We start from the raw sequence: 72,089 nt of genomic DNA on the forward strand, positions 1-72,089 counted from the left end.
TTATTATCACTTGGCCTAATGCTCCTTTCTCCTATTCTTCTCAGACGAGCTAGCTCCTGTAATATGTTAAAAGAGAGGGGTGAGTACAACCACTCAGTAACTAAGGTATATCTAAGTTATACAAATGCATGATAATTAATCATGAATGCAAGTGACCAATAAATTTATCAAGGTGACCATTCAAACAATCACATTAATAACATGTTAATCACATTAACATTTAACTCATGTGAATAATTTCAAGAATAAAGTCAAGTATAAAATTTGCACAAATAGCCACATATACATTATTCGCATAATTACTACATGTTCTCATTTCTACAATTATAATCATATTCTCAACATAGCCATCAATCACTCAAATGGCATGATAATAATAATATGCATGATCAATCTCTTCCTTATATCCCCCCTTATTTCCTCTGACATGAAATCCGTGGGCCAACAACCGGAAGGGATCATCCATGTGGTGAGACTACCCAAAGCCTTAATCATATCATGAGGGGCTACTGGGCCAGGGTTACCTTACTCACTTATGAACACGGTTTCCCCCAAATCACACATTATGGGGTGTCATACCCAAAACTAGCTCTACCCAAAACTCCAGGTAGGCCAGTAGGGTCAAGTCCCTTAATAGGAACAATGCTACAGTACCTTATAAGGTAAGTAGCGGCTATAACCCCTAGGATTATTGGTTAATAGCCAAGTACCATATGGATTTTGCATAACCGCTAACTCCTTCACTAAGGCGAACTCCCGCCATATGATCATGCTCATAAGAAAATGTATTTCAAAAACTCATATATATATATATTTCAAAATTATCCCACATGCTCATCAACTTTCATCACTGTGCATAATCCACAACTTATAACCAAGAGTATACACATAATCATCAACCATCAATCTCATTACTCACAAGTCATAAAGTCTTAACAAAGTCACATGCATTACAAATAACTATTTCAAATTTAGATATATATATATATATATATATATTCTTTTGTTTCACTAACATAATTAATTAATTAACATACAAATGCATAAAATAGATTTCCCTCGGTTACCTCAACCTTTGAGAGGTCAATGGTTACCCCTCAAGTTACAACACTTCCAAAGCTTTCCAAAGCTTGAATGGTGTCAGAAGAAAATTAATCTACAATTGATCATATCCCAATGTGTCAATAATATTATTAACACAATTTTCACTCATACTTTAACACCTAAGTATTTATTTTATTTTATTTTATATTTATTTATTTATTTATTTATTTATTTTTAAGAAATTAGTCTTAGTCTCTTGAATTCTAAAATTTAATTTCATGTATTTGAACCTATCTATTTGGTTCAATAGTCTCCTTCACAATAATTTCATTCAAATATTTTTCTAATATCAAAATTTTTCTTTTTATTCCAAAAATTCACTCATAAAAATACCCAAAAATTACAAACTTGATTTCAAGCCTAGAATCATTATTCTATAGCCATAATAATTTATTTCTCATCTCAAATAATCATCTAAATATCAACAAATCAATTTATATTTTAGATTTAACCAAAAATCTACCCATAGAAATTTAAGGATAAACTCAAATGCCTCAAATTCCAATTTTATCAACAAAATAATACTCTAGAATATTTATTACACTACTAACCTCAAAACCATATTTATTCAACATAAATTCATCCCTCTTCCAAATCTTAAATTTTCTACCATAAGAAAATCAGAAACCAAAGAGAAAATATGACTAAGAAAAATATTTAAAACACTTACCTAGTTTTAGAATACTTAAAATCTCATATGAAGTATCCTATTATGGAGCTTCACCTTCTAAATCAGTCAGCCTCTCCATCAATGTCGCTCGCTCTCTCGCTCGCTCTCTGTCTCAGCTCGCGTACAGGGATGAAATGAAGAAACGAAGGAAGGAGGGTGGTTTTATAAAAAAATACTGCGGGTCTCACATGTTTTTTTCCTCTTTCCTCTCTCTTCTTTTATTATTATTATATATATATATGTGTCATGATTGCCGTGGGAGAGCACCGAAAGCACGATTTCTTCTTCTCCTTCTCCTTCTTTCTTTCTTTATACATTTTCTTTTTTTAATAATAATAATAATAATTTAATATTTTTTAATTAATTAATTAATTATTTTTTTAATTTTAATTTAGAATTATATCCTGATTAGATTTAACAATTATCTCCTTCTAATTTGCTTATCTCTAAATATTTTTTTTAAAATTTCTATTAACCCAAATTAACTATTAAAATTTAAATTAGGATGTTACAATATATATGATAAAAATATTAAATATAATTAAATTTATTTATATAATATATAAGTCCAAGAGTCATTTATATAAACTTATTTACATATTAATATTTTTTAAATTTAAAAAATATAGGTGGACAAAAATAATATTTCAAACATAAAGGAATAAAAATATAATGAATTAGAAAATTTATTTAAAAAATAATAATGAGAGATAAATTAATTAATATAATTTATATTTATTTTATTAATTCTGATATAATTTATATGTATTGATTTTAATATTTTTATAAAATTTTTATGTAAATATAATCATAATATTCTTAAAAATAGGAGAGAGAAGACATTATGAGGATAGATTAATAATTTTAAAATTTTTCAAAAATTTTAATTAACATAATAAAGCATTTTAGAATATTTTACAGAGTATTCCTAATTGTGTTAAAAAATAAACTGAAATGTATATTTTAAAAATAAAGAGAGGTATCTATAAATTTAATAACCTTGAAGAGAGATCATTATATTTTGCCCATGTTAATATGGTGATTATTAGCTATTAGGTTTAGCCTAATTTTTAAAAATATTTTTTTAAAAAAATTTGTTTTATTTTCTTCCCCATCAAATTTGATTAAGCACGGCTGATTTTTTTATTTTGAGAAAAATCTAAATTATATCTTGTTAATTGGTTTAAATTTTTTGTTAAATAATTAATTTTATATATTAATGAAATTATTTTAATTAAAAAGTGTAAACCTTGATGTCAAATATTGCAATTAATCGAATTTAATTGACAATCATTACTACAAAAGTAATAATATAGGATATTTTATATAAGACAGTTGCATGCACGACCTTCCTATATAAGAAGGCGGAGCAATGGATGCGAGGAACGTTGGAGCGTACATAGGATGGTTGTACAAGAGACCGTCCTGTATGTTATTGTTAAGTAATATAAGACGGTTCCCTTTGCAATTGTTGTATACGTATTTTTGAAGTTTTAAAAAATTATTATTTTTATATATATGAACACACAGAGGACAGTTATACAAGATAGCCGTTCTTTATGTGTCTCACAGGAATTGTATTCGACTATTCGGTGCTTCTAGCCTTCAATTTCAGTCTTATTTAATCCCTATCATTCATTTAAATTAATTTTTAAATATTTTTAGTATTATATTTATTAAAATAAAAATATAAATTTTTTTAATATATTTATTTATTATCAATCTGATCAGTATATATTTAATCTAATAGTTTAATTTAATATTAAAAAATTATAATTTTATAATTTAATTATACAGATAAATTTTATACTGTTCAGGTATAATTTAGATGGTTTAATTTATTAAAAAATTATAAATTTTAAAATTAATTATTTAAATGTACTTTAAATAGTTAAGATTTAATATTAAATTTTTTATATTTTATATTTTAATAAATATTATATTAAAAATTTTAAAAATTAATTTAAATGAACAACAGGATTGAATATGATTAAAATAAAGGGTTAAGATTGTTCTTAATCCTGACATGTGGACGCCTTTATAGGATGGTTTTCATTTGAAACGTCTCTTTCAATTCGCGAACAGTACTGCCGAGGTGCTGCTGCTTCTTCTCCTTCTTCATGTTCATATTTAATCTGGATGATTTATATTTAATATTTTATTATTTTTATTTTTATTAAAATTAAAAATAAAGAAATTTTTTTAATAAATATATACTTTGGATGATTATTTGGATTTAATATTAATGATCTAAATTTAATATTTAATTTTTATAAATTAATTATGCAAACATATATACTTTAAACCGTGCATATTTAATGTGAATTTAATATTTAATTTTTATAAATTAATTATCCAAACATATATACGATAAACCGTGGATATTTAATGTGAATGGTATAGATTTAATACTAAAAATTTTACAAATTGATCATCTATTGCTGTTGTGCAGCGAAGCCTTGGAGAAGCAAGGCATTAGAGGAGCAAAGCTGAGTCCTTTTTATGAAGTATTACAAATTAGATGATGTATTTATTTTCACAAATCACAAACCTTGTGGAACAATGGTATATTTCTTTCTTTTGGACCACAATATATAACATCTTTTAAAAATTTGGCTTGATTCAAAATATAGAAAATCAAGTAACTTTTATAATTTTTTTCAAATATATCCTACTTCATTTATTACTTTTTTTTTAAAAAAATAATACATTATAATTTTAATTGTCATTATTAAGGTACTTATATAAAATATTTAATGAAGATACAATTATAAAGATGTAAATTTTTTTTTGGAAATATATAGGCTTTAACTAATATTTTTTAAAAATCTTGAATTAATTAGCAATGTCTGTGATTCAGGAAAGTATAATAGACTTTGAACATCTTCATCTACTAATATTGGAATTTGATTCCTATATATAAAACTGTTGGTGCCGTTTTGAGATCACCTTGCGTCGCGTCGCGTCGCGTCGTGCCTCTTTGGTGATTGTCAGGTGCACCGGAGAATTTATATCGCTGTCATTAATTAATTATTATTTTATTAATATAAATTTTATTATCTGTTTATATTATTTTCTTCATACTCTTGTTTATTTCTAACTGTTATTTTTTTTTATTTGAATGAAGTTTTCAATACTCATTAAAAAAATAATAATATGTTTTTGCTTTAAAATATTGGTGATTAAAAACAATTTATAAAATATCATAGTTTTTTTGTATTGAATGATAAATTTGTATTTATATGATTGTTATTAATGATAATTTTTAGATATTTTTTTCATTTGTTTAATATGAAAAGCTATTTTAATTGATAAAAATTAATAAAATTATATTTTTTTCTTAAATTATATTATCTATAAATAATAAGAACAATATTGCTCAACTAAAAAAATGATAGCATCGTCATGTGTGTTAAAAATTAAAATTACAATGTTACCCCTCCTTAAATTGTGCTAAAAAATAATAAAATTATTTTCTCCCATATTATGTGTCATGTCATGTGTATTGTATTAATATTACATGGCAATAACTATATTTATAAAATAATAGTTAATTAATGGTAGGGTTTTGAAAAACAAAATAAAAAGATTAGGGAGATTAATTTTAAACATTAAATGATGCGGGAGGACATATGTAATTACTTCAAAATTTAGATGAGTTTTATGTATTTTAGCTTAGCTTATTAAAAAATTTTGTTTCTTTAGTTTTAACTCATTATAACTTAATTGCTTAAGTTTAAACTTAGTCTCTATAGTTTTGACTTAATTTATAAATTCTAACTTAATGCAACTCAATCCTTATAATTTTATAAAATTAAAACATTAGTTGCTAAATTTCAAGAAATACTTTTGGTCCTTACAATTTTATTTTAAAAATATAGGGAGATATTTTAAATGATCAAATTTATAAAGACTAGTAAAAATTGCATTGGGTCAAAGTACATGGCGCGATACGGATTAAAAACTGTAATCTCCTATCCTTTTCTAAGTCACATTTTACAAGATTTTTTTAATCCTTTATATAAGTTATTTTCTCATGGTTTTTGTAACCTTTAATATACAATTCAAAAAAATGCCCTCTTAATAAATTCTAAAAAGAAGTACAGTATTTTAATTTTGAGAAAAACTCTTCCTACATATTAAATCACTCTTTTTTAAATGTAAGGACAAAATTAAAAAGTAATTTACTTTTAAGATAATTTTATTATTATTAACTTTTTTTAGTTTTGGTGAATTAGTTAAAAATGACTTATAAAAAGAATTGAGAGAATAAGGATTAAGTTACCCCAAATTAAAATTCAAAGACTAAGGTTGAACTTAATCAAAACTATAAGTAAATTCAAAGACTAAGGTCGAACTTAATCAAAACTATAAGTAAATGATTAATTTTATTTATTTAAATTATTATTTATGTTAAAAATAAAAAATAAAATATCAAATCATCAAAATTTCTCGTTGTGTATTTATTTTATTTTATTGAAAAAATCCCATAAAATCTGTATCGTATGCCTGACAATATCTACTTCTAATCCCAATGACGTATAAGTGAGGAATAAGTGAAAGAGGGGTAGATGGATGCAGCTGTCTTTGATTGAAATGAAAATAACTTCTTCAGCTTTGAGTGGTTGGTAGGCCGCAAACCATAACTCACATGCAGATCACGTGCTTACCTGCTCCTTTATTTTGGAATGCACCTTAGAAGCCATGATTCATCAATCATAGACGTTACCTAATAAGAAATGTATTCTATTTAAGTGCCAAATTGTAACCTCCACTTTCCATCTAGCATTCATATATTACACCTGATCAGAGTCACAGAGAGAGAGAGAGAGAGAGAGAGAGAGAGAGAGAGATTTTGTCTGGTGATCTGTTCATACTATTCTCTCGAGAGACAATGATGAAGAAGGCGTGTGTCATTGGTGGGTCCGGTTTGTAGCCTCCATTCTCATCAAACACTTGCTTCTCAAGGGCTATTCCGTCAATACCACTGTTAGAGATCCAGGTCTCTCTCTCTCTCTCTCTCTATATATATATATATATATATATCATGTAGGCACACACGCACACGCCCTTTATGTCATTTCATGTGTGTAGATGGAATTTGATGTCAATCTAGCTACTGTCAAATTACCATCATGTGGTTTTTATATATCTCCACAGACACAGCTTGATGTGAATATACTGTTTATAGTTTTTAAATAATATGACTGTTTTTTCCTACATATATATAATTTACTAATTTTAGGCCTTCCATATTTTAGTATTATACATTGATATGATTATTCCTCTTTCTTATCTCATCACCACAAAAGTGACCTAAAATATCTGTACAATTTATGGGATTTAATTAATGCTCTTGCTCTCCTCCTCACGTGTTACCATCAGAAATTATTAAGCAGATGAGGGGGAAAAAAAAAAGACACTAGAATAGCCTTCTGTTTTGGGATCACATGAGATATTTCTATAAATGTAACTGTTTTTATTGTAAAAATTTTGGTACAGATCTATTTCTGTGCAGTGAAGAACTCTTGAATGGCCTTTGCTTAAACAAATCCAAGCCTTTCTTCAGAGACAGTAACCAAAGATAGCATAAATTAAGGGTAAAAAAAAAAAACTTGTTTTTGAATCATAGTTCTGAATTGAGTGTTTTGTGCAGGTAATCCTAAAAAGATATCCCACCTAGTGGCACTTAAGAATCTGGGAGAGTTGGAAATATTTGGAGCAGATTTAACAGAAGAGGACAAGTTTGATGCACCTATAGCAGACTGTGATCTGGTCTTCCATGTTGCTACTCCTGTCAACTTTGCTTCTCAAGATCCTGAGGTATAATCATCTACACGCGTGTGCGTGCTCAAACATGTTATTTATGCTCCATCCAATTAAAAATAAAAAAAAACAGAGTTACATTATTTTAATCTTATGTGACTCGGTTTATTTTTACTGGAGAGAGCATAAGTGATGTATTGGACTGGGTGAACCTAAGAATTTCTCCTAGTAGCTAATACATGATTTATGTTTCTGTGAATTCCTATGAAAGAATGACATGATCAAGCCAGCAATCCGAGGAGTTGAGAATGTGTTGAAAGCATGTGCAAGAGCAAAATCAGTAAAAAGAGTGATAATGACTTCTTCAGCAGCTGCTGTAACTATAAACACACTCAATGGGACTGGTTTGGTTATGGATGAAAGCAATTGGACTGATACTGAGTTCTTGACCACAGCAAAGCCACCTACTTGGGTAAGATCAGACCCATTTCACTATTGCCTTCACTGGGAATGAATTATCTGGAGTTGAGAATTTGTGAACTTCATGAAATTTTTTTTTTTTAAAGAAGGGAGAGAAGAATTTATATTTTATAAAAAATTATAAAATATATAAAAATGCTAAAAAGGAAAACATAGAAATTTGTAAATATCAATTTCAGAGAATGTAAGCCTGTCGTCATCAACCTTTTTCTTCAATACCAGTGGATCCTCTGAAGTTGAAGTTGATGAAGTTGAGAATAAGGTACTGGTATTCATATGTACTACTAGTATTTTGCGTTCAACTTTACAAGTTTTCTAGATTCTTCACTTGAGAGGATTTGAATCTTAATATTTTGAGCTTGAAGAAGTTTTTGTTTTCTTGATACTTTATCCAAAGTTTCTTCGATCAAGTAGTTGAAAATTGGATTTATTTTGAAATTAAATGTTCAGGGATATCCTGTGTCCAAAACAGTAGCTGAGAAAGCTGCATGGAAATTTGCTGAAGAAAATAACATTGATCTCATCACTGTGATACCAAGTCTCATGGCTGGTCCTTCTCTCACTCCAGACATCCCAAGCAGTGCCAATCTAGCCATGTCCCTAATTACAGGTCCAAAACTTCATATCATCAACCTGAAAATTAAAGAGCTGTTTACATTAGATGAATTCTAGCTCGGATACACTGGGAAAAAATTATTTTTTAACATGCATATTAAAATAAAACATTGGCAAGACTATTTCAAGCCATACATTTGTTTCAGCTTGAGAGAGATAGACACAGACAGGTGGATTTGACATGCATATTAAAACAGGCCATGTCTTATTGCATATTTTCTTGAAATTTTTTTAGACTTAAAGTTGACTGTTATAAAAGAACAAAATTGCACTGGGTTTGAAAGATTATATGTTTCACGGTTCATAATTTTTTTTTTTAAAATATCCATAGCTTCCTCGTGAATACTTTTGGGACAAAAATGCATTTTTACCCTTTCACATATGTGTTGGTATACTAAGGATAGGTACAAATCAAGTCAACAAGTTAGTCTACGTGCTCCTACTTTTTTTTTTAAAATATGCACAAACATTTTAGGTTCTATTCAAAACTAAATCTGACACAACCCTATGATATGTTGATGACTAAATTGGTCTATTAGTCTCTGATGGATTATGGGCACTGATTGATGTTTAAAACTTGCAGGAAATGAGTTTCTGATAAATGGATTGAAAGGGATGCAAAAGCTGTCAGGTTCAATAAACATCACTCATGTAGAAGATGTTTGCAGAGCACATATATTTTTAGCTGAGAAAGAATCAGCTTCTGGGAGATACAATTGCTGTGTTCATAACACAAGTGTTCCTGAGCTTGCCAACTTCCTTCACAAAAGATACCCTCAGTACAATATTCCAGCTGAGTAAGCTTCTGCTCCCAACATTCAAGTTATTTGTTTCTTTTGTTTTTTTTTTAAATCCTCCTTTTTTTGGAAGTTGTTTATATAGCCATTTGACTAAGTTAGGTTTGAATACTGTGGAGCTCAATTGGAGGTAAATCTCCTCAAACCATTTTCTGCATTTGCATAGATTCGAGCCTAAGACTTTGTATTTAAGCGATTATAGCCCTTTTTAAGACCAACGCATGTAGATTTTTCTCATGAATCTTGGTATAGGATAAAGATTTAAAATGCCCATCATTTATTTAATTTAGAAATAAATGGATGAGCAGCTCAAGTAATGGGATTTTAAAATTTATTTATTTTCATTAATAGTTAAATGTTAATTCTTGTCATTGAAAAGTTGCAATTTTCAAGTGTTTTTGAGATAGAGAAGAAGAAATGATTTTTTTTTTTAATTTTAAATATCAACCATACACTAAAGTTGAAATCATAATTTTACTCAGTTCTTAGGATCTGAGCAGAAGTCAGACCACATCAATAAATTAGTTGTCTACCTGCCAATTCAAATTAAAAATAGGACCATTCATTCATTTACAAGATTGCACATGGTACACACATGTTTTCTTGGACCACTTGTATCATATTCAGATGACTATTTCCTTTTAATTTTTATTTTATTTTAAAGTATAATACAGAATAATTGTTTTTAACTACCGATTTTTTTTTTAAAAAAAATTCGATTTAAATAAAAAAAATTAAATTTTAGGCCCCATATTAAATTTAAATTATTTGAAAGGAATATGCACTACAAGTCTTTTCCCCGAATGTAGAAGATCTATGCTCTCTGAATGAGTCACCCAACTTGATCCTGAGAAATTATTTGGTTTTACTTTTAAATGCGTTCAAAGAAAATCTCATAATATTCTTGTGTTTTAAGTCCATCATGACACCGTTCAACTGCTCTTTCTCTCTGTTTTTTCTTAAAAACATTCTTCAACATTTGTATTTATGAACTTTCTTTTTCTTTTGCACATGTAGATTTGCTGATTGCCCCTCCAAGCCCAAGTTAGTGTTCTCTTCGGAGAAGCTCATCAAAGAAGGGTTTGAATTCACGTTTGGGATTGAAGAAATCTATGACCAGACTGTGGAATATTTCAAGACTAAGGGGGTTCTGAAGAATTGAATGCTGACATATTTGAAGTTAATCTTGCAGAATCTCAGCTTATCATGTAATAACAATCTGGTTTGTGAAGTTCAATATGATATATGCATTGAGCTATTAATTTCAGGTTGAAGTAATTAAGTTCATCTCCTATTGTAACTTTTGATATAATCTAAGTTAAAAAGCAGAGCTCTAGATAGGAATATGCCATTTAAAAAGCATTTTCATTTCTAAGCTTTAATTTCTTATCCAAAATGCAATTGAATCAAAATGATCAAACTTCACAAAAATAAAAAATTCCTACAAAATCACACACACACACACACAAAATAACCCCCTTCACTCCACTCCACTTGATTCGTTCTCCAACAAATGTAAAAAATGAAGCAAAACAGATTTTGGTTCAGGGACAGCTAAACAAAACCAGTATAATTATGTTGTAACTATTCTATTACTGTCAAGAATCAAAGCTTACCCAAAGCTTTTCCTCCAAACAACTTAAATAAAAGAAGAAAAAACTATACATGAGCAAAAATTATCAAATCTGGTAATCCCAATCCAAACTTTACCCGTGGTTTAGATGGGGAGACAAGAAGAAAAGAATACTATGAGGGAAAATGGCCTTGGCAGTTTTCTCTCCCTTCTATTTTCCTCCCAACTTTCCTTCCATCCAAACCAAGAAAGTAGCTCTCCTGCATTTGTGCAGTAAAACCATTTAAAGAGAGACTGACACAACAAAATATGAGTGTGAATGATTCCTGAACGGCTGAACCCGAGGTTATATGCCCGTTATCTCTTTACTTCCTATGATACATTCACTAAAGTAAATGTAGAGAATCTAAGTCCTTATAATAATCCAAGATAACACTAGATATCTACATATAATAAGAAAAAAAGGGTATACAAAACAAATATTTACAGATATCCAAAATCACACCACATACCATCATCGGCTATGCAATCTGTGCAACAAGATTGAGCGCTCTGTGGATGAAAATTCCTGGATTTTTAGACGTTCCACTTCAATGGAAACTTCATTTACTGCAGCAGGAGACTGTGTATTATCATCTCTACAATAATGCTGCTTCTTATAGAGCTGAGATAATGATCCAGCAATGTCCCTCATGGAAGGTCGGTCTCTGGATGCTTCACTGACACATTTCAAAGCAAGACAAGCCATATCATTAAGCCTAGGCACATCATATTTTCCATTAAGCTGTGAATCCACAATTTCTTCCCATCCAACCTTACTCTCGGCTTCCATGGCTGCCTAATTAATCATCAAGAAGAGATCTTATGGCAATACTGCTACAATATTTACCAGTTATAGATGTGTACAAGATAAAAATCTTGCGACTTTCAATGCAGTTCAAACTTCGAAGGCACAGAGCTTAAGCTATTGTCAGTACCTTCTACATCAAATGCTTATCTAATTAGAACAATTAACATCTACATATCAATATATAAGATAAAATCTATAGTAAGTCGGGCTATTTATAATTTATGGATGGTACAACTCATTTGTCAAACTTTGTACACGAAAAAAAATGTGTTTTTTGTAGCATAGTATTGCCTGGTTGACTATTTTAAGATTTTTCATGTGTTAATGACAGCAAACAACTAAAAACTGTATCTATGTCTTTTACCCCCAAAATATCATACATGCATAAGCACATTGACATGAACTCACAACCAACGTAGTGCTAGCACTCACTAGTTTCACATATTCCATCATGCCCTGCTGTGGATTCCTGCCAGTAATCAATTCAAAGAGTAGCACACCAAAACTATAAACATCACTTTTCTTGGTAAAAGTTTTTGTTGACACGTATTCAGGATCAAGATAGCCAAAAGTTCCTTTGACATTAGATGAACGGGTTTTAATCATCTCTGGTCTCGAAAGCCCAAAGTCAGTTACCTGCTAAGCAAATAATACATGTTGAGGTGTTGTATTAAAAGAAAAAATTTGAAGCATTATTTTCATAGAAACAAGGATCATGCCTTGGCTCTCATAAACTGGTCCAGCAGTGTGTTGGAAGATTTAATGTCACGGTGCACAACAGGTGGAGAAGCCTGAAATACGAAGTTCATTGAATAAGAAACCAAAATTAAACCGATTACACACAAAAATGATTTGTACAAACTCCAACTATAAGAAACAAGCATATTATATACCCCATAATGCAGATATTCAAGTGCCCTTGCAACATCTAGTGCTATCCGAAGTCTTGCATCCCAATCTAATGCCTCCTGATTTTTGCCTAAACCTTCAACACATAAAACAGTTATAAAGAGTTCAAACAAATCTTAAGTAACTGATTCATGGGGAATAAGGAGTTATGGAGATATTTTTTTTCAGCTCTTAGAAGCAAAACTGAAATTTGTAATTCCAAGTGAAAAAGCTTCTTTGAATAGGCAATAAATGGTCAAGTGACAGTAGGTTTAAGTTATTGAAAATCAGGCCAACATATAACCATCCAGTCTTTTCTTTTTATTTTTTTCTTTTTGGTTACATATAACCACCCAGTCTAATTACATCTTGTAGTGGTTTTCAATTTATTAGTGAAAAGCATATAGTGGTTTGAGGCCACAAATTGATTCATGAACGGCAAGAGGAGACCACAACGTCTAACACGACTCTGTTCCTTCAGAAATGTACAAATATACTCTGCTAAGATAGTCTATTTTCACAAAAATCACAAACCAATTTAACTTTTTTCAAACAATTGTTATATAAATTGAAAAAATTGTACATGCTTTTTTAAATTCAAATTACTTTGGGTTAACCAGATTTCTGTGGAGACCAAAGGAAGAAACCAATATACTCTCTAAAGAATAATACCTATTCAGAAAATATTGAAAAGAATTCTGCTAAAGAGTTGCTCTCATTCTAACCATATAAGTGAGAGGCGAGGTTGCCATTGCTCATATAAGCATAAAGGAGCATATGCTGTCCTCTTTCTGCAGTATACCCCACCAAATCCACCAGGTGTTTGTGATGTAACCTTCCAAGTAACAAGACCTGTTAACAGGAAAGGAAAGTGTAAGACAGGCTTTTGTCCTTAATTTTAAAAGAAATAGCACCGCTTTATCACAAATGTCATTAGCTTTTAGTGAGTTGGTTTAACTAAGTAGTGATTTTCTGGGCTATAGGAGCGAGGTGTAGTAGGACTCATATATTAGGAAGTAGTAGTTTTATACTAGGAAGAAGTAATGCACAGGATGGAAGTTAACAACATTCAATACACAATATGAGAATAAATAATCAGATTTATCCTCCTTTATCTTCACCCTGTTTCTGAATAGTCTATTGTTTTCACTTGCGACATTTTTGAATCATAACTTTCCAAATTCATCTCCCTTTAACTCTTAAATCCTTGTTTAAAATATAGGCGTGAGAAAAAGTTTGAGTACATGTTACTGCAAATGAAAAGGGTAGCAAAGCAGAATACCAAGATTGCAATAGAAATAAAGAACAAGAACTGATTGTATACAAAAACAAAAGCCTGCACAAGTGTGTGTATGCACAAATATCCTGAAAACTTTTCAATTCCAATATGAAGATTCCTTTTAGATTAAATGATGCGTTTCCTCCCACCATATCAATTATGAAGTGCAGTTTCTAGGAAAGATAACAGGGAAAGGACCGATCAACTGATATTCTGAGGTATATACAAGGCCAACAAAAGAACAATTGGTTAAAGTTCTCATTTAAATCAACAAGGGCAAACAAGGAGATATATCAACCGCACAGTTTTTCAAGTTAAGTTAATTCCTGACGTAATGTTTAGTTCTTCTCCAACACATTTCCTGTGGGCAAAGAGCCAATCGTATTAACCTTGTAAAGGATCCCCATCTGAAGCCTACTCACATATTTAATTACCATTGCCATTCAAAGAGGCATTTCACCATTCCATACATCAGCACTCTTGTGGACTAAAAAAGTATTAAAACTGTAAGCACAAAATCAAAATTACCTCAGTCAAAAACTCCTTCTCTCCATGTCTTGAATTATTACCAAGAACTTTAACAGCAACTGTTTCACCAGTGAGCATCTGAGCTTTGTAAACGGAACCAAATGCTCCACGACCTATGATGGTTGTGAAATTAGAAGTTGCCTTCTGCATGTATCTGGACATGAAATCACAAGATCACGATGCAAAAAAAGAAATATATAATATTGACAAGCATGGGAGATGATATCTAGGGACAAAACCATTGAGTCAACAATAAGTGAAAAGGGCTGGTACACCCAATTTAGGACCAAAAACAAAAAACATCATAAACTTAGAATACTTGAGGTGAAAATGAATGCTAATTAAACTTTGCTGCAACCTAGTAAGTTTAACAATTCAATCTTTTTTGGGGCTACTTCTCCTATTATTCATCTTTCATAATAAGTTCTGCATTAGAGAAACTGCGTAACTTTTCTTTCCAATTTCACTGTCTATAATTTCTGAACAATGTCATTTCTTTTTGTCGACTGAAGCTAACTCTGCATTTAGGTCAGCAACTTTTTGCCAACTGTCATTTCTTTTCTTTCTTGCTTTATTACACATCAACCATAATATTCTCAAACAATTATTCTCATAATAGTACTCATTTGCAAAATTCTTTTTTCCGTTTCATCTGTATGTGTTATGATTTTTATGGTAGAGTTCAGGAACCTAGGGTTCTGCTAAAACAGGAAACCGTTATGAGGTTCTTTTCTACTTTTCAAGGAAATTAATATATGACATATCCATGTCATTAAGAGCTGCACTTAACAAAAAACTGAGGTTGGCATGAACTGCACCATAGCAAGCTTGATTCAAACTATGCAACTTCAGGCAAAATACAAGCATTATTAAAGAATAAGTGTAACTACGAAGAGGAACACACCCTTCTAAATATAAGACCATGTAAGAGAGGAAGAGGAAGAGAAGGGAGCATCACCAAAAAAATCAAGTTCAAGACATTAACTGAACCAAAAGTATATAGCCATTGTAGATGGGCAACCAACAAGTATTAACAAACAAATAACTTAGCGTGTGTTTGATTTTCAGTTTACATCTAACAAGTGCACATTTAAGGGATCTAACTATTTGTTAGATTTGGCAAAAGCACATCCCAAATGTAGTTTGAATATGCTTTTGGCAATTGGCAGTTACCCAAATGGGCCCTTAATAGGCCAACAATCATAATCCCAATAAGAAATAGAGGTTCTACTTTAGTAAAGACAGTGACCATTTAAAAACTGTAATCAAACAACTAATAATACTCCACTTAAAACAAATTAGTAATCCATACAATAATGACATAATAGCATACCCTATATTCATTTTCCACACCCCATTTTCATTATCCATAATCCATCACCATCTCCTACAACAACAAAACAGAGCAAGACAATTGCATAACCTCTGTAAATCTGAAAGAGCCAAAGCATCCATGTCATCCTCTTTAAGTCCTTCCAAATTTTTGTACACAAATAGCCTATTCCCTCCATATTGCAGTTACTTTTAAATTAACCCGTAAGTCCCCTATGACTCGGCTTTTGAGCTTATTTCTAATGGGCAATTGAGTAGAAAATAACCCTGAAGGAACAACAGCAAACCATGCATTGAGTTGTAACTATAATATTGATGGGTACTCAACTGGTATGAAGAACCTTCCCTCAAAAGCTAATCATTAAGATGGGATAGAAACTCACACATGTTGGAGATTTAGGCATCCCACACTACCTGAATCTTGGCCTCCTTGTATTGCTGAGTGCTAATATTCTACCTGCTGCATTTTGTGACAATAATACTTTAGTAAGTGGCCCTTTTTGACCCCTTCAACCAGCTAGGGTTTAGTACCAATTGATGGATACTTAAGTGAGATGGGGCATCCTCCCTAAAAAAGCTAGCCATTGATATGGGAGAACAAACTTACTTAAATGCCCCATTGAACATCCTACACTACTCAATTTGGAAATCAGGAATCCCATACTACCTAATTTGCCATCATATACTAAGAAGAATAAAAAGAGGATGCATCCATGTAGCCTTGAGAAAGGAATATAGCCCTTGACATAGAGACAGATGAACTGGGGGGAGGGGGGCTAAAATGCAGGAAAAAAATTGTGCAAAAGTTGCTTAAAAATCTAAATAAAATGTTGATTCCCTGCATTGTTTCACTCTTTTTTGCATTGCAAGTTGTCCTTCACAACCTAACTTTTGAGCTTACATGCAGTGGACCAGAAGGCAATTTTCCAAGAGTAGCAAGAAATACATGAAGCCAGATGAACAGGAAAAAATTAAAATAATTCATTTGAAAGTTGCTGGACAACTCTTAATTTCTTAATCATACAGAATGTTCAGTAAATTTCCAAATGAAGAGATATCATTTATTTATCAAATTGAAATCATAATTCGTATGTTCAAACTTTAAAAAACTAGATAACTTTATAAGGAAGGGAATTTTCATCCCTTTAGAAGCTTGTCAGCGGTTGCTGGAGCTCTGTATAAAACCTCCTTCCAGAATTCATAAACACTGCCATTTTCAGAATTTTATGGCATTTAATCATCTTGTGTCCTTAACCTTGATTAATCCTTCTGAAGCTAAAATATAAGAGACATGTAGATAAAAATTATGAAACACGAAGAAAAATATTCTATTTCAAAAATTAGTTGGAGGCAATCACACAGCAGGAACAAAAAGCAATTAAAAATATGCTAAAATAAAAGCACAACAAGTACTTTTACGAGTTCAAACTTCTATAGCATACCAACATTTACCAAAAATTCTCCTCTTCCCCTCCTCAATCTCCTGTTTTTCCTAACTTACCTATAACGGACTTAGAAGGAAAACATATTTGAGGGTATGCTGACAAAAGAATACCTTAGTTGGAGAAAAATAAAGTCAACAGCGGATGAAAAAATTAGCAATAAATGTTAATATTAGCATGTTCATTATCTTAAATTTCATGAACATGAGCGACAGAAAGCAAATAACATTATGCACTTAGTAGAAGAATGTCTAGACAGCATCAAATATGCAGCATACAAGGGGAAAAAAAACACTAAAACAACATACCTGTAAGAATATTTTGGAATTCCGCATGCAGAACCAACATCCTTCCTCTTAAGTCCTTCCAACCAAAGAGGCATGTCACTCCAGTCAGATGATACGGCTGACTCCAGCTCCACATTTGAGCTTGACAATGATCTGCCATGATCAACTACCTTGACACGAACAGGAATGTTTCCTGCTTGCTGGGAGCTTCTCTTTGCCCGTGTATGCTTATTTTGGCACCAGAAGCAGCACACAAATGAAATTGCCACACCCACTCCAAAGACAAAGCCTACACAAGTCCCTACTATTAAGGCCAAGAGACTCCTGTTCATCTCATGCAAACTGAGACTTTATCATAGACATTTCAGCATTTTCCCATGTACCTGATAATGCACAAACTATGTTTTCATTAAAAGAGTTTTTTTTTTTTTTTTAAGGAATGGATAGTAAGGTACATTTCCTATACCATAGCATTGTTTTAACAGCAATATCTGACTAACTTGAAAGTCAAGCAATCACCATACATCAGGGGAGTGAAGAACAGAATTCTTACAAATAACAGATACAGACACAATCACTACCCAACGCAAAATAAACACATATAACGAAAGTTGCTTGATAATCACCCTGCATAAACTCTACTATAGGTGCAAATTGAGCTCAGAATACAATAATTTAAGCTCTTCCACCTAAACAATTAAACAAGGAGAAAAAAAAGAAAATTTTAAGAAAAAAGGGAATCAAACAATTTCATCATTCAAGAGAAAATAATTTTCCACGGGACCCTTCAGTCACATTACGACCATCAGAATGGAAAAAGAAAAAAACCACAAGCATCTTGTATCGAGAATCACAACTAGAATGCTATAATCAAGAAGGTCGATAGCACTAGACTGCACATTCTCTGCATTGAAACTGCAAAGAAAAATCAACAGAAGCAGAACCAACCTCATTACATCCAGAAAAATTGTAAACCATTTCAAAAGATACAAAGAGAAAGAGAAAGAGTACCCATATAGGAACGAGAAGGCAAATCGAGAGAGCCATGAATTAGAGGGAGGAAGAAGGAAGAGCATGGCGTCGTTGGCGTAGAACCGCACGGACAAACAAAGCATGGGCCTTAACGCATGCAATGATGCAAAGTGGGTCGTCTCATTTCAAAGCCGCTCAGCAGCCGAGCCGTTTCGATTTTTTTGTCTTTTGGGAATAAATGCGAAACTGTATTAATCAAATCTCAAAAGTGAATAAGGTGTCCCGCTTACTGCTAATGATGTACCTCCTCTCATCATACATCATCTTCATGACTTTGTATAAAGAAAGAGCCCCTGATAAAACTTTAAAAATTGAGAATGACAAGTAGCTCCCAAAATATTAAATTAATGATACTATCTAACAAAATATTTTAAAAAGTAAGTTAAAAATATTGATATAAATAATTATAAATTTAAAAATTTTAATTATAAATAAGTATCTAAGTATCAAATGGAAACATGAATTTTTATTATAACTGTTTAAATTAATATTTATAATTTTTTTTTAAAAAAAATTGTCAGAATCTAAATCTCATTAATTCAACTTTTGGAACTTAACTATCATTTTCCTGCACAAAAATAAATCGTTGAGTCTATAAAAAATGATTAGTATTTTTGAAGGTGACAATCAATGTTCAAATTTTCATGAGGAGAAATGTCAATATATAGTGTCCAACAGTGCTTAGGACAAGATTGCTTATAATAGGAGAATACTTATAAGGCTATAAGTACAAAAAAAAATACTCTTCTATTAAAAAATATAAGATATTTTTAATCGAATCTCATTTTTCAATAAAGTAATTACCTACTTTCAAACTAACTTATCTTTTCATATTTATTTCTATTAAACACTTTACAATAAATATAAAGTTATTATTAACAGAGATACTTTTAAAAAAAAGATAATAATTTTACCTTAAAAGACTAAAAATATATTATATTTTTTAATAAAGGGTGCAAAAATCATGTCTAATCCTAGATAAAATTGAGCTGCTAAATGTGAACGTTTGTTTGTTTCTTGCATAAAGGCAATGGAGTGAATAGAAAAATTCTTACATGAACCAAATGTACATTCATGTCTTGTCCAATAAAAACATATTATAGCATATGTTCTAAATATAAATTAATTCTCTCATTAATGATGATAGATTAAAAAAAGACAAAAAATTAAGGAGGCACCATTTTTCAAAAATAAAGTCATTAAATATAATAATACATAAGATTCTATTTAATTCAACTAGTGTGACATGATATTTTTATTATATAAAGTATGAATAACACAATGCAACAGTTTTGTACAAAAGAATTTTTAAAATATCATCGTTGTAACCATTTTTTTTCAGATTTGATTAATATAGTTTTGCATTTATTTATACAAGATCAAATGACATCTGAAGTTTTACTATTTTCATGTTTATTTTTATTTAATAAAATGTCTCAATTAAAAAAACCTTATTAATTATAATTTTAATTAAAGGGATAGTTAGAAAAACCTCATACCTTAAAATATCTAAAATATCTTATATTTTTAATATCTCATTCTTAAAATATATTTTATATTTTTTTAAAAAAAAATAATATTTTTTAAAAGTTAAAGGATGAACTCGTAATAAAGAATTCATAGCATAAAATGTTTTATTAATAAAATAAAAAAACCTTTTTTTTTTCCCCTTTATAAGCTTGGACCATGACGTAAGGTATGGGCTGCATAAAGTTAATTTTTTTTAATTTTAATAAAACATGTTGAAAATAATTATAAATAGGACCGAATGACTTACAAGAACAAATTCTCCGTGATCGGTGCAAATTTCGCAGGTGCGAGCGTCAAGATAATAATGTGAATGCGTGATAATCTCGACTTCTTTGTTGAAGTGGCAAGATGCTATTGGTAATTGGTATAGTTGGCAAACATAATAAAACCAAAAAAAAAAAAAAGCAGAGAAAATTGAAGTGTCTTAATTGGCAGAGAACCAAGTCTCGTTGCCCCACGCCCCCACCGTACCCTGCGCACCGTGAGTTCGCAGACATAGTCGAAGCCAAAAGCGAAAGAGACTTCTCTGCGCCTCTATTCTTGTGTTCGTCTCTCATTGCGCGATCCCTTGTACTCGCGGGGGTGTTCCTCTCCACTCCTCGCCCTCTCTGCGCTCCGCGTCTTGGAAAGATACAACGAGAAGAAAAGAGCGATTAGTTGACGAATTAGGCTCCGGATTGTTGTTTTTGAGAGGCGGTGGGCAAGAGGGAGGGGGAGAGAATGTCGAAGAAGAAGGTTAGTGGCAATACCATGACCCTCAAGGACTTTCATGGAGGTTCGATTCCCACTGATCTCTCTCTCCCTTCTGCGCCTGGCGTGTAAGTGCCTTTTATTGCATTTTCCGTTTGTTTGATCTTATTTGATTTAAATTCACAATTTTTTTTGGTCTACGGGATTATCCATAAATGGGTTATATCAACTATCTCAACTGATGCTCTTGTAGTAAATGCTTGGATTATTATGGTATTTGAGGGAAATTTGATCTGTTCGTTGTGATTGTTTGTTCTTTATCTATACTTTGGGTTAATAATTTTCTATCAATTTACGAACTTGAATGTGTGAAATCCTCTTGACTTTTGACCTAATTTGACAGAACCGGCAGAACTTCAGATCGTTCTGTGTATGACCGACCTTCATCATGGGGAAATCCAATGGGTCGGTCTGATCATCGGTCTCGCCCACAAACGTCCCCAGCTACTATGCATTACGATGATAAAACCCCGTTTCTTACCCACCCAGCTCAAATTGGACGGAATTTTGATGAAGATGAGCGTAAGCCACTGGATGGCATCTCAGCCCCCCGGAAAACAGTCAGTGATGATAGTGTTCGGGTCCCACCTTCTCGTGTTGAAATGAAGCCTGATTATGGAGTGGGAAGAAGTTCCATGAGTCGGCATGTGGCTCCAGTGTCTCAAAATTCTGTTGGCACTGTGAATTCCTACTCTGCTAGGCTTACTGAGGCAATTCATGTGGGAGGGAGTTCTCAACATTTAGGTGGAGTTAGTCAGGAGCAGGGAACTGCTGGGGTTTATCCAAATGTATGGGCAATGAGGAAGGAGATGGCAAGTGCTGTTGAGCCACAGCGTTCTGCTTGGTCCAGTCCTAATGCAGTTTCCAAGTTGGCTCATGCAAGTGCTATAGAGAAGGTGTCTTCTGGTAGATGGCAGTCAAAGACTGTCCCTACCAGACAGATGTTGAGGTGGTTAAATCATTTGAAGTAGAGAGTGTGGCATATGACAATGTTACTGGAAATAATGCCTTCAATAGGATGGATACTGTGGGTGAAAAGGTTTATCATGATGCAATATTAGCAAGACAGGCTGAAAGAGTCTAGTCATTAGTGATCAGATGCAAGGTGGTAGAAATGAGTTTCTGGATTATGAAAGGTCTGGGGCTTCCCAGTATTCAGAAGAACGACCAAGAAGTATAGCTCATCACATTGATGGTGTTCAGCAGGATGGCAAACTTGGTGGATCCGAGTTTCAACACCCAATGCCTTTTGAACCAATAGAACGACCTAAATTGAAGTTGCTACCACGGAGTAGGACAAAACCATTGGATAATACGGAATCCCCTGTTTATGATTATGTTCAGGTATCACACGGTTAGCTTGGAGACTTTATTTTTCTGCAGAATGAATTTGACATGATGATTTCTTTGTTTTCTCCATTGAAGGGATCTAGTCGATTGAGTGATGCTGGTCATGTTGAAACTGTTCATGAGGTGCATAGTCATGCCAATCTTGTGAAGCCTGTCTTAGCTTCGACTGAGATTGTGAAGGAGGGAGGACGGCGCCCAAAGCTGAATTTGAAGCCTCGGTCCCAGCGACTTGATCAATTGGAAGGAAATGTTGATAGAGAAAGGTAAAGGTTAACGGTGTGGTTGGTTGGGAAATTTTTAAGGGAAAATCACAGTGAGGTCCCATAGAGAGATTCTAATAATCAAGAAGTCCCACGAAATGTTAAAATAATTCTCAATTCCCATGGGCTTTGATGTACTTAAATTTTGATATGCATTTACTAAGATAACCTTATTTAAAAAATATGATCAGTTGCCATTAAATAAGGGTTTTTCTAACCACACCACAGACACCAGATATTTTCCTTTCACCACCGTGAATCCTGTGCTGCCCGAGACCCGCATGAGTCATTTTCATTTCCATCCTCTCCGCCATCGCTGGAGATTATCCTTCCATAATCATCGCAAGAGGAACCTTTACCAGCACTAGTATTCGTTCCCCTGCCATAATGCTCCTCTTTTCAAGAACTGACTTCTGTTTTAGTGTTTTCTTTTTCTTTCTTTATCATTAATCCTTCTTTGATCCTTGGTGAAAGTCGCCACTCATGGTATTAAGGTCAAGAACTCTCCCTCTTACTGGTTAGTCACATACATCACCACTTGTCTCTGATTTATAGGGAACCCATCAACAGCTGGATCAAGATAAGGAGGGGTGAAGTTCTCGACTCTGGTCTTCTTTGGGTATTTATCACCATTCTTGTCAATGTTGACTGTTGCTTCCACTAACCCAGATTTTGCCATTAGGAAGCACAGTTGAAGTTTGAGTGATACATTCTAGCAATGGAGGTACCTGCCATAACCTTAAATCTATCACCCCCAGGCTTTGTGGGCTGTAAAACATCGGCACTAAATTGGGTGTGTTGGCATCCAACCATACCATTCTAAGCACCATTGATGAACAAGAGATGTCCATTGTATAGATTCAAGAGGCTGCCCATGGTTTTGGAAGGCATCATTTCAGAGTCCCACATGGGTTCACAATCAGTGAATTCTTTGTTTTAAATAAGGTTATTTTAATTAATGCATGTCAAAATTTATTTACCATCAAAGCCCATGGGACTTGAGAATTATTTTAATATTTTGCGAGACTTCTTGGTAATTAGAATCCTTCTATGGGACCTTAGTATAATTTTCCCAATTTTTAAGCATGCTATATGACTATTTCTTTGCATGTGTGTGAGCGACCTGCCTTGTTGTGTTGTCTGTGAAACATGTCCAGTGGGCTCAGGGACCATGATTTGGTCATGTTCCTTCTTTTAATTGCAGAAAGATCTGCTTTGGATTTGAAGATATAAGGATGTGCTTTTTCAAATAGCAAGATGTTCATAATTTGTTAAGAGAATTAAATAACATTGGATTAATTAATGTGAAAATACAAGTATTTGTCTAATATGGTTAGTGCTTTAGGCACGTTGTTGGCCAAAGTAAAAGGCGCAATTTTAGCTTGTACTCTTTAATTATTCTAAGAAGTTCTTTTGAACATTAGTGTTTGGTCATTTGATCCTTTAATTGCTTTGAAACTTCAACAAGCTTAGGGACTTGAATTGCTTTTGGCGGAAGAAGAGTGCTTAATGGTAATGGTGTAAGAGGGTGCTTGTAGAGCATTTTCTTTTCTCATGATTTTGCAAATAGTATGAATAACTAAATTCTTGATGCAACCTGTTGAGCTCCCCTCTTTCTTTTTCTTCATTATACAAACAGGGAGTTTTAATTCTTAGTCTGATGCAAAGCTTACAGATGATTATTTGAATGGATTCTAACATGGCATAATTAAAATCGAAAGCATTATACTCTCTTTGTTTTTATTTACTCTGCATTTCAATCAACACTTAATCAAGATAATGTATATGAATTGTACACGATACTTTAAAACATTATATTAAACAACAGAAGACCGAAAATTTATGTTTGACCCAAAAATTTCTTAAAACACTTCCAGTTTAAAATAATGTCGTGCCTGACCCGCCAATTTTGATGGGCTTACTCCTTTTGCTCAAAATCAAGCACATAAGGTTGTGAAGAAATGATCATGCTGAACTTACTAGTATCCTAGATTCTCATCTTGTTTGTGTTTATTTAGTAATTTCACATGATTTGTTGTCTTATGTTGCTACCTTTTGCATTGTCAGGCTCATGAATATGAAATAGTATGAACTACTTTCAGCAAGTTTATCAAGTATATTTAATGGGAAAACAGAACTTTTGGTACTCAAACTTTCACCCAATATACAGTTGGTCCCCATGTTTTAATTGGTATTAAAGTATTAAACATACGAACCAAATTGCAAATTGGTTGAAAGTTTGTGGACAAAAAGTTGTGTTTTCCCTATATTTAATTTATTATTGCTTTTTGTCTAATAATGAAACTGTTGCAAATAATTCAGGAATGCTTTATTTGGTGGTGCTCGTCCTCGAGAACTGGTAAGTTTCAGTTTTTTATTTTTAAAATTTTTATGTCAAGAGGATTTTGAACCATGTCACTGCCACCTATACACCATCTCACTCTTATTACTTAAACTAGTCTCAACTCTCTACTCAACTGACCAATTTTTTTAATATTCTGAATGCTAGTTAAAAAGTTTTCATTATTTTTATTTAATTGTTTTTGGACAGATAAGATAGTTTGAATCTGGATCTTCTGAACTACTTTACATGGCAAGTAGAGAAAGATAGAAACAAAACGATAGATCCCACTCTTGCACGTATGTACGCAGTCAAGTGGAACCCATTCTTTTCTTTCTATCTCCCTCTACTTCACCTCATGAAGTACTTTATTGCTTGCTTCTTCAAGTTGCAATTTTTTTTTTTCTTAACTGAGATTCTTTCTACTGTCATTTAAATTTTTGCTGCTTTGCTAATGTTAGTGACAGGTGACGTTTCTTTCTTTCTTTCCTTTTTTGTTTTTTATTTTATTTGCCCCCTTCTCTCTATGCTTGGCCCTGGCTTCATATTTTCATCTTGATTATGTCTATAACTCGTTTCCCAGGTTCTGATGGAGCGAGGGATTGATAATGTTGCAATTAAGGAATATGATGTGGCTGAACACTCAAATAGGTAGTTTCCTGTTTTGTGTCTTGTTATAATTCATCTGTCTCCCTGACTCATGCTCAAGTTTTTCTTTTTGTAGGGTTGAATATAACATTGGGAAGGCTGAGAGTGTTCCGGATCGGTCAACCCATGTTGAAAAAACTCAGAATACTCTTCATGATCAAAGGGCCATAAAAAGGCCTGAAAAGAAGGAGCAAAGGGTAGAAGCTGAGAGGGGCAATGGGCAGAGGAGGAATTGGCGTGGTGATCATCGAAGGAATGTGAGAGAGACTGAAAGGCAGCAGGTCTCCGAGAGACAACCTTCACCTGAGACATGGCGTAAGCCTGTTGAGGGGCCAAAATCATCTTCTGACATTGTTGGTATGCGCCAAAATAAAGCAGCTTCAGCAGTTGAACTTGCCCAAGCATTCTCCAGATCCATCTCTGATCCGAAGGCGAATGATCGGTTTTCAGGTCAAAAGGGTCTGAACACTGGCCACACACAGATCCCATTTTCACGGCTCGTTGGCCCTTCCCCAAGAGCTCAGATCAATGGTTATTGACTTTTCCCATTGGTCTGGAGAAAAATTGGGACATCTTGATCAGAGATCCATTTCCTGGAGACATAGCAGTTGTTACATGCAAGTGGTGAAATTGCTGAGTTCTGTGGTTTTTATTTTCTCATCTGCAGAAATGAGTGAGAAAATTGAATTGTTTGCTAGTTAGTAAACGCCATACATGACATTGCCAATTTTACGATTATCATTTAACTTTGTTTCGTCTTTTTTCTTGCCCTTCATTATATGCTCCCAATCCCAAACAACTGTACTTCATCATTATGAAGGAGGTGATGAAAAGGCTTTTTGCCTAAATTATTTTAGTATTTAAGGCCTTCTAGGTTCCAGCATCATCTTTAGCAGGAATGAGATTTTTAATTGATCATTTCTAGTTTCTTCACCTTGAGTATGTGGATAGTTTGTGCTCTTTGGTTAAGGATTTCAAAAGTCAAAAGGAAGTTTTTGACTATAGTCCTTTTATTGCCAATCTGATCCTCTACACTGATGAAGTAATCGTATATAGTATAGTATATTTTTTTTTTGAAGGACATTGTATATAGTATAATTGTATATGGTACAATTTGGGAAGAAATAGAACAAAAGCTATCAAGGTTTAAGAGCGCTGACTTTATATGTAGTCATGTTTTTAATGTCTTTTTTTTTTTTTAATGTATGCATATGTGATTGTAGTAGATTGGAATTATTTTTATTCGCTTCAGTGTTAATGTTAAGTATAAACAATAATTATTAATTTGTGGGAAGCTGCACTAGGAACATACAATGTGGGCGTATTAGGTTGATTTTGAGATAACTTATCCCATTCGCCGACAAGCAAGTACCTTGGTTTCTCTCAAAGAGATTAAGCTTATCATATTTAAATGTGATAATTTAAATAAGTTCTCATTTTGTTATTGTACGGTCAAAAATGTTAAGCTTATCATGTTTAAAGACTATAATCAAGGTAAGGCTTCACTTGCTAAATGCGCTGACCCATGGTCACGTTAGGATATCAATATTTAAACACTAAAGATTGATCTCTTGATTATATTGAACCAGGGCTAAGTTAGGATAACAATATCTAAATGCTAAAGATTAAATTCATAGAACTTAATCGCTAATGGGTCATAATTAGATTCTTTTTGATACATAAGTTTCTCTTTAAAAAAAGACAAATGTAAAGCATAATTAAATCTTGTTTAATAAAAAGAAAATATCAGCAACACGAGCATTCATGAGAATAGAAAAAAGTTAAAAAGAACTCACAGAAAATATATTGAAATTTCACAAGAGAAAATATGTTATAAGCTTGTTCTTTGAATGTTGAAGTAAAGGAGAATTTACAGACCTCTTCTCATGAGTTCATCTACAAGTGGTAGCTACAAGTAGGGGCAAAGCCAAAATTTTTTAAAAAGAATTATATTAAGGTCCCACAAAAAAATTAATTATTAATAGTTGTAATTCAGTTGTTAATAAATTTTATAGTAATTAATTTTTTTGTATGGGATTTTAATAAAATTTTCCCAAAATTTTATTTGGGGGCCGGGATAACAAAACATGCTCATTTTATTAAAAAAATATAAGAAATTTTTAATTGAATTTCATCTGTTAATAAAGTAATTATCTACTTTCAAACTAACTCTATTTTTTCATATTTATCTCTATTAAACACTCTATAATAAATATAAAATTATTTATTAATAGGGACACTTAAAAAAAAAAATGATTATCTATTAAAAAATTAAAAATGTTTTATATTTTTTAACCAAAAAGCTCCATCTACGTAAACAATAACCCAACCTTCTTGTAGAAAAGAAAGATTTCTCTCATTCTTCATGACTTCATGGAGATTAACTCATTTCAAACTCAACCATGCTTTATTATATCCCCCTCGTCTCTCCAAATTTATAGGATTACCATAACATTTACTCGTCGTTCTTCGGACCAAGTTCCCGGTACCCAGCCCCTCACGTTTCGGCCAAGAAGCATCGTCTTGCGTCACGTTAGGGGCGCAGTCATGTGCATCGCTTACTCTTATTAGAGTTTCAAATTTAGAGCCTACCATCTTACTTTGTCCTTCTCTGCTCAAATCATCGCTTAAGTTTGGCCCAGCATTCACCTCCTTATTTTTGCTCTATGATTAGAATGTCCATGCATATTGCACTTCTTGGGACATACATCCCTATGATGCCCATATTTCCCTTAATTAAATGATATGTAATCCCTCATGCTCAATAAAACATTTTCCCCCCCAAAGATCTTGACTGACGATTTCAATCTCTTATAAAGATCAAGTTCAATGCATATACAGGCAAATATATGCCACATTCACTGTTGTGAGTTATCATGTCAATTTTCAGTGTTCTTCCAATCCCAACATGCACCAATCCTTTTCAAAGCTGACAAAGTTAAAATTTTTACAAGGTTAAAATATTTTAAAAGCTTCTGGAATAATTCAGGACATTCAAAAAGGTATCGGAGTCTTCTGAAATACACTGGTATGACCTCAAAAAACTTAGATAACTCTAGAATAGTGTAGAGAGCACTTGAAATCTAGATTATTCTAAGGATATTCTACTCTTGTACATTCTAGAATTCTCCTTGTAAATATCACGATATTCCTTGTAGATATTTCTATAAAAATATCTAGAGATAAAATGTACACCGTTGAATCGAATCAATTCTAGTCGTCCATTAAAGAGGTGGAAACTTTCTGAAAGAAGGGAAAGCCTATAAATACCCCCTCATCCCTCATTTGTAATCACTCAAGAAAAGCAATAAAGATCTCAAGTTCATTCCCTCAAACTCTCTACTCTCTACTTGTACATCTAGTTCTCTTAAGTTTCGTTGCTTACTTTATGAGTTTGGCTGACTTAGTTAAAATCAAGAGGTTGATCAAAACTAAGGTTGGTATAGTTCAAGAAAAGGAAAGTTCAAAGACCGTGACAAGCTACGTTAAAAAGTTCCAACGGTAGTGATGGGATTCTAACCCATGCCGCAATCTTCCTCAAACACCAACATTCCAAGGGTCAAAATTCAGTCTCTATGGTTGAACTATCAAATAATAATAAGCAATATCATCCACGGACTTTCTTGGTAAACATAATTCATATAATCTCCAGACTCAAAAGATACTATAAAAGATGTCTTCCATATATTTCTAAGACTTCTTCAGTGGAATGTTCTTACCCAGAAGTTTAATAATAAGAGCTTTCCTCGATCGCTCACACCATAACTCATATTCCACTTGAGATATCCCCACCGTTACACAATCATCATCATCAGACTCTTCATTCTGCTTCTGCCCTGAATCTTTATCACAGGTATTTTAGACCCTTCAATATAATCCTTCCATGCCATCGAAACAACAACTATCTTTGCTATCCTTTGATCCAATCTCTCTTTCCAAATCTAAAAGTTTGTCTTTAAAAGAGAGATCAATAACCAAGCCACTAGAAACAGCCTCTTCGACAATACACCGTCTTCACCAACCTTGCCTTTCTTCTTCCGTCGAGCAACACCATCGACCCTCCAAAACCTCCACTACTGTTAGACGACATAGCAGCTTCCTGAAGGAAACTCTCGCTTTCTCCATGCAACGTCGCTCGCGACATAAAAATAGTCCACTTTTAATTCTTCTTAATTAATTCTTATTGTTAAGTTCAATCAATTAAATCTTTTTTTTAAAAAAGTATTTGTAAATCCTTGCAGTTTCACTCAATTTTAAATTAGGTCCCTGCAATTTATTTTATTTTAATCAAGCTCTTATAGATTCATCTATTACATACATACATACATACATATATATATATATATATTAACCTCCTGAAAGTTAAAATTAATAATTAATTATATAAAATAAAAATACTCATAGAGTTTGTAGAAAATTTAATTTAATACTTATAGCCAAAATTGGAAAAAAGAAAATTGGATTTGATCCATTGTTTATCTTTTTATTATAATTTTTTATGAAAATTTTACATGTACAAAAATATTTAGAAGACAGCATAATTATATAAATTTTGAGTTATAAAAATTATGTAATTAATTCTAAACTCAGATAATCATTTGATAAAAATATAAAAGTTCTCAATTTTGTTTTTTTAAAAGGAAAAATGTAAATATTTTTTACTTTCAGGAATTAAAAGCTTTTATTTGGATACATAGAAACGGTTATGTGATATCCTATTATAGGTTTTGGTTTTTCACTTTTATTTGGATACATAGAAACGGTCATGTGATATTCATTTTCTGTTCACTCATAATTTTATTTTTGTACTATCATTGGCAAGCAATTTGTTTAGTTATGAGGAAAAGCTTAATGCTTCTCAAATTCGTTAACATATTGATTTATTTTTAAATACATTAAATTACTAATATTTTTTTTTATAAAAATATCAATTAATTAAAAAGAAAAAAATCACAACACATAAGGTTTAACAAGTGTTAAGGGGTAGGGGGACTGAAGGTTAAAGAAGAGAAATGACTGGCTATTTGATGAACATCTTGTACCAATTTCTGCTGAGAGTGATGTTTTGAATGAAGGCAATGGAAGAGTTTTTTCCTGAAACAGAGAACAAAAACTCCTGATATATGAAGAGAATTGGCAAACGAAAAATCATTGACCCATTGTAAAGCAATTCTAAGACAAAGCAAGTTGAAACAATTTGGATCAGTGGTTGAGGATCTTTTCCAAATAAAAATGTGGATGTGAACAGAGTTCAGTGTTTAAGAGACAAAGACAGAACCTAGTCGACCTCTGTTTAAATTTCCTCAAACATATATGCCATTGAAATGAAATAGAAAAAGTTGGTGGTATATTTAATGCAAAAGATAATGACAATGACCATGAAATTGTTTAATAACCTAATCTAGAGACTGAATCTTACCATGATGAAAAGCAATGTTCTTTTTTTTGCCAAATTAGATTAAGTAAAATGATGACACTTCTCAGAATAGAATCTAAGCCATCATAATATAAATGTGAAAAAGTAGATGTGATCCACCTAGAAATCCCAATCTCCTAAATTTTTGAGGATTGAATTGACAAAGCACCAAACTAAAGTGATTTGACATAAGAACATCTACAGAAAAGACGATTCAATGATTTTGAATATGAGCAACCAAAAACACAATTGGAATGTGTATTAAGATGGTGATGTCGAAGAACAACTCCAAGAAGTAGAGCAGAATGAACCAACTTTCATATGAAAAGAAGTTGCTTATATGGTAAATTAATCTTCCATAAAAAAGTCCAGAAAGAATCATTAGCACGTAATCTCCTATCTTTGATGATATGAATGAATTCCAAGACCTCCTTCTTTCAAAGGGGAGAAAAAATATCTTTTTTCGTGAGATGCATTTTTTTCTCCCTTGATCAACACCCCAAAAGAAATCAACTAATTTTGAATCAATCAAGTTACAAACCTTTAGCAATTTAACATAGGACATGAGGTAAATATTGGTTGTTGCAGTTAAAACATATTTAATTAAGGTCAATCTAAAATCTTGAGATAATAATTTGACTTTCTAAGAGGAGATCCGCTTGTCAAGAGTCTAGAATTGGCTTATAAAGATAGACTTGTCAAGTCCAGCATCTATTAAAGAACTAAGATACTTATCCAATTTATTTGATATAGGAATGCCAAAATTCTAAGATATAAAGTTCTTCAAATCAGGAGAGACATTAGGACTTATGACTATAATAGAGTGCGTTTTATTAATCTTAAATCCAACCATCTACTGAAAGGGTGCAAAATATCCAAGACAATGTTCAAACTTGAATATTTACATTCAGAAAATCAATATTGAATCATCTGCACAAAGGTGAGTAACAGGATAAGAGTCAGCAGAAATTTTGATACCTCCAAGTACACCGGCCTCTTGCTTATGAAGAATCAAGGATATAATATTCATATTATAATATAATATAATTAATTTATTAATAATATTATATGCAATTTTATAAAAAAACAATATCCTTGTAATTTTTTACATTCAATTTTTTTAAAAAAATTAACTCAAATTGTTATTGTAAATAAAAAGATCACACATATATTAATTAAACCATTCAAACACTTCGATTTTATCAAAATTAATTTCACAAACTAATATCCAAACACAATCTTATTCAAACCCCACTTCGTCCACTGTTCCCCTGCGAGAAAGCCTTGACGCAGCAGATGACATCGAAAGAGACGGAGGGAGGCGAATGGGCGGCGAGGCTTCAACGGTGATCTGACGGCGTTGAACGTCACAGACGAGGGGGCCGGCTATTAGAATTTGGTTTCGTTGACTGCCTGTTAGTCAAGAAGCGACAGACGTTGAGCTTGTTAAAAGAAAACATCTTTCGAAAAGACCAAACGACCCCAGGTTATGGTATGCATGGTTCTTCTAGAAATTAGATTGCTCTAGTAAACCCTAGCCTGTTAGCTATTATATGAATGAGTTCTTGCTGGTCGGATTGGGAATTTCAACTAGTGAGCATGGGAGAAATATTAACTGAATCATTGTGCATTCTGATTCATATTCGTTATTTTAGATTTTTCTCTCTTGAAAAAAATCTGATTTTCCTAGGAGGTTATATTCATTTGGTTTGCCATTACACCCTTCCCTTCACGCTGTCACTGCCATGTGGAGGAATCAGGGACGAGTTATTAGAATTTCATAAACAATAGGGATTTAATGGACACATGGAGATAATTGTAGGTAATAATTTATGTTTTGAAGTATAAGAACTTGTTTGAAAAAAAAAAAAGGTGTGAACTAGAGGGGCCGCCAATTAATTAAATTTTTCAATAAACTATCATTAGTATATCTTAACCAAAGCTTTAATAACCATCGTCATGACAGTGTTATAACCATGATTAACATAGTTGTCATTAGGATACTGTGGCTGAGTTTGTTTTCTTAATTTGGGCATGTAAAGTTGATGTTAAAGGAAGTGCATGCTGTAATAATTTCTGAATGACTATGAGGATACGGAATGGAAAATGAACCTTCCATAAAGAATGCCAAGCCACAAGTTGAAGATTAAGGAAGGGAACTAGTTGATGCATGAGCTTGTTAGGTAGCTAGGATCACATTCTAACTTATTAAAGTTTAGTTAAGGTCCTGTTAAAGGTCAAGCATTATAAGACTAGATTTAGTTGAGACAGAGTGCTATTGATCTGAGCATGGACTCTACATGAAAGAAATGAAATACAATCATACTTTTCTCTCATCTACCTTCCTGCTCTGCATGCTTTTGTAATTTCATGGTATCAAAGCAAACTGACTTTCTTGTTTTTTTTTTCTTGCTGCACTTTCTTGAGGTTTGTCGATAGTACAATCTCTCCTCCTAGGAACATGGACCTTAATTTCCTAAAAAGGGGAGAAAAGAATGCTGTGGGGTGTCTTCACTTTTAGCTGGGTGTAGAGTCTATTTGGAAAAATAATATGTTTTCTTCTGTGGAATCTTGGTCTGATTCAGAAGGAGTGGCGTGGTTAGCAGATTGTCTGTCATGTGGAAATTCAAGAGCACATTCAGTGATCTTTATGTTATTTTGTGTCTTTCTCAATGCTTCTAGCTCTGCTGAAACCTCTCTCATTGTGGGTCTCTTCTTCCCATTCAGTCTCAAGCATCTCTTTGCAAGATTTGCAATCCCAAGAAGATCATCTTTCCTTCCTTCATGAACAACTTTAGCATCTAAAATCTCAAAAACCTTATCCTTCTTTGTCAGAGACATAAATTCTGCAACTAGGTTTTGACCCTGATTTTCTTCTGAGAAGGTAATGGGTTTCCTTCCAGTGATGAGCTCTACAAGTACAACCCCAAAACTGTATACATCGCTTTTTTCTGTAAATTGACTAGATTGGAAGTATTCAGGATCAATGTACCCAAAAGTGCCTTGTACCACTGTGGTTAAGTGAGTCCTATCATCTGGGACTGATCTTGAAGTCCCAAAATCAGACACTTTGGCACTATACTTATGATCCAGGAGTATGTTTGAAGTTTTGACGTCTCTATGGAAGATGGGAATGGAAGCTGCAGAATGCATATAGGCCAGTGCTCCTGCAACCTCACAAGCAATTCTGAGACGGTTGTCCCATGAAAGCTTTGCTTCGAGTTCCTGGTTATGGATGTGATGAGAAAGGGTTCCATTGGGAATAAATTCATATACCAGTAATGGGGCTTCAGTCTCTAGACACCAACCTAGGAGTTGGACAATGTTCCTATGGTTTATTTGGGACAGAATCACCACTTCGTTAATCAAAGTCTCAATCTGGTTTCTCACAATTTCTTTTGCCTTCTTGACTGCGACAATGCTACCATCTTGTAACATTCCTTTATAAACGGTTCCAAATCCACCTTGACCAAGAAACCTACTTTGATTGTAGTTATCTGTTGCTCGTTCCAGCTCATCCACTGTAAAAAGTTTTGCTTTCTCTCGGTTTCCATAACATGATATCTTTTCTTGTAGCAAGAGGCCACCATTTTGCTTGAACAACTTTTCCCGACGGATTCTTTCTTTCTTTTGTTTTAGGCATTGATGTAACTTGTGACTCAAAAGAAATAAGCACAAAAGTCCGGCACCAATACCAGCACCTGCAAGTGAATGATTAAAGTGCAAAGGAGTGATTTTATATTTGCAGACAAGATAAGATACTTTGAAAGTATGGGGTTGTACATCTAGTGATCATCCCAATTACAGTACATGGCAAAGTATCTTCAACCATCCTTGAAAAATGTCACACCATTTTATACAATCTATGATTTGGTCTGCTACTTAAACAAAGAGGAGAGAAGGTTGTGTTGGAGACAATAATCATTGTGGACATCTAAGTTATGTACATGGCACAAGGGGACGGTGAGAGTTGGATTGAAACAAAAGCCGACAGATTCCTTTTAATTTAGGTTTGGGTTATTAAAATTTGAATTCAACTCCAATTAGAGTTTAAACATTTAGTTGTTTGTCTAAAATTTAAACCTCGAGGAGAGTCTGACTGGCACATGTTTCTAGACACAATTTTGCTACCTAAAAGCCTAGTGAGCTAGCGAGGATTTAGAAGAGATTACCTAAAGAAGCAACCAATTTGATGGGGAAACGACGAGCATCTTTTTGAAGATGATCACAATCGAGAGTGTTGAAACTTGAACTCGGAAGGTATTTCTGAGAGAATGAGCAGGTGCAGTAGAATAAATGCGGATTAAGTTTACAGGAAGAAGGTTTGATGGGAACTAAAAAAGTTGTGAAGGGATAGATGAGATCATTTAGATGCAACTTATTAGCGGTTAGCAGAGTCTGTTGATCTGCACCATAGGCCTTTGCGATTGACTCAATTGAATCCCCAAATACAACTGTGTGAAGTAGCAGGAAGGAGACCCCATCTGAGATCTGGTTAGCAGTGGGACAAGCACATGAGATTGGAACTGAAACCTGTTTGCCTGCAGTGGGATCGATGACATAATTTTGTCGAAGCAACATCTGGCAAATGGCAAGGCCTTGATAAGTGTTGTTGGCCACAGTAAAGTAGGTGTCAACTGCCTTCAAGGTATAAGAAGTGGGATGCTGGTAGATTCCACCCAAACAGGAACAATCGATGGGAACAATAACAAGTTGATCGATGGGAATGTTGTTGTTATTGCTGGAGATGTTGTTGATGGAGGCTATGGAAGCTGCTTGGGAGCTAAGATGATTGGCAATGTTAAGAGGGGTATCATAAAGAGGATTGGATCTGAAAGTTACGAAGGAGATGCATGACTTTTGGAGGCCATTGCAGTCATACGCTACTTTGTTTGTGGAATTGAAAGAGCAGTCAACGATATCTTTGAGGTCCTGTTGGCTGCAGCAATGGAGGGATTGAGAAAGCACAGACAGGAGCAGAACGTAGAATGAAAGAATCTTCATGTCTTTAAAGTTAGACGAGAGAGAGTTTTATTGATATTGCTCTGCAATTTGTATGTGTGGGTGTCTATGTGTGTGTGTGTATATATATATATATATGAGTGTAGCTTATGTTTCAAATTCAATGGGAGAAGAAGAGGATTTGAGATAGCAATGTTGACCATTTATTTTGACTTAAAGGTTTACTGTGACTTTTTTTTTTTTTTTAAGAATCATCCGTCCTACTTCCATTTTTTGTATTTTTTTTTCACATTAAACTTTTTAATTTCTAGTTTTATTCATGACATGACTGTGGGGTAAAATTTTATTGAATGTATGATGTGCCCATGCCCCTTGCTTTTTCCTGTAAGGAAAGCGCGCCGTCTGCTTTTGTTGGCGTTAATGAGGTCGCTAGTTGGATCTCACATGGATCTGTGTGTTACCGACTTACCGGTTATATTCTCCGCGATCTTTAATATAAAACAACCTTTTGAAAGTTTTTTTTTCTAATATAAAATAAAATTAAAATAATTATTTTTTTTAATTTTATCCCTTATTTATTTATTATTGTTTAAATTTCAGTACACTAATTTATGAAAAAATTAGCTCAATGACATTAAAAAATACAGCTCTCATAAATTATGAATAATGAGATTTTTAAATATTTTAAAATATGGCCTATTTATAAAATTAATGAAATATATTTTACTTTTTTAATCCTCAAATTAATTGTATTATTAAAACACAATATATCTATTATAATTAATCGTTAACTAGCTGATTTTTTTTCTGAATCATTCCTTTTTTTAATATAAAATTGTCGGTGTTTTTTTTTCATCGCAAAATTTTTCTTCTCTTTCCTTTTATGTTTTTCTCAAGAACACTATAAAGAGGATATTAGACATTGAAAAGAAATTTTTATTTCTGGAAGTAGAAGACTATGTTGGAATTTATTATCTGTCATCAAATTTTCACTATCTTCACATCTTTTGATAACATCGAATTTTTTGCGGATTGTGCTTAATTCATTTTAAGCAAATGATTATGTATTTTTTGTTACTGATCTGCGATACTATATCATTGATATATATTAATAATAAATAAATTTATGTCTGATTGTCTAATTATGCTGATCTGCAATAGTATATTAGTGATATATAACAGTATATCAATGATGTAGTATCGTAAATCAGTAACATGAAAAATACATAATCATTTATCCCAAACAAATCAAATACAATCCACAAATATATTTAGACTTTTAGTTTATTAGAGAGAGTCAAATACTTAAACTAATAAACTAAAAAATTATGAATATGTAGCTCCATATCCCCCTCAACGTGCTCCGTTTCATTGATGTATTTCACCTCACATTTGTCTCTTATCGTCGTGATTGTGGCTCTCTCACACTACTGTGTTGTCTCACGTTTGTCTCTCTCATGTTTAATTCCGTCTTCTCTCTTGCAATCATCTCTATCGTTATAGAAATTTCTTATATTTTAAATCTTCTAATATTTGCAAAAAGCAGATATTTAAAGGGCACTTTTATAAATTAATTATAAATTAAATATTAAAAAGATTATTTTTTTTAAATTTAAGAAAGAATAGGTTATTTCTTTTATTTAGTCTCATAAAATGAACTATATGTGTAAATGCCCCATAATTTATTACTATTAATTGTGAAGAAAAATAAAATTAAAAAATTACATATTTATTATCCCTTATTTATTTATTATTGTTTAAATTTTTGCATAATAATTTATGAGAAAATTAGCTCGATGACTTCAAAAAATACAGCTTAAATAAATTATGGATGAGATTTTTAAATATTTTAAAATATAGTTCATTCATTAAATTAATTAAATATATTTTATTTTTTTATCCTCAAATTAAATTTATTATTAAAACATAATATATTTATTGTAACTAATCGTTAACTTATTGAATTTTTTTTTTTTTTTCTCTGAATCATTTTTTTCTCTAAATATAAAATTGTCGATGCCTTTTTTCATTGCAGAGTTTTCTTTTCTCTTCCTCTCTGCTTTTTTCAGGAATACTATGAAGAGGACATTAGACATTAAAGAGGAATCTTCATTTTTGGAAGCAGAAGACTATGTGGGAATTTATTATCTGTCATCAGATTTTCACCATCTTCACATCTTTTGATAGCATCAAAATTTTTGTAAACTATGCTTGATTCATTTTGAACAAATGATTATATATTTTTCGTGTTACTAATTTGTGATATTATATCATTGATATACATACGTATATCAATAATAAATAAGTTTATCTCTAATTATCTAATTATGTTGATCTATGATAGTATATCAGTCAGTGATATACAACCGTATATCAATGATATAGTATTGTGAATCAATAATATGAAAAACACATAATCATTCGCCTCAAACGAATCAATACAATCTACAAATATATTTGAACTCTTAGTTTATCACAGAGAGTCAAATACTTAAACTAATAAAATAAAAAATTATGAATATGTAGCTCCATGTCCCTGTTGATGTGCTCCATTTCATTGATGTATCTCACCTCACGTTTGTCTCTCACAGTTACAACTGTAGCTCTTTCACATTACTCTGTTGTCTCGCATTTGTCTCTCTCGCGTCTAATTTTGTCTTCTTTCTCGTATTCATCTCTCTCGTTTCAAAAATTTCTTGCATTTTAAATCTTTTAATATTTGCAAAAAGAAGATATTAAAAGGGTACTTTTATAAATTAATTATAAACTAAATATTAAAAAGGCTATTTTTTAAATTTAAGAAAGAATAAACTATTTCTTTTACCTAGTCCTATGAAATGGGCTATATGTGTAAATGTCCCATAATTTATTACTATTAATTGTAAAAAAAATTTAAAAATTACATATTTTTTAATAATTTTAAAAATATAACTATCATTTCTTAATAAATATTAAATCTCATTTGCGGGTTAAATGACGTTTTTTTTTACTGACCAAGGAAAAATATATAACACACACACACACACACACATCGTTGATGTTGAAAGAGAAGTAAAAACACACATCAGATGACATTAGCCTATACTGCTCGAGAGAGACAAATCCGATTAATGTTTTACATTTAAAATTAAAATAAATCCTCAAATATGATACAAGGGAGAATATTGGTAGAAGGATCTGGAAGAAATTTCATTTCTTAAAAAAATTTAAATAAGTAAACATTAATAAATTAATGAGTGAAATTGTTTTAACAAATATATGATATCTTCAGAATTTTGGTAAGATATTAAATTATTTCAAGAGTTTTTATTTTATTGATATTCTTCGTTTGTAGAAAGTATAAGGATAAAGAACTTGGTTTTTCCATGTAAATTAACCATTCTTCCTACTAAAAATTAAAATATGATTTGCCCATATCATTAGTACTCTTGTTACCATCATATAGCATTAATTTTTTTTGCCATTATTGATTCCTGATCCTTATAAAAATATTTTCACATTCTAATATTTTTAATTTAGAAAATCATGAGCCATTAGTGTTTCCTGTTCCACCAAGCCTAGATCTTTAGGGACGCGGATTAGACTTGACTGAATTAAGAAAATTACATTAGACTGGTATTAAACTTGACTGATTTGATATTGAGAAGGATTGGATTAGTTGGTCAAAACAAAAAAAAAAAAAAAACAGAGAGAGAGAGAGAGAAGGATTGGATTAAATAAAGTTTTGGAAAAATGAAAAAATTGCCAATAAGTCTCTCCTTAGGGTCAAAATTGTACTGGAAGACGAGTAGGTTTTGGATAGACTTAAGATGTAAGCAGATAGGCTTGGGATTTCATGACTATTTGCTTGCACCATAAGCTTATTTGCTGGTACCTTAATTCTTTGGTCTTTCAACATAGTTTCAGTCTCAAGGAGAGACTTATTAACGATTTTTTCAAAATTAATCCACATGTCATTATAATATTTCTCAATTTTGTATTAAGTTTCTATTATTTATTTTTTAATAAAATCTCTATAGTTTAATCTAATAGATAAGTTAATTATGTATATTTAAATTATTAATGAATGATTAAATTTCTCAAAACATGACCAATTTTAAAATTTATAGAAAATTTGACTTGATATTTTTAGCAAAAAAATTATTTAATACATTGTTTTATATTTTCATTAAATTTTTTATGAAAATTTTATGTGTAGAAAAATTACTAAGAAGACATAATCTAATTATATAATTTTTTGAGTTATAACAATTGTGTTATTAATTCTAAAGATATATAATCTTTTAATAAAAATATAAAAGTTCTTAATTTTATTTTTTCTAATGAAAAATTTTCGGATTTTAATCTTTATGGATTAACAAATCTAATAGATTAAACTATAAAATTTAAATTAAAAAAATTAAATTACATGGACCTAATCCAAAATTTAAAAAAACTATAAAACCTGCAAATTATTTTTTTTAAAAAAAGTTCTGTATGCTCTTCATTTTAATACCTTTATGTATGCTTAATTTCTATCCATACTTTCAAATTTAAAAATCAAATTTTAAATTATAATTTTTATATTACTCATTTTAAAATATGTATTCTTCTAATCCTATTTATAAGTCATTTTTATCATATTTCAACAGAATCAAGAAAAATCTTAAAATTCATCAATATTGTTTAAAAATTTAATAAGTTTTTAACTTTATCCCTTTTAAGTATATATATTTTAATAACTTATTTTTTCATCAACATTTAATAAAAGTTAAAAGGACAATTGCAATTAAAGAATTTTTTAACAATTCTGTAGACCATTGGCAATTAAAGAAAAAAAATGATTTATTGATTCATCATCGATATTTCAAAACACACAAAGTGAGAAATTTATTACTTGGCAATTAAAGGATAATAACCTATCCTTTGCAAACAATCTCTGGTTTCTGCAACCAGCAACACAAATAAAACAATGTATAGGAAGATTATATTTTCCACAAACAAATGGGACTTTCTACCTAATTTCTATCATGGAAACCATTTAAAAATTTACTTCTAAAAAATATAAGTTTCCTCGAATGCCAACTCACATCATTTGGGGCATTATAGATCCACACATATTCCTCCTATTAGATACACTTCATTAACCCATTTAACCCATCAATTATCCTGTTTTTTTTTCCCCCTCAAGAGCCCAAAAGAGCTTAACAATGACTGCTTGAGTCAAAGCTAGTATTGTCAAGGCAAGTGAATTGTGATTGAGAAATTACACAGACAAGAGCAGATTGTAAAATGAAGGAAGCTTCATATCTTCATGCTAGATATGAGTTTAAAATTCAATGGGAGAGGAAGACTTGAATGTTTATTATATTTTGAACAAGTAATATAATAATACATTTATAAATAATTCCACAAATTCTTTTCTTGCAAATAGAGGGAAAAAGTAGAAATCTACCTATCTAATCCATTTGTTTTGTGTGTGAAGCCAAGATGCCAAATCATATTAGGATAGTTTCATTTTATTTTCTCAAATCTAGATTAACTGATAATTTCCAATATTAAATGATTTATTAAAAAAAGCAGCTTTTAATCCATAGGTGTTTTCTGAAATAAGGCAACCTCAATTGCAATAGTACATCAATATTCAATGGTTAAAGTTGACCAATTGGCATTGAACAATGAAATGGTGACTAAATTACATTCCAAATTTGTAACTGAAAAGCGAACGGCAGACACTAAATAAATAAATGATTCATTTCCTTTTTTTTTTTTTGATACAGGAAAGAGGAGCAGCCTATATGCTGCTCATATTTAAAGAGTCTTTACCGAGGAGTGCACTAATCTCAGAAGGATCACTAAATTGATGAAGCCCAGGCCAAGCTTGCACAGCTTTTCGAGCCAAGTAATCTGCAACACTGTTTGCTGACCGAGTCGTGTGCATGGTGGAAACCTCCCAATCACATTGTATGATAGATCTTATATTCTCTATCAGTTCCTTGTCTACGTGGGGCTCAATATTACCACCCTTTAGTAGGTCAAGTGCTTCTATAGCATCCGAGGCAAGCATGATTCTGCGGAAGCCCAAATCCCAGGTTACCTTAGATCTATGAGAATCGCCCATAGTTCTGTCTGCAAACTAGTCGATCCAACAGATCCAAGCATGAACCCAGCAATGAACCGGTCTCGATGATCTCTGAGAACTCCCCCGCAGCCGCCTTTTTTTAATTCTTGGGAGGTACGAGCCATCCACATTAACTAGGATCCAGCCATTAGGTGGTTCTTCCCATCTTCTCGAACTGCCATGAGGTTTTTGCCCATACCAGTTCAGTTTAGCTACTTGGGAGAAGACACCAGTCATACTCTTTTGTATAGCTTTAGCTTGTGCCAAAACCTCTTCATTAGGAGTCGGTTTTCCTTCGAACACTAGTAAGTTTCTCCTCTTCCATAAAAGCCAGCAAATAATGAAAAAGAACGCTTGCTAGTCATCGTGTTTATTACTTCCATTGGCTTTGAGATTCCAAAGCAGCCAGTCACGTAGGTTCAAAGTGAAGAAGATACGTTTTTTATCAGGTCGCACCACAGAATTCCATAACGCACAGGTGTTTGGGGAATCTCGAAGCGTGTGTAGTGAGTCTTCAGCTTCTTCCTTGCACCATGAACACATGTCATTGGTTGCCATCTTCCTCCTGCAACGTTCCACATTCGTCAACAGCTTGTTATGTCCGATGATCCAAGCAAAGGTTCTACATCTCTACGGCACTTTAAGTTTCCAGACTTTGTTCCAACAGAAAACGTTGTTCTAGGTAGGTGCATGTAATATGTTATAAGCAGATCGAATAGAGAATTGCCCGTTATGTTCCCATTTCCAACGGATCTCCTGAGAATTTTCTACACTTGCTATTCCATCCTTGACGTTCTTCCAAACTCCTTTTATTCCATGCCAGACATTCGACCCAGGACGTTTTTGTTGGATAGAAGGTATTCTATCATTGCCACATTCATATTTCGCCCGCATAACACGCACCCATAGATCCTCTTTTCTTTTCTTTTTTTTTTTTTTTACCATCTTCCATCCCAGTTTCATTATATATGCTTGGTTTTGAGCGCGAGCATTTCAAAGTCCCAACCCTCCATAATTTTTCCTTTCACAGGCTTGTTCCCAAGAGACCAAGTGAGTTTTCCGATGTCCATGATTCATTTCTTCTTATGGACAAATTAAAAAATAATTAATTAATTAATCCTTGTATTTTTTTTCAAAACACTTTCCTGTATTTTTAAAATGTATAAATTAATTAATTCTTATCGTTGTTTCTCTTTGCTTAACTAATCCTTATTATTATTATTATTATTATTATATATATATATATATATTAGTAGGTTAAAGTGTACTTTTAGTCTTCTAACTTTATATAAAGTTTTAAATTTAGTCCCTAAATTTTAAAAAGTATTTTTCAGTTCTCTAACCTTAACACCGGCTATTTCAAATGACTATTTTTTATGCTAATCATTGTTATTTTAGAAAAATTAAACGTAACATGTTAATATTTGAGAATATTTTGTTAATATTTAAAGTTTAATGCATAAATTTTTTTGTGAAGAAACTAATAGTGTTAAGATTAAAAAATTAAAAAGATACTATATAAAATTAAGACATCAAAATGAAATATATTATATAAAGTTAAAAGATTAAAAGTATACTTTAAGCTATATTAATATTAGTTTGTATGTATCTCAACAATAGTTAACTATACTCCTTCTTTTATTTATAAAGCATGTCATTGATTATTATCACAATTTTTCTTTTTATCTTTTGATAAGAGCAAATATGTTATTAAAGTATGTCTATTTAATAAAAATAAAATTATTAAATTATTAAATTTTTAAACTAAACTAAGAAATGAGGTGCATGATCATATAAGTTGTAAATTATTTAGCATGAAGCCCAAGCATTCAAAAGGATGAAGTAGCAATGTGCTTGCTGAGTTCGATGGTACTCTAACATGCACGTGGGATTAAAAGTTTAATATTAAATTTGAATAATTTATATTAAATTTGAACTGTCTAAATTGATAAACTAGCAAATTTGTTAATAATTTTTATAATTTTTAATTTAATAAATAGGAAATTTAAATTTAAATTTAAAACTTTAAATTTGGTCAATACATATATGCATATGGGGGTGGGTGGAGAGGCACCTAAGCGGAGGAAAGCCAATTTTGTAAAAGTGTATGGAATACAAAACAAATGAATATGCACTCAACTCTAAAAAAAAATTAATAATAAAATTACAACAAATTATTATTCTAATTATATCAAGATTTCTTTCACCGCCAATTTTACGTCTTACTTTTTTGAATAGTCTTGAAAGCGCAATCGAGCTTCAAGATTCTTCAATCCAACTTCAAGTATTTTCCCAGCAATCTTTCAGTAAACATAAGGTTGATTTCCACCAATAATTGCTTTGATTGTTCTCATTTGTGCCATAGGTTGTTGATGGTGAGAAATACTTAAATATTGTTCTCATTTATGATCTGTCCAATTAAAATATTTCAAGTAGTCTAAATAAAATATTGTGTGATATTTTTTAAATTAATTTTATTTTTATAACAGAATACACATTTAATTTCTTCTCTTTTCTCTCTCTTTTATCATTAATATTAAAATAAATTTATATTTAATACCATCTAAATGTCATGTTTTTATTGAATAAACTGCAAATGATATGGTTGATTTGGTTTATCTAAGTATTTCTCTAATGGTGAGATTGCATAAACTTGTTTTAATTTGGTCATTAGCAACAAGATTCAAGGGGTTCTTTTTTCCAAGTGGTATATGTTGAACTTCAAACACTAGCTTGAAAGTTTTGCAAATCTACTTGGAATATTGTTGAAATCTTGGGGAGAGCATAATCTCCATTTCTTTATCATCATTTTTTCTTCACTTTCCAATTATAACCATTGATATCACTGCAATAAATAAATCTGTTTTGGTTATAAATTTGATGAATGATTATGATTAAGAAAGTGCAAAGGGAAAATGATGATAAAAAATGAAGAGATTCCTTGAAATCTTGGCTTCAAAATATCATTCGTGAAAACGGCACCCACTACAACAAAAAAGAGTTTTTTTTTATATCAATTAAAAAAAGATTTTTATGCCGGTGAAAAAGTCAGTCAAGAGATGACCAAAAAAATAAAATGTTGTGGGGGGGGGTATTTTTTACATTTGTTCTTCAAAAACTGGTTATATGTAGAACGGATGTAGAAAATATTCTATTAAGTCTTTTTATTTGTGAATGCAGTTGAATTTCAAGAACATTTCAAGGGGGTTATAATTTATGTGATAATTAAGGATCCCCCATAAAGTGAACGAAGGCAGATGAGAAAAAAAAGTTCAAGTGCTATGCATTTGCTTTCTGATGATAAAACCATAAATGTTGTTTGATTATAAACACACAAACAACATTTGCTTTCAGATGATATTTCAATAGGACTTTTTGAATGTTAAAAGCATTATCCAAACATGCTTAATAAAAAAAACTAGACAATGAATTTTTTTCCTTCATCCAAACAGTTGAACTTAAAGAATGATCATTAGAGAACATTACAAAAAATTGACTTTTAGTGATGACTTGCTGAAAAGTCATCACTAAAAGTTTTCAACGACAATAAAAAGTCACGACAACGTTATCATGAGAGCTCGTGTTGTTGATTCAATATGTGGCGATGATAGGATTCGTCGTTGAAAGTTGAAAATTGACAATGACAAATGTAGTCGCAAAAACCACACATCAGCAGTGACTATTTTGTTGCTGTTAAATGTTAAGTATCAGCAGTGACATTTGTCGCTGCAGAAACTATCAATAAGTGATGATTTTTTTATTACTGCTGAAAAGTAATGTTGGTTTTACCTACCATGTGTTGCTACATCACCCCTCCATGTGGCGCCTTGACCTCATGCTACGTGTCATCATGTCACTAGTTTATATTTCTATTTGACAAGTTGTCTCATCTAAAGTTTGAACCTATGGCCTCCTCTTTTTATTAAAGTTGGGAATAAGGGCCAGGCTTGATGGGCTGCCCGTTTAAGCCTATTTTTAATAAAGGTTTAGGCTTGAAAATTTGATAGTTTTTAAGATAATCGGGCTTTGAAGCCCGATCCTTTTAAGCCCTAAAAAAAGGTCTCGGGCCCGAGTGGCCCGCCAAGCCTGTTTAACTTTTTTTTTCTTTTTATATTGGACTTTGGGAAATGACCGAATTGAGGTTGGACTTTCAACCTCTAAAGAAACCCTACATAGCACACTTGTACTCGATCTCTCAGTCTCTCACTCTCAGACCTATGACAGAGTTGGAAATAACATTTTATTTGTGGATGATGATGAGGGAGATCTTGATTAGTATTGATAATGACTTTTGTCTTTATCTTATTTGAACTTCTAAATCTTATGTTTATTTTTTAAAATTATGTGAGACTTTGATTTGATATATCTTGAATTTTAAAATACTCTAAGTAAATTAAAATATTAAATTTTATTTTATTTTTTCGTAAACGGGCTTATGGGCTCAGCTCTGAGCCCTTTGAATAAGGGCCAGGCTTCAACTTTTGGGTAAAATTGCGGTAACTGGGCTTTCGAACTTAGACCCATAAGAGCCGAGCTCATATAGGCCAGGCCCACCCGTTTATCAACTTTACCTTTGTGTCCAACCATTTTGTTACTGAGCTGGAATGAACCTGCAATCTATTATTGCATAATTAAATATGTATATATATATTATTAAACTACAGACACACATATTAAATATTAAATATTATAAAATATCATTACTATCATTAAATATTTCAACTTAATTCTTTTAATTTGTTAAAATTACAAATTATATTATTTATTTTATCTAAAGTAAACTATAAATATAGTTGATACAATATCATTTGTATTATTTATTTTAATTTTTTTACTTCTTGAAGTTATTATATTATTTATTTTAATATTTATATTTATAATTATAATATAAAAAATATCTAAGAATAAATAGTAAAAATATAGATGATTATACATTAGTTTATAATTATTTATTTTCTAGCTAGTTTTATTTAAAAATTTATTTTTACTTTTAATTAACAATTACTTTTAAGTAATGTCATTGGCTTGTTTTACATTACACTTTACTTTTTTAATTAGTTTTTCATTTTTAAATTATAATTTGATAAGAAAATTATACACTATATTATCTATTTTTTTATATTTTTGTCGCCGAATAGCATCAAACAAAAAAAATCATATACAATCACATACATAAATATATTTCATATATTATAAAAGTTAAAAGTGAAATTTTAGAATATCTCATTTTTTTTCTTTTTATGTTTTTCTTTTCTATCATTAGCCATCAAATTGGGAACATCTAAACTGGCATCAAGCTTTAAAGTTACTAATATTAAATATAAAATTTGAATTGAAAAATTAGATTAGATGAAATATCATTCTATAAATGAATAAATTTAACAATCACATATCTAATTATTATAAACAAGTAATGGTATTATTTAAAATATCAATTTAATCATAAAATATTTGAAAATAGAGACTCATTACCACATTATATGCATTCCAAATTTAAAAAAATTAAATATTAGATTTTTGAATGAATTTATCACTTCAAATTGGGGCATGCATTAGTTAATTCAGTTAGATTTAACATTAATTGACCAAAATCAATAAACTAAATTGGCCTAAATAGTTGGATTCAATCAAACCAAACATTATTTGATAACAAAAATTGATGTAAAATAATATGGTTTGGTTTAATTCTTTACTCTGACTCATTAGCATTAAATAATACTTTAACTTTATCTTAAAATAATATCATCATTTTAAAGTTAAATTTAACCATAAAATATATTAAATGAAAACTCATTATGTTATTTTATATATTTATTATAAAATTATAATAATATAATAAAATTAATGTCTTAAAAATTTAAATATTAGATTAAATAAAAATAAAAAATTATAATGAAAATAGAAAATCAAACTTTTGGTAGTGACTTTGAATGTCACTATTTTCAGCAATGACTCGAGAAAGTTGCTGCTTATTATCAACTTTCAATGGCGACATTTGTCGCTAAAACTTATAACATATTTATTATAACATAAGTTTTTAAGAAATTATAATACATTTTAAAATATGTTGATAATTAGCGGCGGCTCTAAACTTTTGACAGTGACTTATCTGTCGCTGTTGAAGTCGACATGCACTTATTTTCGCTGAAAATCTCACAATCAGTAGTAACTATATATTGTCATCAGAAAGTCACCCTTTCAACAGTGACTTTGAATGTCGTCGCTGAAAATCATTTTTTTGTAGCGGGATAAGTAACCTCCATAGAATTTTGTGTCTTTACCAGTGCTTCTAGCATTGCAAAGGTGTAATTTAGGCTAAATTCAATAAGCTTGCCTGAATAAGCTCGAAAAAATTTTAGAGTCGAACTTAGAAGTTTAAAATATTTTTTTTATTGCAAGCTTATTTGAGCTATCTGAATAAAACTCAAAGAAATCCGAACTACACCCAAACCTGAATGAGTTTAGCATGACTATTTATTTTCCTTTTTTAGTATTAAAAAATAATTTAAAATAAGATAAAAATTGAAAATATTAATTTTTTAAATAAAAATTGAAATTAAATAAAAAATTAAAATAATAAATTAATACTTAATAATTCTGATATTTAAGCCAACATAAATAAGCCTAAAAACCCATGAGGTTAGGGCTAGACTTAACTCTATGAGCTTTATATATATATATATATATATATTAGGGCATTTTAAATTGGGTTCGTCAGAATATTGGCTCTACTGAAACCTTTCTCATTGTGGATGTCTTCTTTCCATTGAGTCTTAGGCATCTCATTGCAAGATTTGATTTCCCAAGAAGATCATATTTCCTCCCTTCATGAACACATCTTGCTTTTAAATCTGAAAATTTTGATTATTCTTCATCAAAGAAATGAATTCCGCAACAAGGTTTTGACCCTGGCTTTCTTCTGAGAAATCATATTAGGATAGTTTCATTTTATTTTCTCTAATCTAGATTAATTTATAATTTCCAACATTCAATGACTTATTAAAAAAGCAGCATCTAATCCATAGGTGATTTCTTTTTCTTTTTCTTTTTTGGCCATAAAAGATGATACTTTCATTAAGATGAAAACAAAGAAAACAAACATGAAACAAAAATCCAACAATGAAAAAACCTACAACAAAATACAACCCAAAAAAGCACAAACCAAATCCTAATAACAAGATCGAGGCAATAAGCCGCAGCCAAGTTTGCCAAGAAAATATCTAACCAAGAAATGAAGTTATAAGTATAACTATAAAAATTTTGAAATAGAATGCATATTTAATTGAGTCAAGGCACAAAAGTATTCTCGAAGTTTTCTCACATTCTTAAGTTCTTTTGTCATCCCAACATGTTTTAAAATGGTACAACGTTGCTATGAGGAAATAGATTAAAACTTTGACGGTTAGTTTGACAGTGCTATGTTGTGTGGGCAGCCACGTGGCACATTTTAAGAAATTTGAAAAAAAGAAAAAGAAAAAGACTAATATGTGGGTTGACATTCTGCTTCCTCTTCGGTCTTCATTGCTTTCAGAAATGAACATGAGCGAGGGCAACGGCTATGGCAATGCAATGACATCGAGGAGGATTTCGTGGACGCAACAGCCGGCGAGCTTCACCAACGACTACTCATTTAATTTACGATAGAGACGATGTGCTGAGCCGAGCTTCACTGTCTTCCTGGTTTTCTGATATACTCCTGACGTGGATTTTTGGCCATGAATCGAGTTGTGGTTCTTTGGTGAGTAGTCACCACTCTTAGCATTTCTGTCACTGGGTCAGATAATCCTACCCATGCAATTGAAAAGAACACCTCAAGTATATGCTCACGTGCAACGCACGGGCAGTGAATGCTAGTTCATTCAATGGAGAAAGTTCTACCATGAGATTCAATGGAGAAAGTATTCATTCGCCTTCTTTTACAACATCTTCCATCCATTTGATGTTTCTGACTAGGCCAGAGAACTCAGCTAGCTAGCGTCTACGAGATTATGGGAAGTGATGGGTTCTGTTGAAGTTGGTTTTTGAGAGAGGACGAAACAAATAATGAAGAATAATGAAGAAGCGTGGGGGAGAAGAAGAACAGTGATTTGGATGATGACAACGGTTAACATGGCCAATCTCCAACGGAAGGCGACATTGTATATCAAATTAAAGAACGTTGGATCGATATTGTGTGGAAAAAAAAATTTAAAGATATCAAGAGTACTCACATGAAAACGTTAAGAATAAAAATGTATTTTAACCTTATTTAATTTATTATCATATTTTTTACCATCATTAATGATGAAATCAATATATATTTACAATCATTTGAATGACTTATTTTTATTGAATGAATTATGGATGACATGGTGCACTAGTCCATGCAAATATTTTTCTATAGCTATATAAGTTATAAATTATGGTTAAAACTTATATACTTAATATGTTTGTTTTTAATTAAATCAAGATAGGTGAATCTTTTATATATTATTTATTTTATAATAAATACTTGTTATTAACTTAATTAATATATTAATATCTATTTGTTATGATTTGATTGAATATAAATATATTATATATAAAGCTAAGTAAGTGCTTCTATAAAGAATATTTGAGTTTAGAGACATGTCCTAATCCTGATAATTTCTCAAACCCAATTCATCTAAACTTTTTATATACCAAATATGTGTGTGTAAAGTTAAATACATAAGTCTCACCCATAAATTATATACCAAATATGTGTGTGTAAAGTTAAATACATAGGTCTCACCCATAAATTATTTAGCATGAAGCCAAGTGTTCAAAAAGATGAAGTGGCAATGCATGTATTTGCTCACTTGGATGGCGACTCTAACCGACACGTGGGATTAAAGGAAGAAAGATTGTTGTGGGTATAAGCTTCACTTTCAGATGGATCTATAATCCTTTTGGAAAAACAATGACATGCCTTCTCCTGTGAATTCTTGGTCTGATTGAGAAGTAGTGACATGCTGAGCTGATCTGACATCATGAGGAAACTCAAGAGAACGTCCAATGATTTTCAAGGTATTTTGTGCCTTTCTCATTACTTCTAGCTCTGCTGAAACCTCTCTCATTGTGGGTCTCTTCTACCCATTGAGTCTCAAGCATCTCATTGCAAGATTTGCAATCCCAAGAAGATCATCTTTCCTTCCTTCGTGAACACATCTAGCTTCTAAAATCTCAAACACCTTATCCTTCTTCGTCAGAGAAATAAATTCTGCAACAAGGTTTTGACCCTGATTTTCTTCTGAGAAGGTAATGGGTTTTCTTCCAGTAATGAGCTCTACAAGTACAACCCCAAAACTGTATACATCACTTTTATCTGTGAATTGACTGGACTGGAAGTATTCAGGATCAATGTACCCAAAAGTGCCTTGTACTACTGTGGTTAAGTGAGTCCTATCATTTGGGACTGATCTGGAAGTCCCAAAATCAGACACTTTGGCGCTGTATTTGTGATCCAATAGTATGTTGGAAGTTTTGATGTCTCTATGGAAGATGGGAATGGAAGCTGCAGAATGCATATAGGCCACCGCCCCAGCAACCTCACAAGCAATTCTAAGGCGGGCGTCCCATGAAAGATTTGCTTCAAGTTCCTGGTTGTGAACGTGGTGAGAAAGGGTACCATTGGGAATAAATTCATATACTAATAATGGGCCTCAGTCTCTAAGCACCAACCCATGAGTTTAACAATGTTCCTGTGGTTCATTTGGGATAGAATCACCACTTCGTTAATGAAAGTCTCGATCTGGTTTCTCACAATTTCTTTTGACTTCTTAACTGCGACAATGCTGCCATCTGGTAACATTCCTTTATAAACGGTTCCATATCCACCTTGACCAAGAAACCTACTTTCATTGTAGTTATCTGTTGCTCGTTCCAGCTCCTCCTCTGTAAAAAGTTTCGCTTTCTCGTTGTTTCCATTGCATGACATCTTCTCTTGTAGCAAGAGGCCACCATTTTGCTTGAACAATTTTTCTTTACGAACTCTTTCTTGCTTTTGTTTTTGGTATTGATGTAACTTGTAACCCAAAAGAAACAAGCATAAAAATGAAGAACCAATTCCAACACCTGCAAGGACATGATTAAGCGTGAGGAAGTAATTCTTTATTTGCAAACAAGCAGATACACTGAAAGCATGGGTTTGTAGATATAATGATCATCCCAATTATAATACATGGCCTAGAATCACCAACCATCCCTTGAACACAGTTTTTTTTTTATAAGATCTATTGATTGATTTGTTCTTCTACTTAGGTAATGAGGAGAGAAGGTTGTGTTGGAGACAATTTTTGGACAACTAAGTTATGTAGTCGGTATGTGGTTCGAGCAAAAGCATTGAAATAAAATATGATCCAATGATTTTCTTTTCTTTTAAGTATTTAAAGCGTAAAATATAGATACAATTTATGTGCAATATCTCCCCTTTTGATTCACTACTTCGAAATTTCAAACTGTTGTATATTCAAGACTTTCCATTTGTTGTTGCCTAGATATCTCTTGGTATTTAAGATAATTACAAAATCTGGTTTGACACATACTGCACCAAATATAGTTGGGACACATATCACTTTAGAGAGTGTGTGATTAGCACATGTTTCTAAGCAGAATTTTATCTCTCACATATTTTGCTGCAACAGGTTGATGTAAATCATAATCATGCTATCTAAAAACATTATGAGCCAGGGAGGACTGAAGAGATTAACTAAGGAAGCAACCAGTTTGAGGAGGGGAAAACGATGCGATTGAGGACGATCACAATTGAGAGTGCTGTAACTTGAGTTTGAAAGGTATCTCTGGGAGAATGAACAAGTGCAGTAGAACATATGTGGATTGAGCTTGCAAGAGGAGGGATTGAGGGGAACTAAGAAAGGGGTCAAGGGAGGGATGATTGCATTTGAAGGCAACAGGTTAGAGGTCAGCAGAGTCTGTTGATCCACACCATAGACCTGTGAGGCTGACTCTAGTGAATCCCCGTGGTCAAGTGTGTGAACAAGCAAGGAGGAGACCCCATCTGAGATCTGGTTAGCAGTGGGACAAGCACATAACACTGGAATTGTAATCTGGGCACCCAGGGGGACTGATAGGGCTGAAACTATTTTTTTGAACTAACATCTGACAAATGGCGAGGTCTTGATAAGTACTGTTGACCAGAGAATAGTAGGTGTCACCTGCCTCCAAGGCATAAGAAGTGGCATGCTGGTAGATGCTGCCCAAACATGAACAGTCGATAGGCACTATCACAATTTGATTGAAAGGAATTTTGTTGGCATTGCTTGAGATGTTGTTGAGGGAGGCTATGGAAGATGCTTCAGAGCCAAGATGACTAGCAATGGCTAGAGGAGTATCAAAAGGAGGTCTGGATCTGAAAGTCACAAAGGAGGCGCATGACTTTTGGAGGCCGTTGCAGAGATATCCTTCTGACGAGCGGTTGCCGGAGCAGTCAAAGTTAGTTGGGTTGAGGTATACTTGTTGGCACCAACAATGAAGTAATTGAGAAAGCACAGAGAGTAGTAGTAGAATGGAGAATGAAGGAAACTTCATGTCTTTAGACTTGGGCGTGAGATGAGTTTGAGATTTTCCAAATTCAATAGCAGAGGAAGCGCTTTTAAGATTAACAGTGATGAATGACATTTCAATTTTCATGCATGACTTTTTCATGTTCGATAGCTAACAAATTCAGACGACAATTCAAAGGCAATTCCAGCATTATGCTATTAAAAGATTACTCTATATACTATGATGCTGCAAGTTCAGAACTGCATATATATATATATATATATATATTCAATTTCTTAAATAAAAAACAAAAGGATAGTTTGACGGAAACTGAGTTCTTTGCTTCTATTTTTAAACAACAAAAAAAAAAATATAGGTGAATGACTTTTCAAAAATATAGTTGAATAACAACAATTTTTTTTATTACATTTAGGATGGCCTATTTTATTTATTTTGACTATTATCATTAATTTTAGATTTTATCTCTCTATTTGGTATTTGTTAGGTTTCTTAGTCTTGTTTTCTATAAACCCATATATTGATGAACAGACACCATATTTTTTTGTGAACTCTCAACTTTGCCTCTTACTTTTCTTTGCCCCCATTTTTTAATTTTGTTATGGAAAAACATAACTTTAAATTCCTGTACTTCACTTAAATTATACTATTAATTCTTGTATTTTTTTTTTGTTGTGTTAAGTTTCTATATTTTTTTTTATTATTTTAGGTCCCTCTGTGAACAAAGTGCAAGGACCTTAGAGGAATATAAAACAACAAAAAAAAGTGTAAAAATTTAAAGTATAAAAAAAACGTGAAGCAAAATATAAACAAAATATAAGGATCTAAAATTATATTTCTTTTTTAGGCCTCCCTAAACTCTAGCCATTCCAATGTGTTATTAAAGTCAAAATGATTAGGGTACACTTTGAGAATGAGTATAGAAAGACTTAATAGAATAATGAAAGCGTGGCTAGTGCAACATGGATTATTATACATAGTAAAGAGAATTAAACCACTATTATCTATTGATTGACAACTGTCCTACATAGGATATTCTAAAATAAATGTAGAGATATATTATTGTACAAACTATACAGAGAATTAGTCCAAAAAAGAAAACCTATACAGAGAATAATTATCATTAACTTAAATCCCTCTATTACTTTGAACCTCCTCCTTCTGTCCTTATTGACGAAGACTACATCTGATTCGATTGAAGGGGTTTTATTGGAGAAACTATAATACCACATTTGTCTTAGAGATACTTGAATCTAACATGATGCAAAGGTTTAAGGCACTCTACAATTTAAAATTCTAAAGACACATATGTAACAGACAACATCTTAGAAAATAAGAGTATTTACAGGTTTAGTTTGGTTTAGTTTTGAGAAAAAACTAGACGAAACCAAACTAATCAATTCACTATAGTTTTGAACCTATTTGATTTTTTCCTCTAATCAATTTGGTCTAGTTTTTTAGCGGTTTGGTTCGATTTGGTTTAAGTTTGGATAAGCTTAAACATTTTTAATGAGATATTCTTCATAATTACTAATATATATTCATGTTCACTAATGATTTTTAACTATTAATTATTATTTGCAATGAAAAAAAAATCTCTTGGGCACAAAATAATTTTTTTAACAATTAATTAGCGTATTTAACTATTAGAAATCAATGCATTATCTTTAAAGCATTTGATTATAAAATTAAAAAATTATCTCAAACAATTATGAATAATATTTAACTAATTGTAACTATTTTTATTAATGATTTACAAATAATTAGACTTGAAAAAAAGGGGAAAACTTTGACAAATTTATAAAAATATATATATATATATATATTAAATATAATAAGACTTGATTCGGTTTGATTTAAGTTTCTAAAAGCAAACATTTGAACCAAATCGAATTAATCAATTTTGTCAAAAGCAACTTGTAACTTGTAAGAAATAAGCAGAAAAGTCCAGCACCAATACCAACACCTACAAGTAAATGATTAAAGTGTGAAGGAGTAATTTAAAAAAAATATAATTTTGAATTCTTATACTTTACTTATATTTTACTATTAATTCTTATATATTTTTTTTTGATATTTTTAGTTTTTATATTTTGTTATTGTTTTAGGTCCTTTTAAAATCTCTCTACTTTACTTGCGGAGGACCTAAAATAATGAAAAACAAAAATACAAAGATTAAAAACATTGAAAAAATTATAAAAACTAATAGCAAAACACAAACAAAATATAAAGATCTAAAGTTATATTTTTTTAATTTTATATTAGTAAACAAGATACTTCAAAAGATAATCTCAATTATAGTAGATGGCATACTAGTATCAACTATTCCTTTAAAAAAAAAATTATAAGATCTGCTGATTTGATCCGCTACCTAGGCACAGAGGAAAGAAGGTTGCGTTGGACGTAATAATTTGTTTGGGCTACTAAGTTATGTACTTGGCATGCGGCTCTAGTCTTGTGTGCTGTATTAAAGGTTGATCTAATGATTTTTCTTTTTAATTTGGGTAATTAAAGTTTGAATTCAATAATATTTAAATGTTAAACAGGCATAGCTGGAAGTTCAAAATTTAAACCAAACATTTAAATTTTACAAATACAAATTTTATTATTAAAAAAATGGCCAACATATTAAAAGATTGATATGTTGATAGATGCTATGTTCATCACCTCTCCCATCGAATTGCTACTTTGATATTTGCAGCTGCCACACACACACACACATATATATATATATATGTATGTATGAGATTTTATATATTGTTGTTTATATATATAATATTTTAACCTGATTGAAGAATAAATAAATTTATTTTTTATATTAAAATTTAAAACATAAGTTATAAATTCATTACAACGAAATTGTAAAATTGAAAATTAAACTTATAAATTTTTAAAGTTTAAAACTTAAAAACTAAATTAAATTAATTTATTCTCTTAGAACTTCTTTATCATTCTCTCATGAGTGAAAGGCCAACTCATATTGTGCCTCTCATTGCTTCCTTTGACTATCTAGAAAGGATTTATCATGTCTCACCAACATAGAATACTATTGCCAAAATATAAACATATATACAAATAAACCCTCCGTAGACATTACTGGTCTCGAAACAATAAATATTCAAGATATATTAAGAGGTAATGACTTTCCAATGTATAAAAGAATAATCAATATTGTTGGCCCAAAAAAAGAATAATCAATATTATCTTTCACCAAAACATAATTAATCCAACACAACTGTGAAAGCCAAATCCGTCACCACCAACCAATCAATTAATCTACATAATTTATAATTAATTTTCATCAATAACAATCACAATCAATTAATTGGGACAATGCAAAAGTTAATTATAAAACCTAATTTCCTAATATTTAAGTCGCATGCCATCACCCCAGTTCCTTACCCATAATTTCCCAATTTCTTATTCCCTTAACTCAACAAAGCCCACAATTATCATTGGATTGCCCCACTTTACACCAAATCCCTAAATTCTTAACTTATAGGGTCTAACTTTCAATCTACCCAATTCATAAAACTCAACCCTAGTCAGTGCTCTAAACCAATTAAATTCAAATCAAACATCCAACAATCATTTCTAAACAATAAAATCATAGCTTAATTGGTGTACATGTCATTAATCACCTTGATTGTCAATAACCACCCAAACTATCACTTCAATAATCCCAAAATATCCGATCAAATCACCGCCAACTTTGAACCTCATATGAGCCCTAATCTCCCAACACATCCAATTCTGAAAATCATAGGGTTTGATGGTGGAAAAACAAGTTAAAATCCTTACCTTAATGATTAGGATTTTAATTTCAGTGATGTGTATTTATTATTTTACAATGCTAATCCATGTCAATACAAGAATTAATAGAGTTAAATATGCATCAACACATCGATTAACAAAGTTAAGTGCACCATAATAAAATTAATTTTGTTAGTTTTAGCTCATGAACCTTATGAACATTTCTAAAATTAAAGGAACTTATGTTGCAAACAGATAAAAGAAGCTAAAAAACAACAAAATAAAACTATAAAACTTAAAAACAAAATGCAATCAAAGTATGAGACCTAATATTATAGTTTTACAAGTATAATGAGCAAGTCATAAGTAACTAGAATGTAGAAAATCTATCCCATTAAGGTATCTTAGGTCAAGGATAACTAGAATGTGGAAAATACATGATCCAATGAGAATTACACCATTGAGCAATGGATATTTTATTATTTCTTTCATGAAATAAGAAGATTTGGATTATGCTTATCAGGAAGGTCTATGGATGATAGGTGACCATTATCTTCAAGTACAGAAATGGAGACCAAACTTTAACCCCTGGAAAGTAGATACTTAGAGGAGGATTGCAACATGGATAAGAATAATGGATTTATCGATTAAGTTGTACAATGTGGAATCATTGAGATGTATTGGAAATATGGTTAGAAGAACCTTGAAGATAGATTTATTGACCTCAATTTCAAATATAGGGGGCTTTACTCGAATTTGTGTTGAGTTGGATTTGAGTCAACCCTTGTTACCTTTGTTTATGCATTTTGGTGATGACATTAAAATATGGACACCACAAAGATGTTTGCCCAGAGAAAATTGACACTGTTATTCCAAAGAATGCTATTACTGTGGAGAAGAAGGGTGAAGCAAATCATGAAATGCATTCAAGTAATGAAAGGGGTGCTTTATAAGAAGGTACAGATAGGATCACTGTGAGTATTAATGTTTCGGTGACGAGAAAAATTAGAGAAGGAGAAAACACGGTGGCCGAAGACAGATACAGACTAGAGATGCTAATTAAGTGGCAGTTATATTGGAGATATGGAAGTACAGATTTGAAGGGATTGAATGATGGGGGTGCGAGATTGAAGGATATGGAGAGAGTTGGAGCTGAGAAAAAAGGAGTGATATTAAAATCTAGTGAGAATACAAGAGGAGATCATGGAAGACTAAATCAGAAGATTGATGGGAGTAGGATTTTCAATAAGGAAATAAAAAGAAGAATAATTCAAAGTGGGTCTCAGTAGGTGCTAAAAGAAAAAAGGTCATCAATTGTGAAATTTATAGGAAAAGAGAATAAACCTCCTGCTAACCGAGATAAATTGCATGTGGTGAAGAATGGAGAAAATCACAAAGTGGGCTTTAAAATTTCCAATACTTTTGGAGCTTTGGCTAATGGGCTTCAAGATGTGGAGGATGGTAATTTTAGCCAAATGTTAGCACATGTGGGCCTAAGATCTGAATCTTCCTCATTATTTTTTCATGTACTGGACCAAGAAAAGAAAAAGCAAGATGATGTGCGTGTAAGGGAAAAAGAAGACAATGATGTCATAGCTGATGAAACTAATTCGAGACTTAGACGTGAAGACAACATTTCCCACGTGAATCCTGAAACTACCATGCATGAAGATAAAAGCCATTATGCGGAGTGTAACATCCTAAAAATTTTAAGACTCAAATTTATTTAAAAAAATAAATAAAAATAAAATAAAATATCTATAATTAAATTAAAATTTAGAATAATTTGATAGAGGTCCAGAGTTTGAATTTTACTAAGCAAAAGTTTAGTTTTATTTGATTTTTAACTATGGAAAAAATTACCAAAGTTGACCCGGGCTTTTGTGCAATAATAAAAAATGTTGGGCCATTTCTTGTAATTTTCCCCAAACTTTTAAATCAGCTTTTATAAGATGAAAAATCAGACCAGAACGCAGAAAAGAAAACAAGGAAAGAAAGGAAACACGTGAGAGAGAGAGAGAGAGAGAGGAAGAAGAAAGGAGAAAGAGAGGGAGTTAGGCTCGGATCTAGGAGTCTTTGCGACCGTTGCGAGCTCGGCTACACGATAGGTAAACTCCCTACTTCAATCCTCTTCTCTTTCTCTTGATTTTCTTCAATTTTTAGAAGAGGAGATTTTTGGATTTTGATTCCAAAGGCTTTATTCTTGTAAGCTTTTGTTTCTTTGGATCCTAGGGAGCATGTTTTGAGTTTCTATATAGTGATCTAATATTTTGAGTGGATAATTGGATGAAAAGAGGTGTTTTGGGCACAAAATAAATCCTGAGAAATTGGGTTTTTGCTCTTCAATGGTTTAAGCTTATTGATTTAGTTATAATTTTGCTATTTGAACCCAATAAGATTTAAATTAAGGTTTGGTTTTCATTATAAGGGCTAATGGTGAAAGTTGGTGACACTAAGTGAAGGTTTTTAATTGATAAAAAATTATATAAATTGAAAATTAGCCTAGTGATGGCTAATAAATGGTTTTGGTGGTTAAGTGATACTATGTGAATGGTTGGTTTAATATATGGACCATTAGGGTGGATTATGACTCATTGACCTAAGTTGTGTGGTATAAGTTATAGTCTTCATTAATACTATTTGTCATGATAAGTGATGTGGATCACTTATATGTTGTAGAAAATTGTTGGTGGAACTTATTGAGAAGTAAGGAACAAGCCGAGCCCTATTTTGTACAAGGGGAACCCTTTTAGTACCAAAGGGTTGAGGTAACAGGGGAATTTATATTTCTTATTACTTTGTTTTAGCTATTTTTGAATAAATATTACTAGTTATCATGCATTACATGTTTTAAAAGATTAAATGTGCTTTATAAGGGGTTATGGGGTACTACTTTGATTATAGTGCAAATATGTTTTCTAATTGTTTAATAACAATGTTTTTATGGAAATGAGATTTATAAATATTATACTACTTTAGAGTGTTGAATGGTCAATACTCAGGAAAGGTAGACAAGAGTAAAAGGCATGATCTCGGTGGGAGTTCACCAATGAGAAGGTGTGGATTTTTGATATTCTATGGCACACTGTCAGTACTCAGTGTTGTCTTACGTATTGTGGGCTCAGTGCACTAAAGTGGTTAGTGTATTGAGTGTTCGACACCTCTCAGTGGGGGAGGGAATCCGACATATGAAGTGTGAGGTTGAGTGCCTAGGCCAAGGTAGCCCTCACATGGAGAGTAAGTCGGGCTGGCTCTGGGAGGGAGTTAGCTTTGACTGCTCAGGATTCACGTCGAAGGGGCATAGGCGGTTCGGTGGATTAGATCATGCCTTAGATTATGTTTTGTGCCTGTGGAGGTACAAGTAGGTATAAGGTTTACCTGCGAGTTAAAGAGTGCCAGGGGGCATTCTGTTGGTCATGAAAGGCCATACCGGCCTAGGTCATGCATTCATGCATTTTAAATGGCTAAATTATATACTATGTTGAATTTATTATTCATTTATTTAATTATGGCTTACTTTGTAATAATCAATATAGATTTCACTGTTACTGAGACTGTGGTTGTCTCACCCCTTTCTTTTCAATATTCTAGGTCCAGGCGAAGGATCCAGTGGTGGACGGGGAAAAGAGCAAAGCTAGGGGTTTGCTTGTGATTTGTAAAGAACTGCAACCCCTTTCTTTTGAGCAAATATATTGTAATGTATTTAAGATTAGGGTGCCAGTAGGATATGATTATGTGTGTGTGTGTGAATATGTGTGGATTGTGTGCTTGTGTATGAATTTTTGTCTGTTTGCAGACTTGTGGCTAGGAAACTTGGTTATGGTGTGTGGTTTTGATGGATTTACTTAGTAGACCAAGTTTCTATTACAAGCAGATCTTTATTTTGATATATATGTGATTTTATAAGCAAATGCAAAGTGGTTGCATTGCAAATGGTGTGCTATGGGCAAACATACACCTTGGATAGAGAGAGTGGGTGCGTGGGCCCCACAAGGAGCTCTGAGCCAAGTGAAAATGTTTAGCATATGTATTTATATAAATACATGGTATTTGGATTGATTTGTGACCACTCTTGTATGATTTGTGCATTTTGGGGGTTTAGGGTCCATTTTGGGAAATGGCACCCGGGTGGTCAAATTTTGATGTATGGGGGTTTTCCATCATTTGAATGTTCTATCAAGTGTTTTTAATCTTATTTGACGTGTCCAAAGTGTTTCCACAGGTTTGTGACCATTAGGATGGGATTTGGACAATTTTGAAAATGGTTTTTACCAAAAAGCTGCACTTTTGCATCCGGGTGTCCAAATCTTAATCCGACCGTTGGATTTCTCTAAAATTTGGGTCACAAGTAAAACCTTTTATAAGCTTCGTGTGGGCTTTGGAATCACGTCGATCGGATATCGGACGGAGAAACGACGCACTCCGGAATTTGGTCTGGAGGTGCTGTCATGACAGCATTAAATTGCTGTCATGACAGCTACAGTGTTGATTTTGTAACCTGCACAAAATTCAATCCGTCCGTTGGATCTTTTCAAAATTTAGTATGCTAATAGTATTCTTTAAAAGTGACATGTGGGCTTTGGAATCACTCCGATCGGAGGTCAGATGATGAAATGGTGCACTCCGGAAGTTGGTCCGGAAGTGCTGTCATGACAGCTTTTTAGCTGTCATGACAGCAAAAATAGTCAATCTTTTAACATGTCTAATTTTTAATCCGACCGTTGGATCTTTTTGAAATTTGGTACACTTATAGTACCCTTTGAATGTGACGTGTGAGCTTTAAAATCACTTCAATCGGAGGTCGAATGACGGAACACCGCCTCCTGGAAGTTGGCCCAGGAGGGCTGTCATGACAGCAATAAATTACTGTCATGACAGCATCTTTTTATTCCATTTTCGTCTAACTTGCTTCCGTGCGCTATAGGTAGAACCTATAATTATTTTTAAGGTTTTAAATGATTTATTTCTTAAGTTGGTTAGAGGATCAACTCCTTAACCACACTTAGTTTGTTTGAATTATGTGATTTTTGGATAACACTCAAGGCAAGTGTTACATTTGGTATCAGTTTTAGGTTTATGATTCCTTTTTCCTACTTGGCACCTTAAATACATTACTTTTATGCTCTTTCCCTTCTACCACTAACCTGGACTAATATGGTTTTTCTTTCTCTGGCTTGTTCCTTTAGGAGGGGAGAAAGGTCCGTACGCTTGTGCCGTACACCTTTCAGTTCTAATATGGCTCGAAGGGGAAGGGGTAGATCGAGGAATGAGGAACGACCACCACCTCTACCTCCTCCGCCTCCACCTCCGCCTCCACCTCCACCACCACCACAGGGGACAGATGCAGTCATGGCTAGGCTGCTTGAAGTTATGGTGGATATACAGCAAAATCTTAGAAGTCATACTGTTCCAGATCAGCATGTTGACCTAAGTGCTGGGCAGGGATCTTCTAGTACTATGGGAGCTCATGCACCAGTTGTTAATAATCGAGAGGATGACATATCTGAACCTTGGAAGGAATTCTCTCGCTCTAATCCGACTACATATGATGGTAGTATGCTTGATGGGAAAGCTGAGAGTGGTTGGATCGGATGGAGCAGTTATTTACTGTTGTGAGGTGTACATCTGAGCAGAAGGTTATCTTGGCTACGATGCAGCTTGTTGGTGAAGCCAAGCATTGGTGGGATTCTGTTAAGCCCACAGATGGAAGATCTATGTCTTGGGATGAATTTAAAGAAAGATTTTATGATTTTCACTTTCCGCCAGCTTTCAGAGATGAGAAAGAGGCAGAGTTTCATGCATTTCAGCAGGGGGACTTAGACGAGGAGACTTTTATAAGAAAATTCAATCAGCTGTCTAAGTTCTCAACATATCTGAAGGCTTCTAATGATAGCAAGTGGAAAGCAAAGAGGTTATTAGAAAAGATGAGGCCAGAATACCGCCAGCAGCTATCTTTGTTAGGCGAGGCGACATATGATGAGATGTGCAATCGTCTGAGGATTGCCGCTCGTCGAGGCCGAGACACAGAGAGTAGCCGGAGTAGGGATACACGAGGTCGATTTTCTTTTGGGTTAGCTCCTACTGGTGGTGTATCCAAGAGAATGGGTTTTAGCTCTGGTTCTTCTTCTAGTGGCTCCTTTAGAATCGGGTCTTCTTCTGCTTCTGGTAATCGAAATTTAAATAGGGGTTCAAGATTTCAAGGTAATCGGGGTGGTAATATGAGATCTGGGGGTTCTCGTTTCTCTGGGAATGCTCCAGCACGTTCTTCACAGACCAGTCAAGCCCCAATTCTAAGCACAGCGAGGTCACCTTGCAATAGATGTGGTAGGGTTCATTTTGGTCGCTGCTTTGCTTGTTACAAGTGTGGAAAGTTAGGCCATTTGATCCGTGACTGCCCTGATTTACATGAGAGCTCGGACCGGAGGAACGTGATTCCTGGTAGAGTGTATACAGTATCTCAGGAGGAGGCTAGGAAGTCATCGAATCTAATCACTGGTATGGTTTCTATCTGTGGCCTCGATTTAGAAGCTTTGTTTGATTGTGGTGCGACGCATTCTTTTATTTCTGCCGAGCGCTTAGATAGAATGGCTATGCCTGTTGACCAGTTGCCCCATGATATAGAAGTTTCCTCTACTTCTGGTTTGGTTGGTCGATCCAGTGTGGTGTGTAGGACTAAGATGACTTTTAATGGGCGATCGACTTGGGTGAATATGATCAAATTACCTATGCAAGGGATTGATTTAATTATTGGTATGGATTGGTTGACAGCTTATGGTGCTGTCTTAGATTGTGTGGCTAAGACAGTGACTTTGGTAGAAGTACCGGAGGTGATCAAAGAATACCCTGGTCATTCTTGTTTTCTTTCTTCTTTACAAGTTGAAAGGTTGATTGAGCAGGGATGTGAGGCTTACGTGGTAGTGCTCGCTACCCAAGGGTCTGAGACAGGTATAGTGGATGAAATTGAGGTTGTTAGGGAGTTCCCAGAGGTGTTTTCTGAGGATGTATCAGGATTACCTCCAGAACGTGAGGTTGAATTCTCAATTGACCTGGTACCGGGGACTCAGCCAATTTCAAAGGCTCCCTATAGAATGGCTCCTTCAGAGTTAGCTGAGTTGAAGAAGCAACTTGAGGAGCTGTTAGATAAGGGATTTATTAGACCTAGTGTTTCTCCTTGGGGATCTCCTGTCTTATTTGTGAAGAAGAAGGATGGTAGTTTAAGATTGTGTATCGATTACAGGCAGTTGAATAAGGTTACGGTGAAGAACAAGTACCCACTGCCTCGCATCGATGATCTCTTAGATCAGTTGGTTGGTGCCACGATTTTCTCTAAAATTGATTTACGTTCAGGGTACCATCAGCTAAGAGTTAGTGAGAAGGATGTGGCAAAGACTGCTTTCAGGACTCGATATGGTCATTATGAGTTTTTGGTTATGCCATTCGGGCTGACTAATGCGCCTGCGGTTTTCATGGACTATATGAACCGCATTTTTCGACCTTTCTTGGATCAGTTTGTGGTAGTTTTTATTGACGATATACTGATCTACTCTAAAGATGAGGAGCAGCATGCCAGACACTTGAGGACTGTCCTAAGGTTTCTGCGAGATCATAAGCTATATGCCAAGCTCAGTAAGTGCGAGTTTTGGATGAGAGAGGTTAGGTTCTTGGGACATATCGTGTCGGCAAATGGTATTGCAGTTGATCCATATAAAGTTGAAGCAGTCATGCAATGGGAGAGACCAAAATCGATAACTGAGATCCGTAGTTTTCTGGGATTAGCAGGTTACTACCGGCGTTTTATCAAAGGTTTCTCTCAGATTTCTATGCCTTTGACTAGACTCACAAGGAAGGATAGGCCATTTATCTGGGATGATAAGTGCGAGACAGCTTTTCTTGAGTTGAAAGAAAGGTTAACAACAGCTCCAGTATTGGTGATTTCGGATCCTCAAAAGCCCTATGATGTGTATACTGATGCCTCTCATAAGGGTCTTGGTTGTGTTCTAATGCAAGATGAGAGAGCAGTGGCATATGCATCTAGACAACTTAGACCGCATGAGGAGAATTATCCAACACATGATCTCGAGTTGGCTGCGGTGGTCTTTGCGTTAAAGATCTGGCGTCATTATCTTTATGGAACAGAGTTCAGGGTCATGAGCGACCATAAAAGTCTCAAGTACCTGGTGGATCAAAAAGAGCTGAATATGAGACAGAGACGTTGGATGGAGTTTCTTAAAGATTATAATTTTGAATTTAAGTATCATCCGGGGAAAGCAAATGTGGTAGCAGATGCTCTTAGTCGCAAGACCTTACATGTAGCCTATTTAATGGTTCGGGAGCATAGATTGATGGAATCTTTGGTTGAAATTTTTTTGGGTATGACTAAGTTCTCTTTGAATGGTCTTAATACTATGGTTATTTCTAATGAATTTTGGAAAGAGATACGAGATGCTCAGCTTCAAGATCCGATTTTGTTAAAAATAAGTCAAGACATCGAGAATGGTGAGATAATGGACTATTGGTTTAGTGATGATGGGTATGTGGTTTTCAAGGATAGGGTGTGTATTCCTAACAATGAGTCTATTCGAAGAAATTGTTGGATGAGGCACATCGAAGTAGCTACACCCTTCATCCCGGTGCTACTAAGATGTATCATGACATGCAGCGTCATTGGTGGTGGCCAGGCATGAAAAAGGATGTCACAGAGTATGTTAGTAAGTGTTTGACCTGTCAGAAGGTCAAAATAGAGCACCAAAAGCCATCGGGGTTATTACAGCCTTTGGAGATTCCTAAATGGAAATGGGAGAGTATTTCAATGGATTTTGTATCTGGTTTGCCGAGGACCCAGGCTAGTTTTGACTCTATCTGGGTAATTGTAGATCGTTTGACTAAGTCAGCACATTTCTTACCGGTCAAGACCACCTATACGGTTGATAGGTATGCTGAGATCTACATTAAGGAGATTGTGCGACTACATGGGGTACCGAGGGATATTGTTTCAGACCGTGATCCTCGATTTACATCAATTTATGGCAAGCTATGCAAAAGGCTATGGGCACAGATCTGAAGTTTAGTACGTCTTATCATCCACAAACGGATGGACAAACTGAGCGGACGATCCAGACATTAGAGGATATGTTGAGGTCGTGTGCCCTAGAGCTTCAGGGAAGCTGGGATAAGCATTTACCTCTGGCAGAGTTTGCTTATAATAACAGTTATCATGCCAGTATTCAAATGGCTCCTTATGAAGCATTGTATGGAAGACGATGCAGATCGCCTCTTTGTTGGTATGAGTTGAGTGAGAGGACAATGATGGGACCGGATGTGGTAGATGAGACCACAGAGAAAATCAAATTGATCCAACAAAAACTTCTTACAGCACAGAGTAGACAGAAAAGTTATGCAGATAATCGTCGTAAGGACTTGTCTTTTGAGGTTGGGGATCATGTCTTTCTCAAAGTTTCCCCATTGACGGGCGTTGGACGCTCAATTCGGGCTAAAAAGTTATCTCCTCGATATATGGGTCCTTTTGAGGTTTTGAAGAAAGTTGGGCCGGTGGCTTATCAGTTGGCATTACCGCCTCAGTTAGCGGGTCTACACAACGTGTTTCATGTGTCACAATTGAAGAAGTACCAGCCAGACCCGTCGCATGTGATAAAACCTGAGGAGGTTGAAATTCAAGAGAATTTAACCTACCGGACTGAACCAGATCGTATTGTGGATGCTAAGGATAAGCAACTCAGAAATAAGACAATCCGGTTGGTAAAAGTGATTTGGAAAGGGACAGCTCCGGGAGATGCAACCTGGGAGACTGAGGATCAAATGAGGAAGGAATATCCACAGTTGTTTCCCTAGGTATGTTTATCTCTTTGGTTCATGTATTAGCTTGGATTTTGGGGACAAAATCCTTTTTAAAGGAGGGGAGAATGTAACATCCTAAAAATTTTAAGACTCAAATTTATTTAAAAAAATAAATAAAAATAAAATAAAATATCTATAATTAAATTAAAATTTAGAATAATTTGATAGAGGTCCAGAGTTTGAATTTTACTAAGCAAAAGTTTAGTTTTATTTGATTTTTAACTATGGGAAAAATTACCAAAGTTGACCCGGGCTTTTGTGCAATAATAAAAAATGTTGGGCCATTTCTTGTAATTTTCCCCAAACTTTTAAATCAGCTTTTATAAGAGAAAAATCAGACCAGAACGCAGAAAAGAAAACAAGGAAAGAAAGGAAACACGTGAGAGAGAGAGAGAGAGAGAGAAGAAGAAGAAAGGAGAAAGAGAGGGAGTTAGGCTCGGATCTAGGAGTCTTTGCGACCGTTGCGAGCTCGGCTACACGATAGGTAAACTCCCTACTTCAATCCTCTTCTCTTTCTCTTGATTTTCTTCAATTTTTGAAGAGGAGATTTTTGGATTTTGATTCCAAAGGCTTTATTCTTGTAAGCTTTTGTTTCTTTGGATCCTAGGGAGCATGTTTTGAGTTTCTATATAGTGATCTAATATTTTGAGTGGATAATTGGATGAAAAGAGGTGTTTTGGGCACAAAATAAACCTGAGAAATTGGGTTTTTGCTCTTCAATGGTTTAAGCTTATTGATTTAGTTATAATTTTGCTATTTGAGCCCAATAAGATTTAAATTAAGGTTTGGTTTTCATTATAAGGGCTAATGGTGAAAGTTGGTGACACTAAGTGAAGGTTTTTAATTGATAAAAAATTATATAAATTGAAAATTAGCCTAGTATGGCTAATAAATGGTTTTGGTGGTTAAGTGATACTATGTGAATGGTTGGTTTAATATATGGACCATTAGGGTGGATTATGACTCATTGACCTAAGTTGTGTGGTATAAGTTATAGTCTTCATTAATACTATTTGTCATGATAAGTGATGTGGATCACTTATATGTTGTAGAAAATTGTTGGTGGAACTTATTGAGAAGTAAGGAACAAGCCGAGCCCTATTTTGTACAAGGGGAACCCTTTTAGTACCAAAGGGTTGAGGTAACAGGGGAATTTATATTTCTTATTACTTTGTTTTAGCTATTTTTGAATAAATATTACTAGTTATCATGCATTACATGTTTTAAAAGATTAAATGTGCTTTATAAGGGGTTATGGGGTACTACTTTGATTATAGTGCAAATATGTTTTCTAATTGTTTAATAACAATGTTTTTATGGAAATGAGATTTATAAATATTATACTACTTTAGAGTGTTGAATGGTCAATACTCAGGAAAGGTAGACAAGAGTAAAAGGCATGATCTCGGTGGGAGTTCACCAATGAGAAGGTGTGGATTTTTGATATTCTATGGCACACTGTCAGTACTCAGTGTTGTCTTACGTATTGTGGGCTCAGTGCACTAAAGTGGTTAGTGTATTGAGTGTTCGACACCTCTCAGTGGGGGAGGGAATCCGACATATGAAGTGTGAGGTTGAGTGCCTAGGCCAAGGTAGCCCTCACATGGAGAGTAAGTCGGGCTGGCTCTGGGAGGGAGTTAGCTTTGACTGCTCAGGATTCACGTCGAAGGGGCATAGGCGGTTCGGTGGATTAGATCATGCCTTAGATTATGTTTTGTGCCTGTGGAGGTACAAGTAGGTATAAGGTTTACCTGCGAGTTAAAGAGTGCCAGGGGGCATTCTGTTGGTCATGAAAGGCCATACCGGCCTAGGTCATGCATTCATGCATTTTAAATGGCTAAATTATATACTATGTTGAATTTATTATTCATTTATTTAATTATGGCTTACTTTGTAATAATCAATATAGATTTCACTGTTACTGAGACTGTGGTTGTCTCACCCCTTTCTTTTCAATATTCTAGGTCCAGGCGAAGGATCCAGTGGTGGACGGGGAAAAGAGCAAAGCTAGGGGTTTGCTTGTGATTTGTAAAGAACTGCAACCCCTTTCTTTTGAGCAAATATATTGTAATGTATTTAAGATTAGGGTGCCAGTAGGATATGATTATGTGTGTGTGTGTGAATATGTGTGGATTGTGTGCTTGTGTATGAATTTTTGTCTGTTTGCAGACTTGTGGCTAGGAAACTTGGTTATGGTGTGTGGTTTTGATGGATTTACTTAGTAGACCAAGTTTCTATTACAAGCAGATCTTTATTTTGATATATATGTGATTTTATAAGCAAATGCAAAGTGGTTGCATTGCAAATGGTGTGCTATGGGCAAACATACACCTTGGATAGAGAGAGGGGGTGCGTGGGCCCCACAAGGAGCTCTGAGCCAAGTGAAAATGTTTAGCATATGTATTTATATAAATACATGGTATTTGGATTGATTTGTGACCACTCTTGTATGATTTGTGCATTTTGGGGGTTTAGGGTCCATTTTGGGAAATGGCACCCGGGTGGTCAAATTTTGATGTATGGGGGTTTTCCATCATTTGAATGTTCTATCAAGTGTTTTTAATCTTATTTGACGTGTCCAAAGTGTTTCCACAGGTTTGTGACCATTAGGATGGGATTTGGACAATTTTGAAAATGGTTTTTACCAAAAAGCTGCACTTTTGCATCCGGGTGTCCAAATCTTAATCCGACCGTTGGATTTCTCTAAAATTTGGGTCACAAGTAAAACCTTTTATAAGCTTCGTGTGGGCTTTGGAATCACGTCGATCGGATATCGGACGGAGAAACGACGCACTCCGGAATTTGGTCTGGAGGTGCTGTCATGACAGCATTAAATTGCTGTCATGACAGCTACAGTGTTGATTTTGTAACCTGCACAAAATTCAATCCGTCCGTTGGATCTTTTCAAAATTTAGTATGCTAATAGTATTCTTTAAAAGTGACATGTGGGCTTTGGAATCACTCCGATCGGAGGTCAGATGATGAAATGGTGCACTCCGGAAGTGCTGTCATGACAGCTTTTTAGCTGTCATGACAGCAAAAATAGTCAATCTTTTAACATGTCTAATTTTTAATCCGACCGTTGGATCTTTTTGAAATTTGGTACACTTATAGTACCCTTTGAATGTGACGTGTGAGCTTTAAAATCACTTCAATCGGAGGTCGAATGACGGAACACCGCCTCCTGGAAGTTGGCCCAGGAGGGCTGTCATGACAGCAATAAATTACTGTCATGACAGCATCTTTTTATTCCATTTTCGTCTAACTTGCTTCCGTGCGCTATAGGTAGAACCTATAATTATTTTTAAGGTTTTAAATGATTTATTTCTTAAGTTGGTTAGAGGATCAACTCCTTAACCACACTTAGTTTGTTTGAATTATGTGATTTTTGGATAACACTCAAGGCAAGTGTTACACGGAGTCTACAGATGGGATGCTTTTTTTGAGCACTGAAGCTCACTCTTTTTCTAGTACATCTTAATGAATTTTATATTTTGGAATAATAGAGGAATTGGTTCGAAATCTTTTGGTTTGGTTAGAGAGATTTTGAAAAAACACTGTGAATTTTTTTACTGTACTAGAAACTCGAACTGGGGGTAGGAAGGCTCAGTGACTTGATCAATTGATGGGATTTCAACATTTTGAAGTTGTGAATGCTAGAGGTTTCAACGATGGTTTATGGGTTTTATGGAATGAGACTTCTTGGAAGTTTGAAATTTTATTAAGACATGATCAATTTATTCATTCTAAACTATCATATGGTAGTTGTGAGTTATTCATTACAACTATATATGCTAGTCTTAATCCCATTCTTCAAAGGATTCTTTGGTCAGAGTTGAGAAGAAATAATCATTCTATGACAGAGGCTTGGTGTATTAGAGGAGACTTTAATAGTACTCTTTTTATGCAAGATTGAAAATCAATTCATCAGACTGGATTGAGCATTAATAAAGAGCTCTGTTCTTAGTTTGATGAGCTTGAGTTATTAGACTTGGGATGTAAAGGTCCCTAATTCACGTGGAAATGAGCAGGAAGTGGAAGTAGGATTGATAGGGTGCTGAGTAATGAAACTTTCAAATCTTCTTTTCCTGAGGCAGTTGTCATTGACCTTCCTTTTTCAAATTTGATCATCATCCCCTATTACTTTGCCTGAATGATCAAGGTAATGTTACTAAGAGTAACTATCATCCTTTCAAATTTAATGTGGCTTAGGTCTTCCATGATGATTTTGAGAGATTGGTGAACAATACTTGGAAACCTAATGAAGAATGGAGGTTTAATATTAATAACTTCACTACTGCTATCAATGAGTGGAGTCATGATGTTTTTGGGCATATTGGTAGAAAGAAACGTCATCTTATCAACATAATTGAAGGGCTTAATAGCATGGTTAACTCTTGTTACAACTTTGAATCTCTTGAGTCTCTGCAAAAGAAGCTTTGGCAAGAACTTGAAGAAATTATTATTCAAGAAGATCTTCTTTTAGCTCAAAAAGCTAAGTGTGACTGGTTTATTTTAGGGGATAGGAATTCTAAGTATTTTCATGCTTAGGCTAATGCTAGAAGAAAGAGGAATAGAATTGAGGCCATTCAAAATGACAATAGTGAGTGGATGTATAACTTTAAGGAGATTAAAAGCATTGCTTTGTCATTTTCAAGAACCTTTTTCGTGAAGAATCTGATCTCATTACGGGTAATTCTACTCCTCGCTCTATCTCTTACTCTTATATTGATGCTGACTATTTGTATGAGCTGGGTAATAATTTCTTTGATGAAGAAATTAAGAATGCCATTTTTAGTATGGGTGCTTTGAAATCCCCAAGTCGTAATGGTTTGAATGTGCTTTTCTTTCAAAGCCAATGGAAGTATGTTGGAAATTCTGTTATGAATATAGTTAAACAAATTTTTAATGGGATGTGGATTGTTCTCATTCTAAAGAAAAGATCATCCTGAGACCATTTG

At 33.0% G+C, this 72,089-nt stretch overlaps 4 protein-coding genes and 2 pseudogenes across 6 annotated transcripts; 3 read left to right on the forward strand and 3 right to left on the reverse strand.

Annotated features, from left to right (window-relative positions):
• The first annotated feature begins 5,716 nt into the window (after positions 1 to 5,716).
• Positions 5,717 to 10,791, forward strand: LOC129286358 (anthocyanidin reductase ((2S)-flavan-3-ol-forming)-like; annotated as a pseudogene).
• LOC129285830 (calcium/calmodulin-regulated receptor-like kinase 1) lies at positions 8,554 to 18,792 on the reverse strand. Of its 3 annotated transcripts, XM_054921753.1 has the most exons (9): positions 18,623 to 18,792; positions 17,633 to 17,994; positions 14,551 to 14,704; positions 13,469 to 13,595; positions 12,749 to 12,840; positions 12,575 to 12,646; positions 12,288 to 12,491; positions 11,518 to 11,843; positions 8,554 to 8,653 (listed from the first exon to the last, which is right to left on the reverse strand). In XM_054921753.1, the coding sequence occupies exons 2-8, from the start codon at positions 17,941 to 17,943 to the stop codon at positions 11,520 to 11,522; spliced, it is 1,284 nt and encodes a 427-aa protein (XP_054777728.1). In that variant the 5' UTR covers positions 17,944 to 17,994; positions 18,623 to 18,792; the 3' UTR covers positions 8,554 to 8,653; positions 11,518 to 11,519. The 3 variants fall into 3 exon arrangements, with proteins under 3 accessions (XP_054777728.1, XP_054777727.1, XP_054777729.1); XM_054921752.1 differs by lacking the exon at positions 8,554 to 8,653 and having other exon boundaries at positions 10,905 to 11,843; XM_054921754.1 differs by lacking the exon at positions 8,554 to 8,653 and having other exon boundaries at positions 10,905 to 11,843; positions 17,633 to 18,009.
• Positions 18,793 to 20,606: 1,814 nt separating this feature from the next.
• On the forward strand, positions 20,607 to 21,894 carry LOC129285753 (uncharacterized). The gene is made up of 2 exons (XM_054921621.1): positions 20,607 to 20,991; positions 21,267 to 21,894. The coding sequence occupies exons 1-2, from the start codon at positions 20,894 to 20,896 to the stop codon at positions 21,892 to 21,894; spliced, it is 726 nt and encodes a 241-aa protein (XP_054777596.1). The 5' UTR covers positions 20,607 to 20,893.
• Positions 21,895 to 22,021: 127 nt separating this feature from the next.
• LOC129285752 (uncharacterized) lies at positions 22,022 to 26,455 on the forward strand. The gene is made up of 5 exons (XM_054921620.1): positions 22,022 to 22,267; positions 22,349 to 22,536; positions 24,856 to 24,892; positions 25,458 to 25,525; positions 25,599 to 26,455. The coding sequence occupies exons 1-5, from the start codon at positions 22,022 to 22,024 to the stop codon at positions 26,059 to 26,061; spliced, it is 1,002 nt and encodes a 333-aa protein (XP_054777595.1). The 3' UTR covers positions 26,062 to 26,455.
• Positions 26,456 to 33,275: 6,820 nt separating this feature from the next.
• Positions 33,276 to 35,978, reverse strand: LOC129286008 (wall-associated receptor kinase-like 22). The gene is made up of 2 exons (XM_054922045.1): positions 35,111 to 35,978; positions 33,276 to 34,639 (listed from the first exon to the last, which is right to left on the reverse strand). The coding sequence occupies exons 1-2, from the start codon at positions 35,940 to 35,942 to the stop codon at positions 33,456 to 33,458; spliced, it is 2,016 nt and encodes a 671-aa protein (XP_054778020.1). The 5' UTR covers positions 35,943 to 35,978; the 3' UTR covers positions 33,276 to 33,455.
• Positions 35,979 to 50,753: 14,775 nt separating this feature from the next.
• LOC129285543 (wall-associated receptor kinase-like 9) lies at positions 50,754 to 53,670 on the reverse strand (annotated as a pseudogene).
• Positions 53,671 to 72,089: the final 18,419 nt, after the last annotated feature.

Source organism: Prosopis cineraria, unplaced genomic scaffold, assembly GCF_029017545.1.
Source record: "Prosopis cineraria cultivar Desert tree isolate PC_DT_omini unplaced genomic scaffold, ASM2901754v1 PC11, whole genome shotgun sequence".
Lineage (NCBI taxonomy): Eukaryota > Viridiplantae > Streptophyta > Magnoliopsida > Fabales > Fabaceae > Prosopis > Prosopis cineraria.

What these genes read in the sequence shown, in the direction of transcription:
- LOC129285830 (XM_054921753.1), bottom strand. Translation starts at nt 17,943, where the DNA reads ATGAACAGGAGTCTCTTGGCCTTAATAGTAGGGACTTGTGTAGGCTTT. An exon ending in ATTCCAAAATATTCTTACAG is followed by an intron (nt 14,705 to 17,632) that starts GTATGTTGTTTT and finishes TTTCATGTCCAG; the next exon opens with ATACATGCAGAAGGCAACTT. An exon ending in ACCAGTTTATGAGAGCCAAG is followed by an intron (nt 12,492 to 12,574) that starts GCATGATCCTTG and finishes TTTGCTTAGCAG; the next exon opens with GTAACTGACTTTGGGCTTTC.
- LOC129285752 (XM_054921620.1), top strand. Translation starts at nt 22,022, where the DNA reads ATGCAAGGTGGTAGAAATGAGTTTCTGGATTATGAAAGGTCTGGGGCT. An exon ending in CTGTTTATGATTATGTTCAG is followed by an intron (nt 22,268 to 22,348) that starts GTATCACACGGT and finishes TCTCCATTGAAG; the next exon opens with GGATCTAGTCGATTGAGTGA. An exon ending in GGAAATGTTGATAGAGAAAG is followed by an intron (nt 22,537 to 24,855) that starts GTAAAGGTTAAC and finishes CAAATAATTCAG; the next exon opens with GAATGCTTTATTTGGTGGTG.
- LOC129285753 (XM_054921621.1), top strand. Translation starts at nt 20,894, where the DNA reads ATGTCGAAGAAGAAGGTTAGTGGCAATACCATGACCCTCAAGGACTTT. An exon ending in CTCCCTTCTGCGCCTGGCGT is followed by an intron (nt 20,992 to 21,266) that starts GTAAGTGCCTTT and finishes CTAATTTGACAG; the next exon opens with AACCGGCAGAACTTCAGATC.
- LOC129286008 (XM_054922045.1), bottom strand. Translation starts at nt 35,942, where the DNA reads ATGAAGATTCTTTCATTCTACGTTCTGCTCCTGTCTGTGCTTTCTCAA. An exon ending in CAAATTGGTTGCTTCTTTAG is followed by an intron (nt 34,640 to 35,110) that starts GTAATCTCTTCT and finishes ATTCACTTGCAG; the next exon opens with GTGCTGGTATTGGTGCCGGA.